The sequence below is a fragment of the Gracilinanus agilis genome, chromosome 2, assembly GCF_016433145.1.
Source record: "Gracilinanus agilis isolate LMUSP501 chromosome 2, AgileGrace, whole genome shotgun sequence".
In the NCBI taxonomy this organism is placed as follows: Eukaryota; Metazoa; Chordata; class Mammalia; order Didelphimorphia; family Didelphidae; genus Gracilinanus; species Gracilinanus agilis.
The window spans coordinates 677923326-677995414 of record NC_058131.1 but is presented as its reverse complement, the minus strand read 5'-3'; the positions used below and the strand labels follow the sequence as shown (position 1 = coordinate 677995414).

General features: G+C 41.0%; 3 protein-coding genes across 7 annotated transcripts in view; 2 read left to right on the top strand and 1 right to left on the bottom strand.

Moving 5' to 3' along the window:
* Positions 1–6816, top strand: part of LOXL1 (lysyl oxidase like 1) — a 50682-nt gene extending 43866 nt beyond the window's left edge. The window contains exons 4-6 of one of the 2 annotated variants that reach the window (XM_044662843.1): positions 488–583; positions 2963–3078; positions 6488–6816. In XM_044662843.1, the coding sequence (XP_044518778.1) occupies positions 488–583; positions 2963–3078; positions 6488–6494 (219 nt within the window). In that variant the 3' untranslated portion in view covers positions 6495–6816. Of the gene's footprint in view, positions 1–487; positions 584–2962; positions 3083–6487 lie in introns of those variants that run through there. The other variant, XM_044662842.1, reaches the window with a different exon arrangement.
* Positions 6817–21204: 14388 nt separating this feature from the next.
* On the bottom strand, positions 21205–47284 carry STOML1 (stomatin like 1). Of its 4 annotated transcripts, XM_044659119.1 has the most exons (7): positions 46925–47280; positions 37506–37612; positions 35449–35598; positions 32350–32553; positions 28093–28282; positions 25138–25365; positions 21205–22208 (listed from the first exon to the last, which is right to left on the bottom strand). In XM_044659119.1, the coding sequence occupies exons 1-7, from the start codon at positions 47067–47069 to the stop codon at positions 22015–22017; spliced, it is 1218 nt and encodes a 405-aa protein (XP_044515054.1). In that variant the 5' UTR covers positions 47070–47280; the 3' UTR covers positions 21205–22014. The 4 variants fall into 4 exon arrangements, with proteins under 4 accessions (XP_044515054.1, XP_044515058.1, XP_044515057.1 ...); XM_044659123.1 differs by lacking the exon at positions 25138–25365 and having other exon boundaries at positions 21205–22230; positions 28109–28282; positions 46925–47284; XM_044659122.1 differs by lacking the exon at positions 35449–35598.
* Positions 47285–54327: 7043 nt separating this feature from the next.
* The window catches only part of PML (PML nuclear body scaffold), a 39354-nt gene continuing 21592 nt past the window's right edge, over positions 54328–72089 (top strand). Inside the window, exons 1-3 of the mRNA XM_044660258.1 lie at positions 54328–54403; positions 54917–55158; positions 58834–59309. Coding sequence (XP_044516193.1) covers positions 54328–54403; positions 54917–55158; positions 58834–59309 — 794 coding nt within the window. The remainder of the gene's footprint in view (positions 54404–54916; positions 55159–58833; positions 59310–72089) is intronic.

Sequence of the window (72089 nt, the reverse complement as noted above, 5' to 3'; positions counted from 1 at the left end):
CCTCTCATATCTTCACTGCTGTCTACCCCTTTGTTGTCATCCCCTCTCACCATGCCCTCTTTCCCAGCTCTGCTTTGAGAGGTGACTTGAAATCTGAAAGACCATTGAAAAAGGAGTCATGAATACTTAGCTCTGGTTCCAGTTCTGCCACTAACCTGGGCAAATTACTCAATCGCTCTAGGCCCTGGTTTCTTTCTCTTTAAAATGAAGAGAGTTGGGCTCGATTAACTCTAAAATCCTTCCAGCTCTGCTATATTCCATGGTGCTACAATTCTATATTTCTTAGAGAAGGCACAAAATATCAAGAAGAAAGACCTGAAATAAAACAAGATGACTCAATCTTTCACCAACCACAAGGCCTGAACAGCAGGCAGTTCTGGGAACTAATAAGAAAAGGGTGTGGGGAAGAGACCCAGTGTGGGAGGAAAATAACCTTATGGAGGGTTGAGTTCTGAATTCTGTTCTGCCTCCTCTCCGATCTTCTCAGGGCCTGAGTCCAGGGTGCTATGATACATACAATGCTGACATTGACTGCCAGTGGATTGACATCACTGATGTGCAGCCTGGCAACTACATCCTCAAGGTAGGTTTCCATGGTAACCAAAGGAGGTACCAACCCTAGAGGATGAAACCAAGGAACGTTTTCCTTAGTTACATGGGTCTTGCCTCTGCATCTACACACATCTGGGCATACAGTAAAACATGCAGTCATTTATCCAGGTTTTACCACATCACATCTGCAAATGCTTAGGATTTACTGAAGCATTCTGTTGATATGGGAAGAGAGGGTTGGGAAGAGAGAATTTTGTACTTTCTAAAGGGATTCTTTAGCGTAATCCACACAGGTTCTCCAAAAGATCATAATAAAGCCTTTGGCAAGGACATCCCAGACCAGGCAGGGTTACCAACTTCAAAAAAAAAAGTCAAGGATCTGAGAACCAGAAAGGATAAAAGAGGTTACTTGATCTATTCTCCTTCCTCAGGCAAGGTGGCCTTTTGAACCATCCCTGAGGCATCTCTGCCCTCCTTAGAGAGGAGATACAACACAGCCTGTTGTAAGCAGCACATCCCAGAGTCTCCAGACCCTGGGTCAAAGCATTCTTCTTAACTAACTAAAGCCCTGCTTTCTCAATGGGAGCAGAAAAAATGTTTTCTATTATTCTGAACATCCTTGTAAAGAAGAGGATCTTATGCTCCAAAGCTCAGATCCCAGACTGAGTGTTCTGTATAAGGGAAGGGAGTCATCCCGCTCTTTTCAAATCCATTGAAATCCTACTCTGAGAATTTGGAATCTTTCTTGCTATTCTTACCTATAAGGTTGACTTAGCTAATGAACCCATGCAAATTAAATTACAAAGGATATGTTTAAGCAGATGAGTATGACATGATAAGAGGAGAGGTAGCATATATGATAGGAAGTGTACTGGCCTTGGAATCAGTTTTTAGGATTGACCTATCACTTAATTTGTGTCTTTGGATGTTACTTCACTCCTGTGAACTTATTTCTCACATCTGTCAAATAGGCATAATACTAATCTTAAAGGATTAGTGTAAAGATCAGATGAAGGGGAGCAAGGTGGTTCAGTGGATTGAGAGCCAGGCCCAAAGATGGGAGGTTCTGGGTTCAGATCTAGCCTCAGACACTTCCTACTGTGTGACCCCGGGCAAATCACTTAACCTCCATTGCCTAGCCCTCACCACTCTTCTCCCTTGGAACCGGCACTGATTCTAAGACACAAGGTAAGGATTTTAAAAAAAAAGATTAGATGAAGTAAGGTAGGTAATGTGCTTTGTAAATTTGAGCTATGGAAATATGCTTTATTAACATAACAAATCATTCTTCTTAATGATAATAGCAGAGGTGTCTATGGTATCTTAAGCCTGACAAAGCTCCTTACCTACATTTATTTCTTATTTCAGCCTCACAACAAAAATGCCAATTTAATGTGGAGGAATCAGAAACTTCCAAAGGGTGAAGTAACTTGTCTGTGGTCACTGAGCCAATAAATGTTGAGGCAAGATTTCAACCCAGATTATTCATTGACTCCAAATTCAGTACTCTTCCCATCATCCCACACTGCCCTGTTTACATGCAAACCACTAATGTACTGACGACCTTAGCTATTCCTTTAAGCAGACTCAAGGGAATCTCTGCTTGGTGACATGTTGTTTATGAATTAGTGGAGTCCCTTTCTTCTTTATTAATTCATCCAGCACATTTTGTTCATTATTCAACAAGCATTTATTATGTACCAGGCAGTGAGTTAGGCACTAGGATTATAAAGGAAGGCCAAAGGGCAAAGAACTTTGTACAATTTATATATATATATACATGTATATATATATATGTATAGGATGATATGCTGAAAATAATCAACGAAAGGAAAGTATTAAAATTAAGGGAGATTTTTTTTAACAATTTACTATGCACTGTACACTGTAGAGATCCAAGAATGTGTAAGGTCTGATTTTTGCCCTTAAAAACTTATAATCTAGCACCTTGAAGTTCTAGAGTCACATTTATCTTTAAACATTCCACCAATAAGTCTTATAATTTGGAGTGGCCTTTTATTCTTCTCCACCCACATTCACAGACAGAAACAAACAAGAGTCCAAAAAATTAAGATTTGACTAGCAGTGTCTCTGTTGCAGATGAATAATGGCAATGCTTGGAACTCATTATCTACAAATGAATTATGTTTATTTTACATTTTTATATGTTTTATTTGTTAGAAATTACTTCTCTCAGAATCCTAGATGTTGTAGGGTCCTAAGTGGGTTATTGGTTAATCCATTTTTTTCTTGGGGAAGGTCTTAGATTTTCCTAAAATGAGAGGGAACAGAGTAATTTGGGGACCTCTCTTTCCTACTCTTTCTCCTACCATTATCTAGCTGAGTAACCAGATGAAGTCATTGCTGCTGACCAAATTTCCATCTCCTTCTATCTCCCTTTGCCTTATAGGTGCAGGTGAACCCAAAGTACATCGTGCTGGAGTCTGATTTCACAAACAATGTTGTGAGATGCAACATCCATTACACCGGACGCTATGTCGCCACCACCAACTGCAAAATTGCCCAGTAAGAAGCCCCATCAGGGATCCCTTCCTTCCTCTCCCTCAGCCTGCCTTCAGCTGTGCTTTAGGCAAGGGAAGGATAGAGGAGCTTTAGGATAGTAAATGAGCAAACCAAATGGAGAGAGAGGAGAAGGAGGAGGAGGAGGAGGAGGAGGAGGAGGGAAGAGTATGGGGGCAAAGGAGGAGAAAAGAGATCTCCTTTGATTGGAGTGATTTGAAAACAATTAAACCATATTGCTGCCAGACTAATTTGACCAGTCCTGAAGAAATGGGTCATGAAGATGATTAAGCCTAAAGATGTTCTATTTGATAGTGTATAGAGATATGAACTCTGGCTCTGTTAAAATTCACTTGGGACCCAATCTTGACTTTTCCTAAGGAGTTTCCAACTAGTAAGGGAAGTTGGAATAAGTTGCATACCTACTGAGAGGTAATTGTGGAAGGCACTTGCCTTGAGTACACATGTGGCATGTTCTGGCTATTTTATGTAACATCAAGGTCTTATATGTCTGAAGATATTATTCTCAGCTCAGCACTGATAGGATGGGGGCTCTGAATTCTTTCTCTTGCAGTGAAGTGGGCTCTATTAAGCCTGGTTCCCCTTATGACTACCTGTAAACATTTTGAGACAACTAAACAATTAGGTTAACAGTTACAGGTCATTGTGTGGTTAAGATAAAAGATTTGAGAGTTGGTCTGTGGCCATGATTAGACAGCTAGTCTGTGAGGGAGGGTAGGGGTTGCCTGTGGCTAGGATCAGGGATCTATCTATGGCCAATCCTAAAGAGCTGGTCTGTGGACAAAGAATCATTCTTTGACTAGGCTTAGGGAGCATTCTGTGGCATGTCAGGGGGTCTCTGACCAAAATTAGCCATTAGACTGTGGTTGGAACTAAAGACCAGTTTATAGCAGGGTCAGTGTGTGGCTGCTGAAGTTGGGGGTCAGGCCCTTCCTCATTTAAACATAGCTTATCCAGATTGGGGGGAAAGGGGACAAGAAGCTCTGCCAGATTTCTTATTATAGTATTACTTTGCCAGAGCAGACCACGGAGTCAACCAAGCATAGTCTCTGATAGGGGTTCCCCAGCAACTGAGAGATGGGCTATGGAGCCTTGCAGTGATCTGCCTACTTTTGCTCAAAGAGAAAAAAGCTAGTATGTCCTTTTGACCAAAGATGCAACTGCAGTTTAGAGAGGCCATTCAGCAAAAGAGTGGGAGAATTAAGGGGACAGAGTAGCCCATTCTGTTCTCCATGAGACTTCTGGAGCAGGTCTCCTCGTTGTAGACTTCATCGTTCTGCGGAGATTCACATCTTGCTCTCTTCCAAACATTTTACATAAGTGTTTGGAAAGGGCTGCATATTTCAATGAAATAAGTCTATTAATATTTCTCCGTGACTCCAACCACACTTCAGAGGAGCCAGGACAAACAGGAATCGAGGAATGAAGTTTTCCCAGAAAGGCCATGAGACGCCTGTTGGTTTTGACAACATTTTTGAAAAAGAAAAGAGACACTTTTTAATAGTCTTTAAAGGAAGAAAGCATAAAAAAGAAATTTCCAGACAGTCCCAGTTATGGTTAGGGAATGAAAAATGATCCAGGGTGGAGATGAATGTTATTGAGTTGGTTTTGTGGGAATCTTTCAATGAAACCTCTAATGGATGGAAAACTTGTTCCAAGAGCCTCTCTGATCTTGTCCTGAGATAGTCTGGTCTGAAGAAGTTGTCTGAGCTGGTCTGGAGTTGTGTGCTGAGCTGGTCCCAAGGTGTTCTCTGACCTAAAAAAAAAATAGGCAGAGTAAATGTTACGATATCCATTTAGCAAGTAAGGGGGTGGCCCCATAACCTAGGCCCTCACAATCCAGAATATCGCCAAGAAGTGCTCACCCTTTAACTTGGAAGGATGAAAAGTGAGGGATATGACCTAGGATCATGGCCTATATGATCAACCTCTGGGTCCAACGAAGAGACTAAGCAATTTACCCAAAGGTACATATTGAATTAGTAGTTGATCTAGAACTAGGATTTCTTATTCTAGGATTCTGTCCATGATGCCAAAAAGGCAGATCTATTATGAGAAAAGAATTTATTGTTCTAGGCATTTTTCTTTGATGATTTGATATTTTGAAGGATCTTTTTCTATACAATCTAAATCAATGAATATCACAACTGTCTCTATGCTTCAGTACAGAAGAAGTAGCCCTCCCCAACCAAATGGCCTTCAGAACTTGTTAAGCACTGCCCTTCTCCTCCCCCCAAAACCCATTACTCTTGGAGGCTAACAGTGTTATGATTAATCTTTCTATGCTTACCATTGACCCTTGGATGATTGATTCACCATCCATCACTAGACTCATACACGTAGCCTCCAAATCGTGGGATCATGGATGGGGCACTGTACTTGGAGTCAAGCTGGATGACCCTGGGCAAATCACTTAATCTCTCTGTTTTTCTTATGAATAAAACTAATGGACTTATTGAGTTCCTTTGGTCTCTTTAAGTCTATGATCTAATCATAGGAATTATGAGAATTTGTCCTATGCTGGCATAGTATTCAAGAGGTCATGGTTAGCTCCATGACAGAGTGTGACATTACAGGAGGACCTTCATGAAAACAGGAGCTTGCCCATTTAGCTAAATCTTTGCTCAATCTGTAAACCCCAAATATTAGGCAGTTGGATTGTGCAGTACAGGATCTGGAATCAGAAAGAGCTGAGTCTGAATCTTTCCTCACATATTTATTAGCTCTGTGACCCTGTATAGGGCACCTAATGTATGTCTGCCTCAGTTTCCTCCTTTGTAAAAATGAGAATAATAATAGCACTATTTAATTATAAAAACAAAATGAGATATTTGTAAAATGCTCTCCAAAATTTTAAAGTTCTATAATATAATATAATAAATGTTACATATTATTACCTATTCGAGGCCACACCAATCTGAAGAGTAGGACTGACAGAGGGGAACTTGATATGGAAGTGGAATTTGATCTACAGCCTGGGAAGGGAAGAGGAAGGAGATTTCTAGGCAAGCAAATTCTGGGAACAACCATTTGGGAAGGAAGAAAGCATGGTCAGGATGGGAAAGAGGGAAGTATGTGTGCAGAGGAAACTGAAGACTTCTTGGAGAGGGCCTTGAAGGCCAGGCTAAGCATTATTCATGGTGAGAAGCTTTTGAAAACTTTTTTAAAAGCCTAAATTCCAGAGTAGAATTATATATAATGGCCTGTGATAGCATTCAGACATTCCTGGTCCTAGAGCTGGGAAGTGGGATGAGGAGGGGAGCAGGGCAGTTCCTCACCCTTGAGGGAGGGCTGTGTTGCAGCTGGAGAATGGAGGAAGCCAAGCAAAATGAGGGGAAGTGGTAGAAATCTATCCCATGACTGCTGATTGATGTGTTTGCCTTTCTTCTCTTAGATCTTGACCTGCTCAGGATTTAGTGATATCATCCCACCTGAGCCGCCCTTCTCCAAACATGGTCTTGCTTTTTCTGGGCCCCGTAAGCCCAGCCCAAACCCCCACAGGCCCTGTGGACCCTGGACAGAAAGAAAGGAGAACCTGGCATCTTGGAACAAACTGGATGAATACTGGACTTTAGGTCTTATTTTTATACTTAATTTCCCCCCAAAAAAACTTTGTCGTGTGGGTTGTTGTGTTTTTTTTTATTTTTTTTTTATTATTTTGGCCACAATGCTGAGTGAAGATTGCTGATGATTTAAATTGAATAAAACAAGATTTTCTATTCTGTTGATCTCCATGTAATCTGGCTAGCACAGAACCCTGGGCAAATATCCAAGAAGCTTGACTGCCACAGCAAGTTCCTGAGGATTAACCACTGTTACTCACAGATTTTAGAGTGACTTTTCGCTGTAAAGACCCCTTCATTACAGATAAGGAAGCTGAGTCCAAGACAAAATAAGTGACTTGCCTAAGACCATATAGGTAGAGAACTTAGGTCCTCTAGTCTCTAAATCAGGGTTCTTTCTACCTCTGTACTCCCTTTAAAAGACAGTGCTTCCCTCTCCATCAGCATCACCGAGCCAATTAACTGGCAGCCATCTAGGACAATACCAGCTTGGACCCAGAGTAGATTCTCAATACTTGACATTGTTTGGGTATCAAGGAGCCAGGAACACTTCCTATAGAGGATCCAGATTCTTCATGAAACATAATCCCTCATTCTGGGATCAGAAGTCTTGCTCACTAGCTATGTGACTGGCTAAGTTGCTTAAACTCTCTAAATCTCAGTTTCCCCAATTGTAAAATCAAGAGGCTATTACTTGTATTCCCTACTTACAGTGTTTTTGTAAGGAATATATTTTATGAACCTTAAAACATTACAATTAAATTATTATCAATATCTAAAGTAGCCATTTATCTCTTATATAAAAAAAGGATCATCCATTTGGTCCAACCCCCTCATTTTATAGGCAAGGAAACTAAGCACATGGCAAGACACCAAAGAGGTAGCTGGGAGTAGGGAGAGGGCATAAGTCACTTAGCCAGACTCACATAGCAAGTAGCCAGGCTTGAGATTCAGTCTCTGCCTCCAAATCAAGTCCTCTTTCTGCTACACCATTCTGGGAAGGAGTTCTCACAGGGTCAATCTATGTGCTTGGAAAGGAACATTAATGATTACAGTTTGGTGCCAAAACCAAAATAAGCCACCACCTCAACCTGGCTCTCTGCTCCAAGCAGAGGGATGTTGGTTAAGGATGTAAACCAGACCCCAAAATTTGTACTAGAAGAAAGAATCTGGTTCAATTAATCATGAGAAGACAGTGTTGACCAGTTGCCTCATCCTGTTCCTCAATAAGGACCAGATGCTCACAAAGCACCACTCATCTCCAGGAGTTATGCCCTCTGACATACCACCGGTACTCTGTCTCTCCAAGAACTGACTACTTCTTTTCCCTTGTTGCTTCTATCATTAAGCTTCAAATAAATGTCTCCCGTCAGACTCCTGGATTTTGGGGTCCCTACCCATTAGAAAAACTGACCTTTGTCCAATCCTTGCTGCATTTCAATGAGAATTTCTCACAAAAGCACAGCATCATGGCCATAATTCTTTAATCATACTAGCGGAAAAGAATTAAATGACTCACTATGGACTCAACCTCTAAATCCCCCCTAGACCAGGCAGCCCTAAATCCTTTAATTCTCTACAGAAAAACCAAAACTCAAGAGATTAAAGAAATGTAGTTCAGAAGCTAAGAGCCAAACCACCCCATTTCACTTCTACAGAGAAGGTGGTAGCTTCTGACTGAGTCTTGTGGGCAGGCTAGGTGCTAGAGGTTCAAGCTAGATCTAGAATGATTCTCCTTCATTCATTATTCTTGATTCCTTACTTAGCTTGCTGCTCCAGCCTTGGCTCTCATGATGCCTTCCCCTCCTCAGTCAGCTTCATGCATATTTTTCCTTTGCTCCTTTGGACTAGTTTATTCCCTCCTGTGCCTATTCAAATCTCATCTTCGGAAAGTGGCTGAAAGGCAAAAGGTTGACTGGCCGTATACCAATGGTCCATTTTTATATCTCCATACTGTTTCTTTCTTGAAATTCCAATCTATCTTTTCTGGCACTTCCATTCCCTAGGGTGCTAATTCTCCCGGATGAGAAGGATAGGACACATGGGTACTTTGCGTCTCAGTCCCTGAGTTGGTTGAGGACCTAATTGATGTAGAAAATATGATAGTACACAAGGCCTAGCCACGATGGATATTGAAAGGGCTCTGAAGGTTTGAAGCAAAGTATAAACATGATATACTAATTAAAGACCCCCGAGTCTGGGCTCAGGACCCCTTACTCTGGCTGACTGGCCATTGTCTGGGATCTGTGTTGCTCATTACCAGCTTTGCTCCTAGGCACTGGACTTTCCAACCCCTCAATTCTTAAGACTCTCTCCCAAGCAATGGATGAATTTTAATCTACATCACTGTCATAAATATCCTCATCGATTAAATAATATAATTTTAAAATGTGTCTAATATAGGTTATCCTGTTCACTAGCCATGTGAGAGCTCAGGAATATTGATGGAAAGGACAATTTCTAAGAAGGGGCAAGATACCATCTACAACATCCTTAATGGGGCCCCATCACATTTCAACCCTTTGTTTGCTACCTCATATACACTCATCAGTGAAACATCTCTGATAAGAAGCTGAGAATGTTGTCTGGGGCCAGCACCCAGGGAGCAGCTCCTGCTGAGAATGGAGTTAATCCTCCTCCCAAAGAATTCCAAGCCTAAATAGCAGAGCCTAAGAAACACAGGTCCTGGCAGGCAAGTCCAGGGGGAGCCTGGGTGACAGTATGATTGGAATGTGACCCCCCCCCCAAGCTAGCCCATCAGTCAGCACATTCCACCTGGACTTAGGGCAAGAGCAGTAGCTGCAGCCCCAGCCCTCGCTGGAAAGAACAAACTCTGCTGAGAAATCTGGGTATGAAGAATTAGAATTTATCATGCATGTGCCCACTTCCAAGACATTTTGCAAAGCAAAACAGGAGACTGAAGATGTGGCTGAAGGTAGGGACACTCCTCATTCTCAGATCTCCAAACCCATCATATGCCCACTTCATGCACCAACCATCATCCCCATGTGACCCTCTGAACCACCATCTTGGATTCCTTTGTCTCCCCAGCATCCCCTAGGAGAAGCAATAGAGTTAGAAGGGTAGAATGTGGGGGTTGGGGGAGAGCCAGAGTACCTTAGAAAGTACAATGTTAGGGCTGGGAGAAATGTTAGAACATAGAATCATAGAATTTTGAGTTTGGAAAAAACTTGAGTGATCATCTGATCTGATACAGTCATAAATGTTTCCAAATGAGTTTTATTGATGCATTTTGGTTTTATATAACTATCATCCCCAGGTAATATCTATCATCCCTACTTTGTAACAAAGAAAAAACAAGCAAAATCAACTGGAATTAGTGACTGGCTTTGGCTATGCATCATTTTACACCAGTGTTCCCCCACTTCTTAAATGGAAGGAACCCTCTCATTTTACAAAGAAGCAGAGACCCAGAAGATAGAAGAAATTAGTTCAAGGCCTCACAAAGATTTAGAATTTATCTCCTGCCTTCTAGAGCAAGACTTTCCATTATATCATGTTGCTTTCAAATTGAGGGACAAAGGAAATGATGACTCCTCTCCTAGGAGATGTGAGGCAAACTATATGTACCAGGGGAAAGATGCAGGTGTGTGCTCAGGGGTTTCAGCTGCCAGGGCTGTAGAGGTAGGTTTCCATAAGTCTGGGAGGGAATAAGAGGAAGGGCAGGCAGTTTTGAAAGCTTTGTCTACCCCTGTGGAATCAGAGACACGTCAATCAGGTATTCTCCAGTGGTTCAGGACTCAATTGGGACATTCAAGTCTCTAAAGGAAGGGGTACATCCTTGATGACATTTATGGTGTATTTCAAGTTTGAAAAAGTCATTTCTCATCTCAATTTAGCCTCAAAACAGCCCTATGGAGTAAGTACTGTAATAGGTAACATTATCTCTATTATACAGAAAGGAAAGTTAAGTCCAGGGAGCCTTCCTAAATTACTTGCCCAGGGATACACAGCCAATAAGGTTAGAGATCATGTTGGAATTCAACTCGGGACTTTCTGACCTTATCCAATGGGTCACCAACTTCATTATTATTGTCATCATCCTTATTATCACCATCATTTCTAGTACTATAATTATTATATCCAAGATAGACAAAGCAAGCTCTTATAGAAGGTAATTTGAGGGTTCAGGGGACAGGCTGCCTTCTAAAGTATTATCTGTACTCCTTTAGCCCAGCACAATACCTAACATTCTTACATACTCAATGGAATGTCTTCCCCTGGGTTCATCATTACCTGCTCTAGGCACTTACATCACAATTCTCCATGAGAGGGGAAATTCTCTCTTTCTTTCTCCTTCTCTAGAAAGGAGCTTGTCAAATAAGAACTTTCCAGAATAAGGACTAGCATGGAGGTCTGGCATGAGAGGAGAAGGTGAGGAAGAGATAAACAAATACCCCTCTAAGAGCCCAAGAATGGCTCTCTTCTCTCAGAACTACAAAATCAGAGGATTTCCCAATTTCTTACCTCTTGCCATTTGCCTAACCCATGTCCTCTATAATTCCATCCCCTCTCCCTTGCTAACTAGCTAGGGAGCCAGCAAACCTCTTTCCTATAATTCAGCCAATATAAGATCTGGATTATAAAGCCTTACTGAGCAACTAAGAAAAAATTCTTGCCATTCTCCCTCTTACTACCTTGCCTGTGACTTTAAGCAAAATATTTGATCTCTCTAGGCCTCGGTTTCCTCAAATATAAAATGAGAAAGTTGGATTAGATAATATCTTAACAACTCTTCTCAATATCTATGAACTGCCCACCTACCCACCCAAAATTGGTGTAAGTGAAATAAGGAATGAGGAAAACTAATATCCAGGAGCAAAAATAAAATAAATCAGATACATCAAAATAAGGTACAGAGCTTTTAAATGGTGAAGTTACCCAAGATCTATGGATGATCCAACCTCAAGCTCCATGCCTTAGCCCTTGCTGAATGAACAACATTAGCTTGCTAGGCATATCAACTCTTCCTAATTTTATAGTGATGGATCTGGAGTCATGAAGACAATTGGGCAAGTCCTATCTTGGACATTAGCTATGGGACCCCAGGCAAGTCACTTAATTTCTGCCTGACTCAGTTTCCTCATCAGTAAAAAGGGGAGAATTAGTAGCCCCTACCTCACAATTGAGACCACATTCTAAAGCCTCCACTGAAAAGATTTTAGATATCATGTAGTCCAACCCCCTCATGTGACAAATAAAGAAACTAAAGCTCAGCAAGGTGATGTGACTTGCATGGGGTCCTATATAAATGGCAACACAGGGTATGACTCAAAACTTGTCCAATGTCATCGCCACCTTATGTAATTTTTCCTAGGCCTATAATGTCATCGCCACCTTATGTAAATTTTCCTAGGCCTAGCTTGATCATTTTCTCTAAATCTGGAATAACCGTTTTCCTGTACCATACATTCTCAATTCTCAGAACACTTCATCCTCCCATAATGATTCAAATTTCACCTCTGTGGGCATTTTGAATTAAGCTCATTAGACTATTCAACTAACTGAGTTTCCTTTTCATACAATCATTTAGCTTGCCATGAGTTAGAGCTGACAGTATCCTGCTGTGTTGAGAACTTAGAGGAATTAAATGAGAAATTGACTGCTTTACTAAAGGAATGAGAGATAACAGTTATTTGTTCACAGATCCAGAAAACATTTCCTTCCTGACTCAGTTCCTTATTATTTACCTTGCTTTTTTAATTAAATGTGTTTTGCTTTTAATTGATGTTTTATGTAGTATTTTCTGGCATAAAAATATATTGGTAGGAGGTTAAGCTAAGCTTTTAAATTAAGTAATGGTTAAGACATTACTCTGAACCTTGGCACAGTTCTGAGTTGGGCTGAATTTTCATAGAATTGTAGTACTGGGATCTGGAAAAGACCTTGGAATTCTTTTGAAACTAGAACACATTTGAAACAAAAAGTTCTTTTGCTTGCTCTTTTTTGTGATGGTGAAAAATAGGAAATTAAGAGAATGTCCAACAATTGGGGAATAACTGAAAAATTATGGTATATGATTGTGATGGAATACTATTGTGCTATAAGAAATGATGCTCTTAAAAAAAACCTGTGAAGATGTTTATGAACTGATGAAAAGTGAAGCAAGCAGAACCAGGAGAACATTATACACAGTAACAGCAATATTGTTTGATGATCACTTGTTAATTGAACTATTCTCAGCAATACAATGATCCAAGTCAATTTCAAAAGTTTTGTGATGAAAAATGCCACTCACCTCCAGAAAAAGAACCGATGGAGTCTGAATGTAGATCAAAGCATTTTTGTTACTTTTCTTTTTTTTTTTTTTGGTGGGGGGGAGTTTTTTTGGTCTGATTTTTTTTTCAATATGGCTAATACAGAAATAGGTTTTGCATGACTTCTTATGTAGAATCTATATCAAATTGCTTGCCTTCTCAAGCAGGCAAACAGGGAAAGGGGAGGGAGACCGAGAATTTGGAACTTTAAACTGTTTAAAAGATTGTTTAAGGTAGCTCAGTGGATTGAGAGTCAGGCCTAGAGACTAGAGAGTCTGTGTGACCCTGGGCAAGTCACTTGACCCCCATTGCCCACCCTTACCACTCTTCTACCTAAGAACCAATACACAGAAGTTAAGAGTTTAAAAAATAAAAAAAGAATGTTTAAAAAAAAGTTTTTACATATAATTGAGGAAAAATAAAATAAAAGAGAGAATGGAGAGAGAGAGAGAAAATCATTTGCCCTTATCTGTTGGTCACTTACCTACTCCCTACTGGGGAGCCACTCTTGGTCTTACATATTTGTGTTAATTCCCTACATATCTTGGATATCAGATTTTTTCTGTTATATTTGAGATGTTATCCATTCCTATAAAGAAACAGAATGGACAAATGACCAAGAACTCAATTTTCAACACATTTCAATGAGATGTGTTAAACATCTACCCTGTATGGTCCTATTCAAAGCTTTGGAGATACAAAGATGAAAAATAACGATCCCTTTCTCCAAGGAACTCACATATTAGTGGGGGAATACAAGAGACACACAATAAATATAATGAAAGACAGATTGTGATAGAGACAAAGGCAAGTTGCAGATAAAGCAGGATTAGTGTTCCCTTTCAGTGGGGGAGGGTCTGTTTTAGTGACTAGCCTCTGCTATTCCTCACAAGATGCCCTTCATCCAGATTCCAGGCATTTGTTCTCTTTGAGGATCTGTGCCTTTTGGCTTCCTTCAAGTTCAAGATAAAATCTCACCTTCTACAAGAAGTCTTTTCCAGTCCTCCTTAAGCTGGTAACTTCATTTTGCTGATTCTCCCCAGTTTATTCTGCGTATAGCTTGTTTGCATGTTGTCTCCTTAGGAACTGTCTTTTGCCTTTCTCTGTATCCCCAGTGCTTAGCACAATGCCTGGCACTTTGGAGGTACTTAATAAAGGTCTGTTGACTGACTGCTCTGAGGGCCCTCTTAACTGGATTTGGAAATTAGTTAGGAACTCCCACCTCCCTCCCTTCTCCATCCTTCACCCCACCTTCCCATATTTTAATTCTCTATGTCCCGGTAAAATTCCAAGGAAGGGAACTAGCATACCAGCAAGGGTGTGCTGGAGCCAGCTTGCAGTGGAAAGGTTAGTTTTTCAAGGTGAGCATTTACACCTCAGAAACCAGCATATGCTACAGATTGGGAGTTGATTGAATGTTTATTGAAGATCGGGAGTTGATTGAATGATTGAATGAGCCTGAAGGAAGACTCATTTTCCCGAGTTAAAATCTGGCCTCAGACACTAATACGACTCTGGGCAAATCACTTAACTCAGTCTGCCACTATTTCTTCATCTATAAAATGAACTGAAGAAGGAAATGAGAAACTACTCTGGTATCTTTGCAAAAGAAAACCCGAGGAGGTAACTAGGTAATTCAATGGATAGAGCCGGGCCTGGAAATAGGAGGACCTGGGTTCATACACTTCCTAGTGGTGGGGCCTGAGCAAGTCACTTAATTCCTATTGCCTTAGAACAAATATTTAGGAAAGAAAGAGAGGAAGGAAGGAAGGAAGGAAGGAAGGAAAGAAAGGAGAGAGAAAGAAAGAGAGAAAGAAAGAAAAAGGAAAGAGAGAGAGAGAAAGAAGGAAAGGAAAAAAGAGAGAAAGAAAAAGAAAGAAAGGAAGGAAGGAAGAAAAGAAAGAAAGAAAGAAGGAAGGAAAGAAGGAAAGAAAGAAGGAAAGAAAGAAAAAGACAGAGAAAGAAAGAAAGGAAGGAAGGAAAGAAAAAGAAAGAGAGAGAGAAAGGAAGGAAGGAAGAAAGAATGAATGAAAACCCCAAGCAGGGTCATGAAGAGTCAAATGATTGTTTAGGCTTAAGAAAACAAAATGTTAATAATGGAGACTAAACTTAATAGTAGGTTATGTGAGACTTGATTGTTAAAACATTTACCAGCATACCTTCAACACTCATTTCCAAAATTCTCTTCATTCAATACTCCAAATCCATATGTTATCTATATAATAAATTTCAACAGTCATGGCCTCTGGGTATATACTCAGAGCTATTGCTAGGCCTTCTTCACAGATGTAGAATGAATGGGAAATCCTGATCATTTCAGAGCATGACAATTTAGGACTGATAATTTGGAGCACTTCCACAGCAGGGCAAACCATGTATTGAAAGACCTAAAAACCTGCCCTATAAGAATCGGTTGAAGGATGGATGCTTATCTCAGAGAAAACTTAGGAGAGAAATGGAATGAAACTTACTCTTCTTGGCTCTGAAAGGAAGTATTAGATATAAAGGATGGGAATTGAAAGAGGAAGAAATAGAATGGATGGAGGAAAGAATGTCCTAACAAGAGCTGTCCCAGATGAGAATAAGCTGCTTCACCAAACAGTCTTATCTGTGGAGTCTTTCAAGACAAGCTAAATAATTACTTTTCGGGGTGTGATAGAGGGCCTCTCCATCTGAGTATGGATTGAACCAGATGCCTCTGAGGATCATTTCTGTTCTGAGACTCTGTGATTCTATGGCCTTTGGAGTCAAGCTGGGAAGGATGATGAGACAGACAGCAGGGAGAGGGAAAGGAGGAGGAAAAATTGAAATAGCTCTGGGAGCACCCAGAGGCCATGGGCTGTTGAAATTTATTCTGTGAATAACATATAGATTTGGGTCATTTTTCATGGCCCCTTTTGGAAATTTCTTCCTTTCTCCTTGCCCCCTTGGCATCCTCAATGATACCTAACCCTTCACAGAGTCACTGAATGTCAGAGTTGGAAAGGGATCAGAGGCCATTCTCCAGTACAGGAATCCTGGAAGTGAGTCCTGAGGTGTGCTGGTCACTGGCATTTGGCCTGACTTAGGGAAGCAATGGAACAAAATTAGAGTGGAGAAGGGAATGGAATGCATGATGAGAAGCAAAAAGAGAACCTCAACTTAGCCCAGAAATAAACCAGGCTTAACCTGGTCTTCCAGGTTCTGCTCATCAGACACCCCCAATTCCAGATGCATTCTTGCCAGGGTTCCCATTTAGGAGCCCTGCACTTCTGTAAGACTTCATTAACCCAGCAGGGGCTAACGAAGAGTCTTAGGAGCCCTAGTGAACACAGTCTGGGCTGCAGGCTTCCCAGTGCCCTTTCTATGAAGGCAGAGCCCTCCTGAGCCGCAGTATTTGCCAGGAAAATTTCCTTCCAGAGAAATAATAATGTAAACACAACCACCAGAGGAATGTCAGACCAAAGTAAGAGAACAAATTGTTTTTTGAATGCTTGTTCATATGAATGATTCCTATACAGATAGATCACAAATGATTCTTATGTGTTCATTAGGGCTGCCTCTGGGTAGGGTGGGGGCTTCCCTCCCAATTTGGCAAAAATTTGTTCCAGTTAGTCAGAATAACTCTATGTACTTGAAAGTTATTTTTTAATGCATGAGATTTATTTTTTTTAAGGTTTGTCACTAGTTCCAAATCCAAATTAGTGAGATTGGACTGGAAGTGACTTCCCCTCCCTGTTTGAGTTATTTATGTGTCATGAAACCCTTTCCCCCATGGTCCTCCCCACTCCACTCCCCAGATGACTGTGGATTGAGTCTGGCCAGTTTTACAAACCCAAGTTTGCAGTAGGTAGGGCCCAGAATAATACTGGACCAGACAATTTGGCCTTGGTACATTGGGAGAACAGGAAGAGTGAACCTAAGGAACTGTCAAGTTAGATCATCACCCCCAAATCTCTTCCCAAAGAGTAGATCGATGGAAAGATTAAGGGAAGGGATTTTGTGTCTAGAACTCAGCAAGGTTGGCTATTCAGTCATGGAAAAGATTAGGCTAGCATTCTTTTCCAGAAATTAAGTGCAGGAAAAGAAAGGAGAAGAACCTCATTATGGACCACATCATGATCTTACCCTGACTCTATTTTTCATGACTTAATCCATATTCTAAAACAGTCCTGCTTTTCAATGTCTTTTGGACTCGGTTTCCCCAGTGAAAGCCCTCAGACCCCTCAGATATATTATATCCCACAGAGATATAATATATTGTATGCCTTATAACATTCCTCCACTCTCTACTGAAAATTTTACAGATCCTCCAAAATTCATGAGGCACAACCGAATATGTGTAAAGATAAGCATGGTTCTAACCATCAATATTCAATCCATCCAAGATGGTTATCTCAATGCCATGGGCAACCATCTTCCAGCACTACTTGTAATCCATTTCAATAATAATGTTCTAATGGAAAACATCCTGAAACAGGCTACTTCAGTGCCTAAAGATGTCCAAATTAAGCACAGGACAATTCACAATTCTACATAAGCACGGGCCACACATACTCTTATTATATAAACAAATTCACATAAACCAACAAAATGGCATTGTTAATAGGAAATAGTAGTAACAACTAATAGAAACACTGCTAAGAGCACTTTATAGTATATATAATACTGTATATAGTCTATATATGGTATACATACTACATATATAAGTATATAACATATGATATACTATGTACATACTATATATAATTCATAGGGCCTTATACAATAGATGTGTAATGTTAGCATATATGCAAATAAATATAACCAACAAACCAGAAAAAGCAGAAACCGTGTGATAAAAATTGGCATGCACCAATTGGAAAACATGGTCCGAGACCTGGAGAAACAACATCGGCTTTCAGGATGGAGATTTATTTAAAACTTGGAGTCTCCCTGAATCCTGAGCATATAAAGAAAGGCTAGATCATGTTTTTTTTAATTGAGTTGAAGTAAATTGAAAAAATGTGTATAAACAGACTTGGGACTATTCAAAAATGTTGTCTACTAGTTAATTGTCTACTAGTTAATTATTGGAGAGGAGACAATTGTTAATTGAATTCTATGTTAATTAATTAATGAATACTTAATTGTGAATGATATTGTATGGTAGATAATAATTGAATACTAATTATAGATTCAATTTTAATTGTATTGTATACTAATTAATTATTTGATTCTATGAAGTTATTGTTTCAGTATTTAGCATGAGATGCTCCATATATACAAATGTGTCCATGCATATATACATATTATACATATATTACATAGCTGTATAACTGATATCTATGTGTTTAGGTGCATGGTGTGCACCATACATATATATATATGTGTGTGTGTATATAGTGAGTATACAAACAAAACATACATATAATAAATTTCCTAAATGGATTAGGCTGCCTCAGGAAATTACAGGCTCCCCCTCGATTTGAAGCCTTCAAGGAAATTGGGGGGGGGGGGGGCCCATGCCTCCCCCAGTGCATTGTAGGAATTCTTATTCAGAAAGGTTGGGTTGGAGTAGATGGCCTCTGGTGACCTTCCAACTCTGACATTCGGTGACTCTGTGAAGGGTTAGGGTGTCCTTGAAGATAGCAAGGGGGAAAGAGAAAGGAAGAAATTTCCAAAAGGGGCCATGAAAAAGGAGACAGAGAATCAACTGGGAAGAATAAAAGAATGATCGTGTAGCCACAAGAGCCCAGTTGAGATTTCATAACAGGAAATTATAATAAACTAGAACAACATGGAGACTTTAGCTTGTTCCTGCAGCGTTTAACATCTTAGGAGTAGAAGCTGAGAAGACAGTTGCAGTGGATGACCCCAGGATGATGGATAGCAGGTTGTGAAAGACAGAAGGGCAACAGGCTACCAAATCAAGGATGGAACACAGCAAAGAGTTAGGCTGGACAACTATAGTATCAAGGATGTGAAAGGAAAAAAGTCCTAAGATTCTGTGCTCCACCAAGATGGTGGCCCCCTGCCTCACGTTTGGCTTTGAATGGAAGGAACTCCTTCTCTTTCTCAGGCTTAACATAACTTGTTATTTCAACTCATGCTCCCAAGACCTGATCTCCAGACCTTCATCATCCTGGTGTCCTCTTCTGGATACCTCAGTATTTATCGATATCCTTCCTAAAATGTGGCTCTAAGAACTGACTATAACATTTCATTTTACAGATCAGAAAACTGAGACACAGAGAGGTTAAGTGATTGATCCAGGGTCACACAACTAGTAAATGTCTGAGGCAGGATTTGAACCCTCTTCATTTTGACTCTCAAGTCCAGAGCTCTATTCATAATGTGATCTAACTGCCTAGTTTTTATTTAAGTTCTCTTATACATACACACAATTTATTATTATTTAAATATTTATCGCATGTGTATTAAAATACATTTTATATATTTACATATATATAAGCATGTATATATATATTAACATACACCTGTCCAATCAAGATTTAGCATTTTATTTTTTCAGGGAGAGAAGAGGGAGTTTATATTTATTTCATCCACTTAGGGAACTCCCAGAGTGCAACCTGTGAATCCATCAAAGACAAAAAATGTACTATGACACCACCAAATAAATCACCTGCTCTGGGTCCCCCAGTCAGTAGTGTTACAGGTGGGACTTTGAACCAAGTTTCCCAGTCTTCCATCTACTATGGAATTTTTTTAAGTAAATTCTTTTTAAAAAGAAAAACAAAAAAGCAAGAAAAACGAATGTAGTCCTAACATGATAAACACATCACTAGAGTTCTTTTTCTGCTTTTCAGGATGAAATACTAGACAATTTGGTCAAATAACTGTGACTGTCAATGTTACTTATTTTTTCCTGCTTAGTCCCAGCCTCAAAAGTTAAGTCTTCACCTCAAACTTTAGCCAGATACTCCCTGACTTTATCCTGATTGAAAGATCCATATTCCTGTCTACATGGCCAGCATGGGTATGTCAAGAATGCTTAGGCACACACTAATATTGAAAAAAAAGTGGCAGCTTGTCTTCTGTGCTTTTATTTTTTTTTAAATAAAATTTAGTTGCTTTTTAAAACATTTAAAAATATTTTCATTAAACTGTTTTTTAATGTTTTAAATGTTTTGGTTTGGTGAATAAAAATAATGTCCTTTTATAATAGAACATTCGGTCAATGTTCACTTTAAAAGAGGAAAACTCTTTCCCAGCTGTGTGACCCTGGGCAAGTCACTTAACCCCCATTGCCTAGCCCTTACCACTCTTCTGTCTTGAAACCAATATACAGTATTGATTCTAAGATGAAAGGTAAGGGTTTTATAAATAAATAAATAAATAAACAAATAGATAGATAGATAGATAGATGGATAGATAGATAGCCAGACAGACAGACAGATAGATAGATAAAGTAAAAGAGGAAAACTCAAGTCCCTTGGAGACACACCTTAATGAGATGTACTGTATTGACTTCTGATGGGAAATAAGAGGGAGCTTCATTTTCCCTTATGAAGCCAGGTAGGTTAACCTTCCAAATAACCCTAGATTTCCCCTACAACCTCCACAACTAACAAAAGTGGCACCTGTTTTCCCTAATCTCTGCTTTATACATATTTTTCTATTACTCAACAGCTGGTTCTGAGACTTCTGGAACTTGAAATCATCCATCTTTACCCTAAATTGAGATCCCTCTAGTCCCATAAACCCATCCCCTACTCATTCACTCTCTTGCCAAAAAAAAAAATAATAAAAAAAAGGCATTCTTGAAGACTTGGGGCAGAGTGGGGTTTTTGCTCTCCTAGAAGAGGTCACTGTGCCTCTAACTAATGATGCCACTTTGGCCAAGGCAGAGATCTTCTTGGGTTCTCAGTTACCCCATCCATAAGAAAGGTAGGTGGCCCATGAAGAAAGATCCTTTGAGATCGAGGCTCAAGAATAGGTTTCTGCATCAGATTAAGTACCAGAAGAGAGAGGTGGTAAGTTTCCTAACAACACTGAGATTTCATGAGTTCTGGTCCTGGGTTCCTTCCACTCCCCTAAACTATTTGCCCCTTAGAAATTGGAGTTTGAAGAAGACAACAGCTCAGGGGAGTAAGACCCAGGGATGTGAGATTGTCCTGGGCTTCATCTACTCCACTTACCCCCTTATCTTCAGAATGAAAAACAATGGCAGAACCCATAGCTTAGACTATACACTCATACCCTATTTCCAACCATAATTGATTTTTAACTAATTGAGAACGCTCTGGAATTCCTCCCCAGAACCTGCCTCTCTATTTTAAACACGCAAATCAGGTTTTTTAGCCTTTTAATTTAAAACACCAACAAAAACAATTCAGTCAAGTCAGGAAACCAAGCCAGGATCTGTAAACGTGCCCCACCTCCCCACCTCCCACTATTCTCGATATAACATGCAAGACAGGGGAGACGGACACCACATCCACAGGCCCAGAAAGCTGGAGATCCACTGGGGAAGGGGCCGGCCCCTTCTTCTCCCCATTCCAAGGCAATGCCCAGAAATTTGAGCCTCTTCTTGCTCAGGGCCAGAGAGTTGCTGGCTTCATCCCTAGTCCTTAGGTCTCTATTCTGGAGTCCGCTGGTTTTGTAGGAAACTTGTCTTCTTGGACTGGGATGGCAGTGTTCTCTTTTTCCTCCTTCTCTAAGGTCCGGCTGACGTGCCATTTCCTGCATGAAGTTTTCCCCTGACTAGCCCAGGCCATGCTAATTCTTCTGACCTCCTGCCACAGGAAGATCATAGCAGGTATACTCCAACAATGAGTTTTAGATTCTTGGTAATGTTCTCCTAAGATTGCATAGATGTGGGTCTTGTCTCCATAGACATGGCGGGAGCTCTTTAAGAGCATGCATCGGGTCTTTTCCTGTCCTTTCTATGATGTCCCCTGGCAAAGAGTTGGACTTCAAGAAAGACTTGTCAAAAGAATGAAACTAGAGGAAGACAGGAGAAGCAGACCAGGGCAAGGGGATGGGAGGCATCAACTTTACCAGTTCCATTTTGTTTACCAAAGAAGTAGCTCCATCTTTCATTGCCAATAGGAACCTTGAGAGGCTGGGGACTCAAGGCAGGTGTCCCTGCAATTCTGCTACTTCATGGCCTTCAAAAGCAACTCCAACCTCATGGCCATGTTCAAATCTCCCTTCACCTTCAGACGCCCACTCATATAAGCTCCTAGGGGCCTCAGCTCCCCAGAGAAAAGGGCTTGTAGGTCAGCCTCAGTCATCTCCAAAACCACGTCTGGGCTGCGCTCCGGCACGCCATGCCCAATCTTCCCACTACCTGGAGGACAAGAGAGAAAGAGCTGGTGTGGTTAGAAGGACTTCAAAAGGCCAGTCTCCCAGCTGGGAGGGCTTCACACGGTCAGGCTAGTCTAGCTATTCAGGGGGAACGATTTGGAACAATAGCTTTCGAATTGGGCATACCCTTTGCTCCAGCAATGTCACTGCTAGGTCTGTGTCTGTCCCAAAGAGATCAAAGATAGGGGAAATGGAACTATTTGTACAAAGATAGTGATAGCAGCTCTTTCTGTGGTGGCAAAGAATTGGAAATTGAGGGTAATATCTGTTGATTGGGGAATGGCTGAAAAGGTAGTGGAATTCAATTAAAAAATGAATATTAGGAAACTGTTTTTACATTTATTTGGAGAAAATGAAGTATTATTTAAAAAAAAAAACAAGTTGTGACATATGATTGTGATGGAATACTACTGTGTTGTAAGAAATGATGAGCAGGATGGTTTCAGAAAAACCTGGGGAGACTTCTTTGAACTGATGCAAAGTAAAGTGAGCAGAACTATGAGGACATTGTACAAAGTAACAGCAATGTTATAACAGTCATCAACTATGAAAGACTTAGTTGCTCTGAAAGAATGAAATGAAATGAAAGATAATTCCAAAAGAACAATGATTAAAAAAAAAGGTACCATCAGGGAGGACTGATGAACTCTGAGAACAGATGGAAGCAAATAGGTTTTCACTTTCTTTATGTGAAAGCTTTATACTGTTTTATTTTTAATTTTTTTACATTATGGAAAATATGTTTTTTTAAGCCCTTATCTTCTGTCTAAGCACTGAAAAGAAGACTGGATTGGAGTGCAAGGACCTGAGTTCACATCCCAGCTCTGCCACTTACAGGGTGACTTAAACTATTTCAGAAATGAGGGTATCTCTTGTTTAACCCAGTGGAATTGCTTGTCAGCTCCAGGAGGGGAAAGGGAAGAGGGGAGGGAAAGAACATGAATCATGGAACCATGAAAAAGTGTTCTAAATAAATAAATTTAATTAAAAATATCTTAATTAAAAAAAAGAAAGAAATGAGGGTATCTGTCTCTAAGACCTCCTAGGGACCATAATAATTCATCAGTTTGGAAGGAACGGTGACTGCCAAGGCTATGTAGTCCAATCCCCCCATTTTATAGAGGAGTAAACTTTGTAGAGGGGAAGCATCCAGTCAAGGTCACACACAGGTAGTTAATTAAGCCTCAGAGGTAGGATTTGAACTCAGACCTCCCATCTCCAAAGCCAGTCCTTTTCCCAAAGTACAATTTCAGTCTAGAGAGGCAGCAGGGCCATAAAGTGGAAAGACTGCTGGAGTCAAAGGACCTGGGTTCAAATTCAACCACTCTTCTTCCCTGTATGATCTTCACAAATCAGTTCCCATGTTTGGACCTCAAACTCTTCCTCTACAAAATGAGGAGGTTGGACTTTTCCATCAATAAATCTAGGAGCCCATGATTATTCAATTATTAATAAAAGATCCTAGTTCCCCCCCCCCTTGTAAAAGGTCTTTTCCTCTGTGCTTCTCTCCAACCCATCCTTCTTCAAAGACAAATGAGAGAACTTGTAAAAGCCTCTGTTTTCTGGGAAATCAAGTGAGATAATGTGTGCAAAGCACTTTGTGAAACTACATGTGTAAAAGGCAAGCATTTTATTAAATGTCTACTGTACTTCAGGCACCATTCTAAGGGCTTTACAAATATTACCTCATTTGATCTTCAAAGTAACCCAGAGAGGTAGGGGCTATTATGATCTCCACTTTATGGTGGAAGAAACTGAGGCAGATAATAGTGAAGTGACTTGCCCAAGATGACACAGCTAGGACATGTCTGAGAATAAATTTGAACCCTGGTCTTCCTATTTTCAGGCCCAGTGTTCTATCCCCCCCCCCCCCCACCAGCTGTGAGCTACAGAAATTAGACATTATTGAGGGATAGCTAGGTGGCTCAGGTGATTGAGAGCCAGGCCTAGAGATGGAAGATCCTGAATTCAAATCTGATCTTGGATACTTCCTAACTGTGACTCTGGGAAAGTCACTTAACCCCAATTGTCTAGCCCTTCCCATTCTTCTGCCTTAAAACCTATACTTAGTATCAATTTTAAGACAGAAAGTAAGGGTTTAAAAAAATTAATTAAACAGTATTCATATCATTTTCTCACCTGTTCTAAAAGAGTTTAGATGGACACTGCCCTGGGATAAGTTGACATTCTGCCATTTTCCCTTTATATTTAATGTTCAATCCCATCCTTACAACTATCATTATTATTGTTATTATTACCATTACCATTATGACTGGCATTGCCTTGCCAAAGTTTCTGGGATCTTAGTCCTTATATAGAATCCAAGAGCCTTCTCACCAATCACCATACAACTTTGGAAACTTCCTTTGGGGACATACTTATCCAATCATTTCTATAAGCATTTTGGTAGAAAATGTATACATAATAATAGCTAATAATAATATCTGTTGCTTTGAGATTTGCCAAGAACTTTACATATATTCTCTCATTTGATTCTAAATACAAACAACTTTTCATTATCCACAGAGGCAAAAAATAATCCAAAATGGTGGATAATCCCCAATTTTTTCCTATTTGGCCTTGTAACAGCGTCAGCGACACCTACATTCACTTGTATATCTATCTTTCTACCACCCAGTTTAGTGTCTGATTCATAGGAGACTCTCAATAAAAGCTTCTTCAGTTGAACTGAATTTCTGTCCCCACCTCCAAGTCCAACAGGCCTGTGCTATCTTGTCAGGGCCTGGCATCTACTGGAGGAGTGGGAGGGAGGAAATGGTAATGAATCCACAGGAATCATCTTCAGGATGGATAAACTATAGAGCAGATAGTCCAAAGAGTAGACAATCGAGATTCATGCAAACAAAGCAAGCCTGTTAGCCAAGAAAGGAGTCCAGAAGGGCATCTCTAACCTGTAGTGAGATCAATGAAGTAGGAGCTATGGGTGTTGTTGGGCAGGAGGATGTTAAACTGGTAGCATGCCTGGACTTGACTGACCAATGCCTCGGATAGAACCAGTTCTATAGCAACCAGCAGCTCCTCCACCGTTGGCCTCTTCTTGGTGTCGTCATTGCTGGTGCTACTTGGGTTGCTGGTGGATGAGGGAGACCCTTCTACTTCATTCACCATCTCCATGGTGTCTAATGAGTGCAGAAGTCAGATAATGGAGAGAAGAATGAACAGATGGATGTATTGACCAATTGATGACCCAACTCAAAACTGCAGAACCTCAGTACTAGAAGAGACCTTAGAAACCACTTAAGCCAACACTCATCTAAGGCCAGAATATACCCTAAACTGGGTCCAAGAGGTGTGATCCATCCTCTTCCTGAAGACCTCTGACCATTCCTTTTCCCTTTGCCCTCTTCCCAATCCCTCAAAGGTCAGTCCAAGGCCTAACTCTTCTGCCATGTTATTTCACATGGAGTCAGTTCTTGATTCCCCCTACAAAGCCTATTCATCTAAGCAGAATTTATTCAAGATTGAGGATCCAGTAGGATCATAATGAATTCTGCTTAGATGGATAAATAGATAGAAGAACAGTTTAGGGATGATCCAAATCATGACAGGTCATTTTTGGAAAAACAGATTTCCAAATACTATCCCAGGTCAATTAGGGGTGAGTTCGAATTCCCCCAAAATTCTCTGAGGAAAACTTAAAGAGCATAAAATCCAACCTCCTCTTTATGCAGAAATTTCCCCACAGCATCTCTGACGATGATCATCTAGGGTCAAATAGTCATAGAGACCTAGGAGGGACCTCTAAGGTATCTCCTCTAGTTCTACACCCTTCATTTTACTGATGAGGAATCTGAGTCCCTGTGGTGTTAAAAATGGTTTTTTATTCAGTAACCCAGCTCCCACAGAGTTTTCTGGGGGTTGGGATGAAGAACTCCAGTCATCCCTACAATTATATCTTTGACTGCAAGGTCCTTTGGATTTCTACTTGAATATTATTGGCAGGGCAGCTTGGTGTTGCAGATGGAGAACCAGGTTCAAATCCTAGGCAACTACAACTAGCTGGGTGATCGTGGGAAGCTCACATCACCACTATGCCTCCGTTTCCTCGGCTGTAAAATGGGGGTGTTGGACTCAATGGTCTTTTTAATCTGTTCTCTTGTGTCTATAATCTCTATTGACTCAGGGCCCCCTCACTTCTCACTTGGACTACTAGAAGTCTCTGTAACCGAAATTCTAGGCTCTTCTCTCCCCAACTCATGCTCCACACACCTACTAATATAATCCCCCTATTGCAAATGCCTGACCATCGCCATTGTCACTTTCTTTTCTTCCCTCCCCACCCTTCTATCATTATTCAAAAACCTTCAATGGCTTCTCTATTGTCTGTGCAATAAAATATAACTAACTGGCTTTAAAGTCTTCCACAATTTGGTTCTAACCCACCTTTTCAGTTTGATTCCACACTGCTACTCTTTCATGTGATCATTCCCAAATGAAAGCAGACCATCAGCTATTTCTCATTCTCTTCCCCTTCTCTCCCACCTGTGTGTATTGCATTTCTTCTATCAGACATCTTATTTTCTCTCTTAAAAGTCTTTCCGAAGTTTTTCCTGGTTTTAACCCAAGTGTCTACTCTAAGCTTCATTCCTACATCACCAATGACCTATAGGATATTTCCCATGGCGTGTCCCAGGGACATCTGAAATTCATTTCAACATGTCTAAAACTGAAATCATCTCTTTTCCTCCTGCCCCAAACCCTCCTCTTCTTTAAAGAAAATCAAATCCTTCCAATCTCTAAAATTCACAAATTTGGCATCACTCTAAACGCCTCCCTCTTCCTCCAGATCCAATTGGTTGCCAAATCTTACCTTTTCTATTCTCACAATACGTCTCCTCCCATCTAACTCTTCTCTCTACACCCAGTTACCACCTCACTTCAGCCCCCTGTCACCTGTCCCCTAGATAACTACAACTGCCCTATCCCTCATCTCTTGGCCTAAAGATTGTCACCTCTCCAGCCTACGCACCCTCACCCCAGCTGCCCTCCCTTACAAGTCCATCTCCCATCTCTCTGTCTTTGCGCTAGCCATACAGAACCTCTGCCTAAAATGTAGCCTCACTATCTCTCTTTTCCTCTAAACTACAGCTCAGATATCACCTTCTGCCTAAAGCCTTTCCTGATCTTCTCCCCTTATAAGCGTCCTTCCTCCTCCAAACCACCTTGTATTTAACTACTTGGTATTATTTGTATTTATTCACTTTACATTCATGTGTATATTTATTTCTACTTGTACCTGTTGTTCCTCTTCCCCATTTTAATGTATGGTCCCCCATGAGTTGTTGTTCAGTTGTGTCTGACTCTTTGTGACCCCTATTTGGGGTTTTCTTAGCAAAGATACTGGAGTAATTCGCCATTTCCTTCTCCAGATCATTTGACAGAGGAGGAAACTGAGTCAAACAGGGTTAAGTGATTTGCCCAGGGTCACATAGCTGGTCAGTGTCAGCCATCAGATTTGAACTCAGTTCTTTCTGATTCTAGGTCTGGTATTCTATCTGCTTGCACCACTTAGGTGCCCTTCCTGTGAGTAAACATTGCCTTCTTTGGGTTCTTGTATTCCCAGGCTATAGCCCAAATAAAATTTATTGATTGATGATTGATCGACTTCCCCCCATCTCTCCCAGCTGAAAAAATGACCATTTCTTCTAACTGCTGATCCAAGAACCCTCTGACCAGAGTCCTCTTTTGCCCCATCATATTCTATCTGCCTTTTCTTGTCAATAGCCCACCCCCTCTCCATTGATTAGAAGCTCTTTTTTTCTATTTTTATCCCCAGGACTTTGGACATGACCTAAACGTTTGTTGACTGAATAAATCTTCAAACCTCTTTTCCCCTAACCAGTTACCTGTCTCAGCTGCCACAGGGGCAGTGCCACTGTTGCCAGTGCCAAAGAAGTGGAAGGCCAACTGTTGGATGGCACTGTCCAGGCCAGGCAGGGCAGGAGCTTCTTGGGGTGTTTGCAGCACAGCCTCTACAGTTAGCTCCACACGGTCCACTTCCAGACCCCATAACTTGGTCATGTCATTGATCTCCAGCTAGGTGGGGAGGGGTCAAAGGGGTAGAGAGGATGAGAGGGAAGAAAGGAGGTCAGGAGTGGGCATCGCCTGGGCTAAAGGAAGTCGGTGAATAATCGTGTGCTGTGTTTGTTCCCAGGCACTACGCCTGTCCTATCCATCACCCAGGGGATAACAGCGGGCTTCTGTCATGAGTAGCGGGTCCTGAGTCTGGGAGAGAATGATTTACATAGTGATCTCCATTCTTGGAAGAACCTTGATACCCAAGTATCATTCCACCCCTTGAGAAGTGTCCCTCAAACCCACTCCCAGTCCTCCAATTGGGCACAGATCCAATTTTTTTTTTTTAATGAAAGTAACCAAGATTTGTTGTATTATGAAAATTTTGTGATTTTTCATAAAATTTGGGGATTGGTAGAATGGAAAAAGTCTTAGATTAAGAATCAAAAGATCTGGTTCTTGTCCCAACCTTGTTATCGAGTCTTCCCCTCTCTCAGCCTCAGTTTCCTCATCAGTAAAATGAGGATAAAAATCCCCAACCTGCTCAACTCAAAGGATATTTCAGTGAGATAACAGGATAAAAAGTATAGTACAGATGTGAGAGATGATCACTGGTGATACCCTGGACTGTTATAAAAACTAAGGTCAGGGGGGCAGCTGGGTAGCTCAGTGGATTGAGAGCCAGGCCTAGAGACAGGAGGTCCTAGGTTCAAATCCGGCCTCAGACACTTCCCAGCTGTGTGACCCTGGGCAAGTCACTTGAACCCCATTGCCTACCCTTACCACTCTTCCACCTATAAGTCCATTAATGCGCAGAAGTTAAGGGTTTAAAATTAAAAAAAAAAAAAAAAAAAAAAAAAAAAAAAAAAAAAAACCTAAGGTCAGAACCCTGGTTTCTCCTACCAGAAATCCATGTTGCTGTTGTACCTTTCATCTATCCTGTACCCATTCCATTAGAAAAGTGAATAGAATAATCTTTTGTAGCATGGGCTACAACATCTGGATGTCAGGAATGGGAAACACCTGGAATTCTCAAGATCAGCAAATTATTTCCTCTGGAAACCTGGGACTGAAGTTACCTACCATTAGAGATTCCCTTCCTGATTCATGATTTCTCCTTATGGTAATAAGTTTGTCCTAACTTATATGTACCACATACTAGTTTGGATCATAGACTTTTCTGTGTCCCAAGAAGACTGGAGTCACACTTTGGGTCCCCAAATGGACAGATGGACAAGAAAAGGTCCTGTTCAGAAGTCCCCATTGTCCCTGATATTGACACCTAGGAATGACCCCTCGATTTCCAAATACAATGGAAGAAATTCCTGGAGCAATATACTAACTCACTCGTAAGGGAAGATCGGGAGGGGACCCAAGGACCACTGCTGTATCAGAAGCATCCCTGGGTTCCTGACTCTGCCTTGATCTACTGAAACAAAACCCCACACCCATGGCAGGTGGTGCTCACTATGACCTCCCCAGATATACGCTGCCTACTTGAATGGGATGGAGTAGTTCCTGCTCCAACACTTCATCAGTAGTCTTCCTCCCAATGGCTAATGATGGGTGGATGACTGGATGCAGCTTTATCTGATGGCCCGGCCAGCCACTGCTTCCCTTATACCCCAGGAGCCCCTGAGTTACCCTTGCCATTGTTCTTAATAGAAAAGGGCCGCCATTTTGTGGCCAACAAAAGCTACGATTGTGATCTCTTTTTTCCCTTTCTGCTGTACCTGGGGTGTCCCTGCTCACTCTTTTCCTATAGCACAGACTTATGTATATATGCTGCATTGCCTTAAGTAGAATAAAAAGCCCTTCGAAGGCAGCAAATGTTATTCACCATTTTAATTTGGACTCCCCAGTGCTAGCACAATGGCTTATATACAAGTCAGTGAAATCATAAGGCACTACTGTGGACCAGGTATTGTGTTAGGTGCTAGGAATACAAATATAAAAGCAAGATAGTCTGCCCTCAGAGTTTACATTCCACTGAAGAAAGTAGCTGCTTAAGAAATTTTTTTTATTGAATTGCTGCCCATCTCAACTAAACTGGATGGAGATGGAGGGAGCACAGCACCTATCTGCTATTATTTCTCTTTTTTTTCCTCCTCTCTCTCTCTGTGTCTCTGTCTCTCTTTCCTCTTCTCTTTTGTCTTTCCTCTTTCTCTTCTTTTTCTTCTCTTCTGTTCTCCCCCCCCCATCTCTCTGTCTCTGCCTCCTCTCTTTGTCTGTCTGTCTCTGATAATCTCATCAGTCTATATAGTTAAGGTCTTACTTACAGAAGAGGCTGGAATATCCTAGAATCATATACTTGGGCTCCTCCCAGATGATATACAAAAGCACACAACCTACACTATCATTTCCATGGGAGAAGATCAAATTTGGGACAGGAGAGGGAAAGTCAACAAGTTAAGTCAGTAAGCATTGATTAAGCAGATACCACCTTGTTTGAAGCCAAGGAAATGGTAGAATAGAGATGATCAGAAACAAATTGACCCCTAAGTATTACTTCTAAACCTAAAATTCTGATTACTTCCCACCACAAGTAGAAACAGGATGTATTCCAACTCCAATAAAAATACTCCCTCAAAGGGGCAGCTGGGTGGCTCAGTGGACTGAGAGCCAGACCTAGAAATGGGAGGTCCTGGGTTCAAATTTGACCTCAGACACTTCCCAGCTGTGTGACTCTGGGCGAGTCACTTAACCTCCATTGCCTAGCCCTTACCACTCTTCTGTCTTGGAATAAATACCAAGTGGTATTTATTCTAAAATGGAAAGTAAGGGTTTTTTTTTAAATACTCCCTTGAACTTATACTAGATGTTACACTTTCCAAAGCACTCTCCTGTCCATTTTTATCACCTATCTCATTGTGTCTCCCCAAGAGTCTTTGTGAGGTGGATCCAAGATGGCGACTTAGTAGCAGCAAAAGCTGAAACCACTGACAATCCTTCCAAGAGTCTTTGGTAGGGTTCACCATTTGTACCCATTTGACAAATGAGAAAACTGGAGCCACTGGGGACGTATGTAGATTAGTTCACTCAAGATCTCACAATGACAAGAAGCCATGTCTCTATAAGAATAAACAGAGCCGGTAACCAATGTTATGATAGAGGGGAGATAGAGGAAGTCTATGAGGTGAGACTCTCTTCTAGCGCCCTCCTCCTTGCCAGTTATACACTGGGAGACTTTGAGGGGGTGTCACCCCTAAACTGGGTGACCTGGATGGCTGTGCCACCCCATAGGAGTTAGGGGCGAGGCTTCCCTATAAGAGGAGGTTTGGGGGACCCCAATACGATTCTGAGGGTGAGGTTCACACAAGCCTCCCCTGAGATCAGCCAACTTCACAGCGGGTGGTCTGGCTCTAAGATGGAGGCAGCCAGACCAAGCTGTGACTCCCCTCTCCCTGGTCTCTCAGGCACTCTGGAATGATATCTGACTAATGAATGGCTTTTATTAATCACAATTCAGGGATTGGGGAAAGGGGTGAAGGACAGAGGGATTTTGGGGTCCCCTCTTCTCTATTTCTATGAGGTCCGTCATTTGAGTGGGAACCTTTGGGGTTCCCACTCCTAAGCATCTCCCTTCTTGTCCCTTCTCTTTCTGTTTCTAATTCTATCCTTTTCTGTAATTGTAAGTTAGACAAGAAAAGGTCTCTCAGCAAGGTTGGGTAATGGGAGAAGGAGCCTAAGAGACCGCTCCCAAAATGGAGTCCCAAAACTTAGCTGTCTCGACTTGCTGGGTGAGAAGTGATGGGATGCCTTTGACCAGGGAATCAGAGTATCAACGTCCAAAGAAAGATCCCCAGGAAGCCCCCAGGACTGGATTCGAGCTAAGATGTTCTCCTCCTCCAGAAGTTCCTTCCTTCTCCTGCCTCCTCCAGAGAATTTCCCAGAATCCTCTCTGGTCTTAATTGTCACCAACTTGTCACCAACGGCCTTCTTCTGGCTCTCTTTGTCCCATCCTCCATCCTTACATCTCTTGACGCTTGCTTTCTTTCCATTTATTTGGGAGAAGACAATCTACCTCTGCCACCCCCGAGCAATCCCAGCCCCAGGTATGGCAGGTAGACAGAAAAAAGGATACTTACTAAGAGCTGATCCCCAATCTTCAGCTTTTCCATCTGGATCTCACGTAGCTGTTTCTTCAACAAAGTCTTTGTCATGGCATTCTGGGCCGTCATGCGGGTGGCCGAGTTCAAGTCCTTCACCATCATCACCGACAACACTGGGTCCCAGATGCGGAACTGAACATCAGCCCCTACAGAGACCAGGGCGCCATCCTTGGAGGTCAGCTGGAAGTAGAAAGGGAGGTCAAAGATGTCCTCAAGGTCCAGGGCCTGGCCTGGTTTTCAGCAGAGATGGGCAGTGGTGCTCCATGGGCCCTTTTCATCTGCCTGGCATTCCCAGACACTCTGTAGGATGCCAGAGCCATGCCTCATCAAGCTCACTTTGGAAGACCCAAAGGAAAAGTGGGTCGTTGACTTGAAAAACCCAAAGAAACATGCATAGACATTCATTCATGCTCTCGTTTATAGACATAGCTGGTGAGTTTATCCCTCAAAACACATTTATCATTTCCATTTAACAGTGGAAAGCATTGGTTTCACAGACTTTGGTTCAATTTCTACCTCTGAGGAATACTACCTATGTGACCTGGAGCAAGTCACTTAAATCCTATGGGCCTCAGTTTCCTCATCTCTAAATGAAGGGATCTGGATTAGCTGGACTCTGGACTCTTTCCCATAGGGAATACGGTCCTACTGAAAGCTAAGCAATGTGCTAAGTCCTCACATGGAGACACTCACTCAAATGCACACCCATACAAAGACATACACATCTCTTTTGCCCTTCACTGATGAAGAGGAAAGACTGATGGTGAAGCCATCTACCTTTCACAGTGGGCTCTGAAGCACACTTATCTTTTGTTCTGGGGATTCCACAATTGGCTAAGCCAAGAAAAGAGACTGAGAAGACAGAAGCAAGTGATTAGCTGTTGTCTATGAGATTTAAAGAAGAAATCCTGTTTCCAGTGATTTCTCACTTCTTACTTCTCTTTTCACCTCAGAGAAAATGCCAACCACTTCCTTCCTTTCTGCTGTTTTGTGACTTCAACATCCTCTTCCCTTGCTGGCCCAGGAGTTGGCTTTATTTGTGATGGGCATTCAGAATTTTTTGAATTATGATGCTACTTTGTGTAGGGGATCAAAATCAAAGTCAACAGCAATCAGAGAAGATAGGTAAAGGATTCATTAACCTAGAAGCTAGGCCAGCTTCTAGGGCTCAGTGAGTGCTCTCTTAGGCTATACCTCCTGGTGTCTATAACTCAACAACTCTGTCCTCTGAATATTGTTTTGACTCTACTTCTTTTCCTTAAAGACTAATAAAAACAAATCCAGATCCTTTATTTTATAGATGAGGAAACTGAGTCCTATGGATTTTAAGGGGGGGTGGTGGTGGAGATGAGGAACCAAAACAGCCTCCATCTCTAGGGGAGATAAGAAACAGAAAGGGACCAGCTTAGGCCTGGTGATGACAGAAAAGACATTCAGAGGAGGCTGTTCCCTAATAGCTCTTAAAAAGTCAGGGAAAAAACAAAATAATGAAAAAAGATAGAATAGTAGAAAATCAAATCAGTGACCTGCTCTGATCAGGAGTTTTATTTTCTTATCACTTTCCCAAGTTCCTCTAATCCCTCCTTTCTCCTATTATCTTATAGATGCATTCTAAGTCACCAAATGGACCCTTGACCCTGACCCCTGGCCCTCTACCCCATCCTTCCTTTTGTAGGTCTGCTTTTCTCTAGGTCCCTTCCTGGCCCATCCTACCAGACTCAAGCCACAGAACTGCCAACCCTCATTATATCGTAAGCCTGAACCATCTCGAGATCCCTTTTCCCCATACTTTTTCATTATTCTCTCATTTTTCTGATTGTGTAGGCTTTATCAGAAGATTCTAGGTTCGTCTCCTAGCTAGCTTGCCAAATGTTATGCAAGGTGATAATGTTACTAAAGAGCCTGGAGGGACCTTAGAGCCAGTAACTAGTCTAGCAGAAGATTGGGGTTGGGCGTTACCAAGGTTGAACAACCTCAGCTGGGAATGAACTTGGTATAGGTATAAATTCAAATCCTGGAAGCTAAGTGCCCAGTGAATCTTCACTGCTAGCTGTTAGGCTCCTTTAAGATGACTAGTGGGCAGCCCCACCCTGCTGGGGTAACTGCCTCTTATTGGATGATGGCCAGCAGGAAGTGGCTGACTGAACTTCCTGTCCCAGCAATGGAGGTTTGGTTCAACCTCAAACTGAACCTCAAACTGCTCAGTATTCTCTCCTCTTCCCTAATCTCCTTATCCTTGGTGGTATAAGAATAATCACAAAATTCTCTGATTAAAGGCTAAGGGATATATTGAAACTGGGGAAGGAATGGCCACAGTAAGAAGGCTTTGGTGTTACTAAGCTGTTGCTATGGTCAGCTGATTGGTGCTGGTTAAGGTCCTAAGAAGGTCTTGGCAGGCGGAGGGCTGGCTGCCCTTGGCCAGAGCTAAATGGTCTTTGGTTAGAAATTAATTTGATCCACTAGCTAATCAGCTGGAAAGGAAATAGATGTAGTTGGATTGCTCTTAAGGAAGGTCCTAAGATCTAGGCTATCCTATTTTCCTACCCACGATTCCACCACCCTTCACCTCCCTTCACCACCTGGGGCCCAGGGGGAAGGTCAGAGATAAGTAGGTGATCAGGGTGAAGTCAGGGGAAAACAGAACCCAGACTTGGTTTTGCAGGGGCTTTTATAGTCTCAGCCCAACTGCCAATTGGCACCTGCCCCATGGCGCATGCCATCAGCAAGATTCCATCCAGGGTAACTGACAGCTTTGCCTAGGCTAATATTGCAATGCAAAAACCCTGCATTACATCTCTCAATACTCACTCCCCGCACCAGACTATGATTTCCCTGAGGGTGGGGACCACTTCTTTTGCTTCTGAGTTTTCCATAATGTAGAACTGGACCTAAAGGATATGCTCACTACAGCAAGAGTGGATATCTGAGAACCAGGGATAATCTCCAGTAAGAGAAACACCATGACTAGGTGAAACCCTTTTGCCCATCTCTATAGTCTGTTCTTGCCCACTACATGAACCCAGAAGTATATAAGACAAAGTATAAGACCAATAGGATGGAGGTGGAACTCCTCACCTTACAGGGAGGGACATTGAATGCTCTTGTCCTCAGATCCACCCTCTGCCAAGAGTCGATGAAAGGAAGCAGCAGGACCATGCCTGGCCCCTGTGGGGCTCGAATCCGTCCCAGACGAAACACAACCATCCGTTCATAGGTAGGGATGATCTGCAAACAAGGCACATCTAAGCAGATTGGAGTAAAAAGGTGGGTAAGAACCTGGGGTTGAGGGGTCCAAGATGGTGCCTCTGAAGCCATGAAGGCTTGGGTCACTAAGCATCTCTCATTCCTCACCCCTTCACCTCTACCTAAGTGCTATTGGAAACTAGGAAAAAAGAAGGGCTAGTTTAAAATTTCCCCTCTTCCTACTATAATGTCTATCTAGGAGAGCAAAGTCATTTACCTCTTACTCCAGAAACCAGGAAAAAACCAGATGTGTCTAGAGAAAAAAAAGTGAGGTCCCAAGAGGTCATGACTCGCCCCATACCACAGAGCAGCTGATGGATGACAGGGTCAGGACTATAGCCCAAGTTTTTCTAAGCACTATCTACTACACAGAATACCCTTCCTTGGTCCCTCCAGTCCAGTATTCTCCAGGGTTGTTCTGTGGGAGAGGCTGGTCATTCTCCAAGCATCCCTCAGTCTTCATGAATGGGTAGGCCATTCCATCCATACTCTCTTAAGACCCACTTCTATTTCCCACCATCTGCTTGAGGAAATGGATTCCATATACACCTCATCTGTAGGATGAAACAAGTTATCTAATTATTTATTCCTAAACTGGCCTGGCATGAATTTCAAAGGATTCTACCCAGTCCTTTTTGGATTTGGGGGATAAAGTCCAAAGTCACATTATCCATATCTCCCATGATTTTTCAGTTCTTTAATATTTAAGTATGAAAACACAATAGCACTATGTGGAGTGTCTCCTTTTTAGAAAGGAATTAAAGGCTCAAAGAGGTAGTTATTTAGAGAGGTAGGATCAAGGGATGGGGCAGCTAGGTGGTTCAGTGGACCAAATACCAGGCCTGGAGTCAGGAAGACTCCTTTTCCTGCGTTCAAATCGGGCCTGTGATCCTGGGCAAATCACTTAACCTTATTTACCTCAGTTTCCTCATCTGTAAAATGAGTTGGAGAAGAAAATGGCAAACCACTTCAGTATCTTTGCCAAAAAAAAATCCAAATGGGGTCACAAGGAGTCAGACATGTCTGAAAACTGGATGATATCAAAAAGTTCCAGGGATCCAAAATTTGGAGCTGAAAGGGACCTCAAAGACTTTCCAGTCCAATCCCTTAATTTTCACATTTCACAGATGAAGAAACTAAAAGCCAATATGGCGACATTATTCATTCAAGGTCATATTGATGGTGAGAGCTAGAATTCAGGTATTCTGATATCAATTACAGTTATCTTGATATACCACAGAGATCTGGGACTCAAACCCAAGTCTATGGCTCAGAGTCCAACACAGTTTCTAATAAACAACGCAGCTTCTCCAGTCTTTATAAGCCAAAGAATAACATCCTCTTTGGTCCATTCTTACCAGGAAAGTCCATGATCTCTCCAAAGACTCTAGACATCCTTCTCTAGACCTTCTATAGTTCCATTATCTCCTTCATAATGTCTGGTGACTAGAACTATCTACAAGATAGTTTTCTTCTGTTTTCTCTCTGATCATCCTTTCTGGTAATTAAGGACGAGGTCTTTGGTTAGGGCTAACAAACCATAGCATCCTGGGAACAGAAGATGAACTGGTGCCTCTCCTTGCCAATATGCATCTTCTAAGGGAGAACCATTGATTTCCAAGACTAAGAATGTGTGAGGCAGGCAGTGATGGGGCTGTAAAGGACATGGTCCTATCCCTGGCTTGCCCCCTAAAGTGTGCCAGTTACTACTCTCCTAGCTTTAGTTTCTTCACCTGGCAAACAGGGACAAATATTTTCCTGCCATTGTAGGAACATTGCAAGGAAGAAGGGGGGGGGAAATAAGCCAGGAAATACCAAATCCCTTAGCAAAGATTAGAGGTGTTGGACAGACAAGGCAGGGGATGGTCCCCATCCCTTTTCAGTCTTACCTTCAAGGCAAACCATCCAGAAATGGGGAATGTGATTATGAGCAGCAGAAATACCAGGAAACTGATAATACTGTGGCAGATGTAGGACGGCCAGCTCTGGGGAGAGTCTGTTGGAGGACACAAAGACAGAGGCTAGCAGCAGTAGCTCATAGGGTAGAATGATAAGGGGGTGGCTCAAGAGTAGTTTCTATGGAAATTACATGAGTCAAAAAACCTCGATCCTACTCTGGGCTCTTCCACTCATTTCCTTAAAGTTCCTTGAGGGCTAGGGCTGTTCCATCTTAATGTTCATAACTCCAGAACCTAGTCACAGGGCTTGGCACACAGAGGATGCTTAATACATGTTTGCTGATGGACTGTTGAAAACACTACTAGTCCTCTAGTCCCACAGGTTTGAGACCTTCAGAGTAAGCCTCAACTGCTCTCTCATTCTAAATATCCATCAATTGTCAAATCTCGTTTCTACTTCCACACTGCTTATGTGATTACCACCCTTGTCTTCTCTTTTGGACTATCATAATAGCCTCCCCATTTCTAGTCTCCTCTCCAACATTTCCCTACATAGCTGCCAAAACAATCTTCTGCAATATTCTGTCATTCCTCTGCTCAAAAAGGCCCAGTGACTCCCTATTTCCTCAAGAAAAAAAATTCAAACTCAGTTCGACTTATTTCATGTCATTGCCTTCTATTTCTCCCCTTTAGGTTTTCTGCTCAGGGGGTTTCCAATGACCGAAATTCACCTCTTTGAATCCTAACTTTCCTTCAAGGCTTAATTCCCATTCCATCCTCTGTGGGAAGTTTTTTTTTCTGATTCCCTGAGCTGTTAATGGTTTCTCCCTTCTCATATTATCACATAGGTATGTATATGTACAGTGCTTTGGATGAATGAATGGGAAAAAAATAAATACATATTCAATACAAAATGTGTACAGAGTGCCATGCTAAGTGCTCAAGCTACAAACAGAAAAGTGAGATTGTCCCTGCCCTCATAAAGCTCCCGTTCTTACAGACATACAGGAGGGTTCAGCTGCAAAAAATATAGGAAGGTCCAGTGACCTCCCATCTTTAGCATCATCTCCATAGATAAAATCACATTCTTTTCTGACACTGAGCCATTTCCCAGTGAGAGATTTTGGTGATTAGGACTTATTTACACCATATAAATATGAGCTGAGTTCCCCTGCCTCTAGAATGGAAGAATCAAGAAGGTGGGAGGTTTTTTTTTTCCTTCTGCCATTGTATCCCCAGTCCCTTATGTAGTGCCTAGAAAATATGAGACACTTAAAATGGATCTTGATAAGTTATTTCTCTCCATGCCTCAGTTTTCCCTTTCTTGGCAATGATACTAAAGTGATTTGCCATTGCTTCTCTAGCTCAGTTTACAGATGATTAAACTGAGGCAATCAGAGTTAAGTGACTTGCTCAGGATCACACAGCTAGTAAATGTCAGAAACCAGACTGGAACTCAGGAAGGTGAGTCTTCCAGCCCCCAGGCCCTAACCATTGTGCCGCCTATCCACTTAAATAGACTCTAAAGCCTTAAAAAGAAAAAAAAAGGTTTTAGAAAATTGAGAGAGCCTACTGTATTTATAATCACTGGGCTGAGTAATCCTGAAACCTGAATCCATAAGTTTCAAATGACTGAGTTTCATTCCCAGCTTTTGGTCTGACTACCCAGAAAACAAAACTGGATATTCTTTGTGTCACTCAGTAGGCAGAGAGCTGGCCAGGCTTAGGAAAACCAAGATGGTGGGATGCAAAGGAATAGCCCAATGACTTCATTTACACACAAAGGCCAACCACCTCTCAGGATCCTGTTTCACCCTACAAGAGGGACCCACAGGAAAAGAAATACAAAAGCTGAAAATGTGTTTAAGGAACCAAGAAAGAAAAAGATGTGTTTGAAGACCCAAGACAGAAATAAAGCTTATTATCAAGGTTTCCCATCCACAACCAGTGTGAAGGACCAAAGATGGAAGATGGAGAGACACGTGAAGAATAGTACAAAAGCCAACAGAGTATATGATTAGGGATCAATGGATAATAAGGCCTGAAAGGTAGGATAGAGCCAGGATGTAAAGGGCTTTAAATACCCAATCGAGGGTTTTATTTTTTATATTAGAAATAACAGAGAGCCATTGCAGCTTATTGAGCAGAGGGGCAGTGAGAAGAGGGAAGTGGATGGAACACAGGCAGCCTCGGAAGAAGACCACAAGAAGGTGGCCCACAACTCTCCACAATCCCATTGTAAGGGAGAATAATGCCTTCCTAAAGGAAATGGAAGTAAGGTTTTCAATGAGGGGAAAGGAAGGGCAAAGGAGTTTGGAGGGGCAGAAAAGAGGAATTGGCCCTTGTTGGGATGATGAAAGGCAGAGAAAAAAGAGAAAGGAAAGGGGAACCTGTGGTTGAAGCTTCAAAGTCAGATTTGAGGCTATTCTTGAAGAAGAAAGAGTTCAGTGTACTAAGGAGAAGAAAGAAGCTGGAACTCCAGTGAATGACCAAAGAGTCACAGAAGCCCTCAGTAGGGAGACCAGAGAGAAGAAGAATAGAAGTAACTAGTGATTCCCCATTTTTTCAAAGTGATAATTAACAACAGAGAGATCTGTTATCTCCCTGGGTTGTGTCATGGAGATACTCCCCAGACTTATAGAAAACAGATAAAAACTATTTGCTTCTGGTGATTTCTGTGGGCACAAAAGACGTGTTCAGAAGGAACCTTCAAATCATTGCCAACAATTATGAAGTCTTAGGTAGGAAACAGAAGACCATGAGGACAAAGATTGGGCTTTCTTCACTCTGGCCATTTGCAAAAAGGGATTCAGAAAAGAAAAATTAATTTGGGAGATAAACAAATGGTGAAGAAAGTGGTATCTGAGAAGAGGATTCAGACACCTGGGCCATGGCTTAAAGTATAAAGAGGACAGATTCCTCACCAAAGATGGGAATACGCCTAACAAAGACAGGTGAAAATTAGTTTTCCAGGTGGTTTGCAAAACTAATCAAAAGGACTTTAAATTAAAAGGGATGGGGGAGGGAAAAGACTACTTAAGTCAATCCCCTAAATTAAAAATTCTAGAAAGTAGCCACAAAGAAGAAAGAAAAATTGCACCTAAGAAACCTCACAGGGAAACAAAAATAAAGGGGCAGGGGAGAAAAAACACAACATAGCAAACAGTTGTAAAATGTTTGACCTCAAATTATGCATATGCCCAAAGTTCAGGCAATAAATGTCTTAATAAAAAGAGGCAAATTTTACCCCATAGGTATGGCTAAGAGGGAACCCATGACTGGCCACTGAGCCAAAATAAATGGTGTAGGTTTGTGAAAGGGGAAGAGAGGTAACATCAGATATTACCTAAGAGGAAATCCAGGAACCAGAGAGATGGGAAGACTAATGGAGAATGTTTGGGTAAAGGTGAAAGGAGAGAGAAAAGTGAGTCTGTCAGTAGAGAAAGCTATATACGATTTGAAGAGAAAAAATAATTTGAAAACAGATCACCAACCTGACAAAGCAGCATGTTATATGTTATAGTATTGAAGGGAAATTTCAATTTTTCAGACACTTGTTGGTGCTCTCTCTGACAAAATCAAAGCAGTTAATAGTGACTCTTGTCTTGCCTCTACCAATAATTTCATCTTCCAACAGATGAAAGAACCAACAAGGAGGAATTCCGTTCTGAATGTGATTCTCACTACTAGGGGAGATCTGGTTGCTAGGATGGAAATGATGAGAAGCTTGGAGGGGATGGGAGAGAATGATGACTTCATCCTAGAGTGATAAAAGAGAAGAAATCAGGGACAGAGGCTAATATATACCTTAGATTTTGGGAAAGAATATTTTAAATGGTTAAAAGGAAAAATTCCATATAGTAAAATGCTTTAGAGGAAGCCAGCCTAGGAGGGATGAATTGGAGAATTCAATTCTGAAGACAAAAAGGGAAATAATTCCATTGAAGAGGAAAAATAGGATTTGTCTAAAGAGATCAGTGAGGGTACACAAGGAACTCACCAATCAAATTCAATTTTTAAAACAAATGCACACAAAATGGAAGCAGAGTAACAGGTAATTCATTCTCAGATAACAGAGAGTGACTATGACTATGATAGAGTTCTGTAAAAATGGCGACAACAGTGTGAATGTTTAGAATGAGTAGAGTCTGTCAAGAGGAGCTAAGGACCAGAAAAAGGAGGGGGTTTAGCTATATCAGGGAAATGAGAAGGATTAGAGAAGGGGCAGGACCTTTGGTTGGGATGATTTAGATAATAATAACTGACAGGAGAATGAAGATGGAGCTGTTCAAGTCTTATTTTATTTCTGTTTTCTTGGCAAAGGAAAATATATCTTTACAAGGAAAATAGAACCAAAATGACTATCAGAGAGTGGACACCCAAGAAGATTAAGGAGATGCCCAGGGAATCCCCAGCAATTCCTGATAGATTCAAGTCAGCTGGTTCAGCTGATTTATATCTTCAGGATCTGAAAGAACTGGTAGAAAGGAGAACTGAGCCACTGTCAGGGTTCACTGAAAAAGATCATAGAAAACTAGAGAGGTACCGTGTGATCAGACAAGGGCAAACAGACCAGTTTTCAAAGGAAAGAGAAGAGAGTCTGAAATCATAGGCCAAGGAGCTTGACTTCCCATTCCTGGAAAAATGTGTTGAAGTGTGTTAAGAGGGTCCTATTTTGGGGGACAGGGGGTGACTTGCCAGACCTCAACAGGAATGCTGTGTTCAATTCTGGGTGACTTGATTTAAGAAGAGCATTATAAGCTAGAAAATGTCCCAAGGAAGGCAACAGAGTGGTTGAAAAATAACTAGTAAGGGAAGGAAAGGTTAAAAAGAGCTGGCACAGTTTCTTCAAGAACAAGTCATGGGGACAGCTAGATGGCTAAATGGATTGAGAGCCAGAATATCCTAGATTCAGATCTGGCCTCAGACACTTCCTAGCTTTGTAATTCTGGGCAAGTCGCCTAATCAGCATTGCCTAGCCCTTACTTCTCTTCTGCCATGAAACTCATACACTGTTATTCTAAGACAGAAGGTAAGGGTTTGGTTTTGTTTTTAAGTGTCAATCAGCCTAGCCAGACAAATCACTTAACCCCCATTGCTGAGCCCTTGGAACCAATACATGGTATTGATTCTAATTAGACAAAAGGTAAAGGTTTAAAAATGAACACACACACACACACACACACACACACACACACAAGTCATGGCAGGCTAACCTCCTTTGAATAGATGAGAAGAATGCTATTATTATCAAATTATTTAGTTTAAATTATTAAAATAGTAGATGACAGTTACCTAAATCTTAGTAATGCTTTTGATAAGGCATCTCATTAGAGATATAGAGATATAAGATTATAATCCAACCAGATATATTCAGAACAGAAAATCAATTTAATACTGTCCCCATTTTTATAACTGACTGTTCTGCATCACCATCACCATTTTATTTATTTGTTTTTTTAAAGCCTTACCTCCTATCTTGGAATCAATACTGTGTATTGGTTCCAAGGCAGAAGAATGGTAAGGGCTAGGCAGTGGGAGTTAAGTGACTTGCCCAGGGTCACACAGCTAGGAAGTGTCTGAGGCCAGAGTTGAATCTAGGACCTCCAGTCTCCGGGCCTGGCTCTCAATCCACTGAGCTACCCAGATGCCCCCACCTTCAACATTTTATATAACTCTCAGTCTCATTTCTTTGTCTCTGAATTAAGTTCAGAAATTTAATCTTCCTCTCTGAGTTAAGTTTAAAAGTTGTTTCTCTATAAATCACTTTAGTTAAAAGCAACCTCTCAACCACTAGCTGTCCTTGAATAATTACAGGAAATCTGTTAACTATGTATTTTTAGTCATTTCAGTCATGTCCAACTTTTCATGACCCCATTTGGGGTTTTCTTTGGTAAAAGCACTGGAATAGTTTGCTATTTCCTACTCTAGCTCATTTACGGATGAAGGCTTAAATGGAGGTTAAATGACTTGCTCAGGGTCACATAGCAAGGAAGTATCTGAGGTAAGATTTGAACTTGGGAAGAGGAGTCTTCCTCACTCCAGGCCCAGCACTCTATCCACTGTGCTACGTTAGTTGTCCTCATTTTATATATATTTATATTTATAAAATCTATATAACATATAAATTATATATTTTATATATGTTTATATATTTAATATATATTATATATAATTCTGATGAACTTAATCCAATTGCAAGAACTATCTTGCAATGGGACTAAGTCAATCAGAATATTTTAGATGGAAGATGGGTTGTTGCTAACCCACATTCCCGACTTGCTGCCAGTCATATGGTCCCCCATATCTGTGATGCTTCAGACTTTGTCACTAATCACATTGCCTTCCCCATCCAAGCTACTACTAGCTAAGTAACCATACATGATGCTGCCTTCCAGTCTTGAGATGCTCTTCCTTTTGTCTGTAAAAAAATTGTCTGTTGTCAACTTGGCTTTTGAAACCCCCAAGTTTGCCCGGTGCTTTAGGAACTTGCCTTGGGGGAAGTCCCAGATTGTCCTCTCCAAATTGAACAACAGACCTTAAGGTGCTTAATGATCCCAGTGTAGATAAAATTAGTATGCAATCACGTTTTTGGGAATTTCTCCCATTGTAATCAGAGACCCTTCCCCTGGCTGGAAACATCTTTTTGTACCCGATTGCAAAGCATTAGCCCTTTCCTATTAATCCAGCCCTGAGCTCATCATTTCCTTTTGTTAATTAGAACTAATCAATCTTACTTCCCTTCCTTTGTTCCCCAAAAGGTATATAAGACCCCAAGTTCTGTCACTCTTTGGAGAATTATCTTTGGCAGTACATTCTCCCAGAATCACTGTTCCAGAGTCCCAGAGCTTTGACTCTGTGGTTTCTAGTGCTTGACTCTGTGTGGTGGCCAAATATTAAGAACCTGTCTCTTACCTGATGAAAGATTTGGTTTTTCTGATCATTTCAGTGGTTCTGCGTTTTTTCCATGTTGACACTGTCTTATTGGTTTATTGGGGTGCTAAAGAAACCTTTTGTTGGTAATTGCTAGTATTACCAATAAACTGAACTCTCTGCCTCAATTTACTTTAATGTCAATCATAACAGAACTGATCAGATGATTTTATTCAAAAAGTAGTTATGACTGGTTCATAGTCAACAAAGAAGAAAGTCTCTGGTCAAGTACCCCAGGGATCTGTGGTTGGTCCTCTGCTGTTTAATTATTTATTCTAATTATATTATTTTATATATTACTACATATTATATACAATTACATATTACTTAATTATTAATGTCTTGGATAAAAGCACATTCATATTTGCAGGTGACACAATGATGAGAGAGAGAACACAATAGAAGCCAGAGTCAGAATTCAAAAAAATCTAACAAGATGAAATTTAATTTTAAAAAAATGTAAAATCTTACACTTGGGGGCCAAAACTTAACTTCACAAGCATAAATAAGGTGGGAGGTGGGAACGGCTACACAGGATTTGTTTAAAAAAATGAATCTCAATGAATCAATGGAATCTTGGATCGTATTTTTAGACCAACTCTACTGTAAATTTGCTGGATCTCATCTGGGGTGCTGTGTTGAGTTCTGGGTGAGTTGGTTTAAGAATATTATAAACTAAAAAATTCCCAAGGAGGGTAACCAGAATGGTGAAGGGCTTTGACACCATGTCAAATGAGGAGCTTGCCATGTCCACCTTGGAAAAGAGAAGGTCCATTGCGTGGAGAAAGGATTCAATTCGCTCTCCTTGGCCTCAAGAAGCAGATATTACATGACTATTGGTCAGGTGGATTATAGTGCAGATCCCTTTTATGGATTTGTTGGCCATGGAGGCCCCTTCTAACCTTCTAATTCTCTGACTCTGCAAGGATAGACAGGGAAGACCTAGATTAAATGCCAATGTAAAGGACTCTTTTTGTGAACTGGCAATGACAATTCCTGCCCTGCACCCCACAGGGAGAAGTCATGAGCATTAAATTAGATAATCTATAGAAAGGCCCTTGGGGGAGTACAAAATGGGCTACATAGACATGGGAACGATTGATGATATTAGAGGTAGGAGCACTGTTTCCACAAGTTACAAGAGGAACTAAAAACATGTAGCCAGAACCCCATCTTTCATAGAAAAATGGACCAGCCTAGACATTATTGACTTGGAAATAGATTATCTTTTTGTTTTATTTAATTTTTATCCTTACCTTCTATCTTAGACTCCATACTAAGTATTGGTTCCAAGACAAGAGCAGAAAGGACTAGGTAATTGAGGTTAAGTGACTTGCCCAGGCCTATATGGCTAAGAAGTGCCTGAGGCCATATTGGAACTTGGGTCTTCCCAACTGGAGGTCTTCTGACTTCAATATCCAGCATTCTTCCCACTGTACAACACCTCCTAATTCTGACTTTAATTCAAATCAATTCCACAAACATTTACATAAGGTATCTATTATGAGCCAAAAACCATGCTAAAGGCTGTGGATACAACACTCCCTCCCCTCCAAAAACAAAACAAGAACAGTCCCAGGCCTCAAGAAGCTTACTGGGTGAAAACAACATAGATAAGAAAATAGGAAACAATTTTAGGATATGAGGAGAACCATTTCTTGTACCAGTTGGTGCTTAAGTTAAACTCTGAGGGAATAAGGAACCCAAGAGAGTGAGGTGAGGACAGAGAGGAAAACATGCCAGAAATGAGGAAAAGCCTGTACATGGAGGAAGGGCAAGGACTACTGAGTGCTGAGAATAGCAAATTCCACTAGTACAAGGTCAGAAGATCCAGGTTCAAATTCCATCTGATAACTATCTTTATGACCGATGCAGGTCTCAGTCTCCTCAACTATAAAATGGGAATGTTGGTCTAGATGACCCCAAGTTCCTTCCAGTTCTACATGGATGATTTCTCATAGGACCTCCTGTTTCAAAGACAAGATCATTCTAAGCCTTTCCTGGGGAATACCTTAGGAAAGCGACCCAGAACTCATCCCGTGGGTAGGATTTTCTAGACAAGATGGATTCTGTCCTTATAGCTCATTGGAGTAGAGATAAATTTAAATTTTACCTGTATTATCTCATTTGGGCCCCCAAGTAACTTAAGTTTTGCAGTTATTACTACTCTGCTCCTTTTACAGATGAGGAAAATGAGGGTGAGAGACATTCAGTTCCTTCCCTAGGGGCACCCAAAGCTGGTTTGGATCCTAGGTTTTCCTGACTCTCCAAGTCTGGCCATCTCTGTGCACTGATGGCCAGGCTAGCCCAAGGGCAGGGGGCTGACCCTTCCCCCCCACCCCCCAAATCGTTCAGGCCTTTCTGACTTGCTATCAGTTTAAAGGAGGCCAGTAGCCACCCTTGCTCCTTCCTCCCTTTAGGGAGAGTTGACACGGGTGCAAATGATGCCCCTGACCCTCCCCTCTGCCAGCACTCACCCACATCTTGCCCCAGGCTCAGCCGGTCTCGCCCCAGAATGGTGGGGAAGAAGCCCTGCTTGGAGCCGTAGATGCCCAGGCTGGATTGTTGGAAGCGGTCGAAGTCGCCCAGGGGCAGGGCCCGGTAGCCAGAGCGGCTAAACATGACGCCTGCAGGGCGTGGGGGCTGCCCCCAGCCCTTGCTGACGGGCACGACCCAGCTGCCTCCCGCAGCTTCTGCTCTGCTCACTGTTGCTAGGCAATGGACCTGGAGGAAGCTAGGGATACTCCCAGGCACGCGCGCGACAACAGCCTTGCGATGGATGGATGGATGGTCCCGCAGAGTCTCAGCTCCACCCTCTCCGGGGGCCGGGGGCACCTTCCTGGAGAAAGAGAAAGCAAGAGGCTGGGGTCCCTCCCGGCCACACTTCCCCGGGGGCCGCCCACGCCCGAGTCCTTCCTCTCCCCCACTGTCCTGCCTTCCAGCCTGGGCACCTGGGAAAAGCCCTACCCAGGGGTACCAGCCTCCCTCCCCACCAGGGGCCAGCGGCTTCCTGGTCGGTGACGTCATCCAGAAACCCAGCTGAGGATAGACAGGGGAAGAGGAGGAGCCAGAAGAAGCGGCTTCCACCGCCCAGTCTTCTCCTTCCTGCGTGCTCCCTCTAGCCCAGGAGGACCTGTCCGTCCGAGTCAGCTGTGGGCTAGGGGCGTGCCTGCCGCTCCCCTACTCTGGGGGTACCCAGGGAATGCACCCGGACCCCCAGAAATCCCGGGGTTTCCAGACCTGGAGGTGGAGGCGGATACCTCGCTCAGGCCTGGTAATATCTTAAAAAAGAAACTATGATGTCATTGTGGAAACCTCTTAAAACCCACTGCTATAATGCTCGCATATACACATATGATGGTATTTATTAGATTATATACATATAAAATAAAGTCCTGAAATCGTGAATTGGATCTAAAATACAATTTTAAAAATTCATGTATAATGAATTTTATACACAAATAATATGTGTATAATAAAGTCAAATAAAGTGTCGACATGGAATCTAGAGTCCCCAAACTTGTGGCTTAGTGAGATCTGATGAACCCCAAGTTTTAGAAATAGCTTGTAGGTTAGCATATTAGAGGTCCCTTTTCCTAAAAGGAGGAAGAATTTCGGTGAGAAGGGAAATCTGGAAAAATATTAGTGTCAAAGAGGGAAGGGAAGCAAAACATAAAAATAGTAGATTCTAAGCAGTATTCTTAACAAACAGGGTTCAGATAGGACACTGACTTTCTCCCCAGTACCAGTAAAGTTTATACATCTAGAAGACTAAAGGCAGAAAAAAAAAATGAGATAAGGAAACTTAGTACTAGGGAATGCTACTGAAATCACCTACTGACTAGGTCTAAGTTCAATGGTAAAGGAGCCCTTATTGCCAATGAATAGATACTCAGGAAATTGAAAAGTGTACCCAAAACTAATTTGGTTAAGGAGATCTCAAGTTAACTGCCTAAGCAAGACAATTATCTTCACAAGAATTTTTATCTACAGACTTTACATTAGCTGACTCAGTTGCAACATTTTTTTTTTTCTACAAAGTAATAGGCATGATAATTTAAGTAGTTAAAAGGCAAATGAAAAGATTTTTAAATCCCCAGCATCTCAACTCTCCAAAGGGGGTGTGTGTGAGAGGTTTTAAAATTAGGAAACTTTAGAAGCATTTTCAATCTTGAGAATTTTTGGAGTTAATTTTAATTTGAGACTTTTAAAAATTGTTTTGAGGTTGAAATTGTCATAGTTTTTCATATGATTTTGAGATTGCCGTCATAGAATATTTAATTAGAATTTTTCTTGGTATTAGATGATAATTTAATTTTTGGTCACTGAATGGAGGAGAGACTACTTTCAGATTTACAAACCCTGATTAGCCTGTGATGTGGAGTTATTTTTGCTTTTATATTTCTATAGTTTGAAGTGTTTTTTTTTTTTAAATAATGTTTTGGTAAAGTAAGGCAATTTTTGATTGGGTATGTAATTTAAATAATCTTAAAATGGGTGTAGAATGAACACTAATAGAATTAATTATATGGGATGTCAAGAGTAAGGTTAGAATAATCTTTATAGTGAGTAAGTGTGTTGGGAGTTGATCAAGGTCTGTTAAAGAATATGTTTATAGATCTCTTCTAAGTATTCCCTTGCAGCAATGAAGGTGTTTTGTACAAGGGAAGAAGTCAGCAGGAGAGAGGACAGAAGTCCCCAGGAGAGGAGACCAAAGGCATTACATCAGGACCCCAGAAATTGAAAGACTTAAAAGACTTGAGGGAAGTGGGCTAATGTTGTGTTTGTCAAAATATGCCAAGGGTAGACTGCCTACCTTTCTCTGGCACAATTGTCAATGCGCTGGGCACTGGGGAGTGCCCCCAAGTGCCAATCGCCTATACCTGTACCCTAAGATTTCCCCACCATTAGTGAGAGTTCCATTGTTGGTCAGTGACGTTTAGTCTTGACCAAAAGGGGGGTGTGTCGACATGGAATCTAGAGTCCCCAAATTTGTGGCTTAGTGAAATCTGATGAACTCCAAGTTTTAGAATTAGCTAGTAAGTTGGAGACCCCAAAGCTAGTGCTTGCTCCCTGTTCCCGTGAGAATCCACCCTGAAGGGAATCTCTGACTAGCAGTTGCAGACTGAATAATGGACCCTGGGGTAAATGCTAAATACCCTTTTGTCTTGGGTAGTCTTCCCCATAGTATCTGAGACCCTTACTCAGGAGGACACACCTGGGCTGGGACCATCCTTTAGATGTGTAAGCAGTCCCTTCCCTACACCCTAGCCTCTAGCTATGATTCCTTTTCCCAAGCTTGATTGTATCCTGTCCGTATAATGTCAATCATCTCTCCCAGCCCCTGGATCTTCCCAAATGGTATATAAGTTCCCCAATTTCCTTTGTTCCGGGGAGTCATCATCTAGCACGGTGTCACTCCCAGGGGGATCAGGGAGCAGAACGAAGCAGTGTTCATTTCTTAGACTCTGCACAAGGCGCAGCTCTGCAAAAGAGGCCAGGTAGCCCTCATCCCCCTTTCCCTTAATTAAAGAGTGATTTTATGACTATTTAATAGTTCTGTGTTTTTTCTAAGTTAACAAGTGTAAAAATTATTAATTTGACCCCAAAATGCCATTTTAAAAATCCATATGTAAGATAGATTGGTCCAGTGGATTGAGAGCCATACCCAGAAACAAGAAGTCTTGGGTTCAAATATGACCTTAGATCCTTCCTAGGTGTGTATTTCTGGGTAAGTCACTTAAGCCCCATTGCCTAGTCTTAACCACTCTTCTGCCTTGGAACCAATATACAGTATTGATTTTAAGATGGAAGGTAAGGGTTTTCAAAACAAATAATAATGAAATTATAATAATAAATAATGAATTCATTATACAGCTGGATTTTTAGGAAATGGGGGTTAAGTGACTTGCCTAGGGTCATTCAGCTAGGAAGGATCTGAGATCAAATTTGAACCCAGGACCTTCTATCTCTAGGCCTGGCTCTCAGCCCACTGAACTACCCAGCTGCCCCCTATGTATAATGAATTTAAACCATAAATAATATGCTGTTACGCATTATTTATGTGTAAAATAAAGTACAAGTGTTATTAATTGGTCCAAAATGCAATTTTTAAAATTCCCATAAATACATAATAAATTTATATATAAATAGTATGTGTATTATATATTACACCTGTACAATATCAAATAAATAAAGCATAAGTTATTAATTGGACCAAAATTCACTTTAAGAAATCTAGGTACATAATACATTTTGACCATAAATAGTATATGTATTCATTATGAAGCAAGGTAAACTAAGTCATTGATCAGAAAACCTGCTTCTCCCTGGAGAAAGCAGAAATAAGAAATAAGCTTTCTTGCGATGGTCAGTCAGCTCAGAACCAAAACAAGACATGGTCAGTATCCATGAGAAAGTGATTCCCTTATTTACAAAGAAGCCAGTATAGGATAAGATATACAATGGAATGTCTTGTACCCAACACTAATGACTAATCTGGCTTCTAGACGATAAGGCTTACTTGCTTCTTCAAGGTTATGTCTCATTAATGAACATTGTTTGCTTTGTATCTTGTACTCTATAAAAACAGCATTACAACTTCAGTCAGGCGCAGCTTTCACTAGGAAAGTCTGTCCTGGCCAGTAGATTCATTTGTTAATCAATAGATTAATAAATAAATATTGGTTCCATTAATTTGAACTTCTGGGTGTCCTGACTTGGTTAATGAAGATCACCACTTCAATTTCATGTTATATATGTATAAAATCAAATTTGAAAAACAGCAGGAGTAATTAATTGGACCAAAAATGCTATTTTAAAAATTCACATGTGTATAACATACATGTACATTTTGTATTACATATGTATACATATACATATCAAATAAAGTATAGGAGTTATTCATTGGACCTCAAAATGAAATTTTGAAAGGCAACATATATGATAAATTTATATATAGTCTATGTATGGCTCTTTTGAGGGCCAGATATGGCTCTTTCTGCAGGACTCATAAAGTCCATTTTTTTTTTCAGGCGCTGTTACAGGAGCGGCACTGTGAGCACTGTACGGCTCTCACGAAATTACATTTTAAAAAATGTGGCGTTTATGGCTCTCATGGCCAAAAAGGTTGCTGACCCCTGCTCTAGACGTTTCCATACTTGAGAGTTTTCTAAGTCAATGAATTTAGAGATGCAGTCTCTTTCCTTATACTACAATTCAAAGGGATCTGGGAAGACTCACCTGACCTGAATAGAGCAAAGAAAACTGGAATGGAGCACACCAGATTATGATAATAACAATGTAAAGGAAAGCAATGCTCCAAAGCTGTTCAACTTTTTTTTTTTTTTAATTTTAACCCTTGTATTTCGGTGTATTGTCTCATAGGTGGAAGAGTGGTCAGGGTGGGCAATGGGGGTCAAATGACTTGCCCAGGGTCACACAGCTGGGAAGTGGCTGAGGCCGGGTTTGAACCTAGGACCTCCTGTCTCTAGGCCTGACTCTCACTCCACTGAGCTACCCAGCTGCCCTGTTCAACTTCTTTTAAATAAAGTACCCAATCACTTCATGAGATGGGGCTGGACAAGAACAGAATATTGTATTATATTCTACATGATACTTTACTGGTTCGTTTTCCTCAACTATTTTTCTTTACAAGGAGGGTTGTGGGGGCAGGGGAGTATACTAGAAAATGACTGTGACTTTAAAAACAAAAGGAAATAAAACTTTTGGGGAGGGTCAGATCTATGATTTCCTCCCTAGAGAGTTATCTTCTCTACCAATTTAGATGGACAGCTCTCTTACATTCTTATAATGGTCTGGGCACTGATAGATTCTCTCTATGGACACACAGCTAATATTTATAAGGCCTTTTGTTTGGGCTTCCCATCTGCAAGGGCAGTTCATTATCACTAGCTTTCCAGACTCTAGTATTGTTCTCTCAGGTGTCTAAAGATCTGAATGCTCTGCATGTTGATCAGGATTCATTATCTTTGGCTATGACTCTGGTTGTGAGCAGGGAGCACGTTGGGTAAAACCCCATCTGACAATTCTTTTTCATTCTCACAATATCTAAAAGGGATGCTGGCAAGACGTGTCATTTCCCCCAAAGGAAGCCTGATCTTCCAAAACAACCTAACCATCCTCAAATTCTACCTCCATCTTGTGTTACTGCCTTTGTGACTTCTCTGGAACTCAGAATCATCAAGGTTAAAGGCTCCTTCCTGTGTTCCTATGAGGAGCCTTCAGGAAAGCATTTTGGACCATCAATCCACCTCATACCAGTAGTCTTTCCTCTTTGCTGCTTATCTGAAGTCCAATATGAACCCTTGGCATTAATAAGCAGCCAGTCAACAAACATTTTTTGAAAGGATAAAAAATATGAAGCCTTCTTATAAGGAATAAAGAACTTAAGCTTCCTCTTATAAATACTCCTTGAAGGCAGGGATGAGGTTTTGCTTATTTTATATCCCATAAATTCCTTGATGTAACACCTATCACATAGTAGGAGTTCAGTAAATGAAAGCATCCACCAATCCTTGCCCCCTGGGATCTCTCAATCTGGTTCAATCAAGAAATAACATGATTCTGAAAACTACTACTGGACTATGACATAGATTCCTTCCATGTGCAAAAGGAGATAGAGAAGACAGAAATTTAGGACTGGAAATGACCTTAGGATCTACCTAGTCCAACCTGGAAGATGAGGAAACAGAGGCAAGTGGGTAATTAAATGACTTGCCCAAGATCATGGAGGTAGTTAGGAACAGAGATAGGATGTGAAGCCTCCAAATCCAACACCTTTTCCCTGTTATCCACATTCCACTGGGCTTGGATGCTGGAATCAGTAGACCAGTGATTGAATCCAAAGTCTACCTTTAACTTGCTGGGTGACTTTCCTCAAGTCACTGAACCTTTCTTAATCATCCAGTTCCTCATCTGTAAATCAAGGGGGCTGGACTATGCTTCCAGCTCTTGTGATTCTCTCTGGATGAGGTGGGGGTGGAGTGGGGGCGGGGCGGGAGTCCTTTCCATCTCCCACATTCAGAGGAGGGAAGAGATCAGCGTTGGCTGTGGTGGTCAGAGAAGACTCCATCTTGAAGGTTGAGGAGGGGGAGAAGGCCTCGTTCAATGGACAGCTGAGCACCAGTACAGAGGTGGTAAAATTGAGTATGTGCAGAAGGGGAGGGAGAAAGAGGGGAAGGGAGGAAGGGAGCGAGGGAGAGGGAAGGGAGGTGGATAGATGAGAGCACCGCAATTTCAGCAGGACCATACAAGCTGCCTAGGCTTGCGCTCCGGCCCCTCTCCCCTTCTGTCTCGGTTCACCAGCTAGACTGGGAGCTCCTGGCGGGCAGGGATCTGTCACCTCCAGAAGCCTTTTTCTTCCCTCTTTGGAACAGGATTCTAGGTTCAGAGAAGGGGTTTGGGAGATAGCTGCCACCCGGAATTGCATACCGCTCTGTCATCCTGGTTGGTCCAGCCCAAGGAGGCCAGATGTCCCAGAACGAGAAGGAGTCGGGGTGAGGCTGCCCTTTGCTTCCCATCCCCCTCTATCCCATTTCGTGTCTCCCCCCAATCCGCAGCCACCACTCCACTCCCCCCCCTCCCCTGGGTTTAGCCCCCCTCTCAGTCCGAACAGACTGGCGTATGTCTCAGACGCCGTGTCTTTCTGACTGCTCTGCGGCTCTGACGCCCTGTTTTGGTGGTGGTGGGGGGGGGGGGGGGGGGGGGGGTTCCGCTGCTTGACAACAGCAGCTGTCACTGGCTCTCCGTACCCATCTTGGCCACGTATCCCCGCGCCCTCCTTTCCTCTCTTCCCCGACACCCGAGGCTCCTCCATCAGCATCAGCACCTTTCTTATCCTTTGGTCATTTTGGGCTGCATGGAGTGTGAACTGCATCTCTCCCTAGGATATGAAAATGGCCAGCTCCCTCCCCCGAGGCTGCCTTGTACAGGAGCTCCTGCGGTATCCAACTGGGCTAGCCTTATCCCTTCCCTCTTCTCCTCTTCCTATTCCTTTTCACCTTCCTCCTCTTCATCTTCCTCCTCTTTTCCCTTTTCTTATCTCCTTCCCCCTGCTTTCCTCTTTCTCTTCTTCCTTCTCCCCCTCTCTCCTCTTCTTCCCTCTCCTCACCTTATTTCTCCTCCTCATCCTCTCTTCTTCCTCCTTGCCTTTCCCTCGTCCCCATCTCTTTCCTCCTCTTTATCTCCCTCCTCCCTTTCCTCTTCCCTCACCTCCTCTTTTTTTCCCTCTCCTCCCTTCTCCCTCCTCCCATCTCCCTTTCCCTCCTTTTCACTCCCTCCCTCTGGTACCTCTTCTCTCTCCCTCCCTCCCTCTCTGCCCTCCTCCTCTGTGATGCTCTAAGGTCCAGCCTCCCGAGGAGGCGGGCTCACAGGGCGTTCCTCCCAGGTGCCAGGCTCCCCCAGTGCGCCACCCATACCACCTTCCTCTGACCCTCTCCGCCTGACTTCTTCCAGGTCACCCCCCGAGAATCGAAACCGTGTGGCGCTTTCCACACCGGCAGAGGCTGCTCCCTCCACTGAGCCCAACCAGACTCCGGACCCGCCTCCGCCTCCGAAGTCCCCTTCTCCACCCATCCTAGTTTCTGTGGCATCAACGTCTAACTGGTCCTTTCGCACCGACCCGGTGTCCTCCAGCCAGCCCGAAGCCAGCACCAGTGGAAGCACGGGCTCACGCGTGCGAGCCATGGAGGTAAGGGAGGGGCCGGGCACGTGGGAGCAGGTAATGGATCAAGCACTTGATCCATGCCAGGCGCTGTGCTGAGTGCTTTATAAATACGATTTCATTTAATAGCAACAACAATAATAATAAATCGCTAGCACGTACATAGCATCTATGTGCCAGGCGCTGTGCTGTTTTACCAATAAGATTTTTTTTTTTTTAAATTTTAAACCCTTAACTTCTGCGTATTGACTTATAGGTGGAAGAGTGGTAAGGGTAGGCAATGGGGGTCAAATGACTTGCCCAGAGTCACACAGCTGGGAAGTGTCTGAGGCCGGATTTGAACCCAGGACCTCCTGTCTCTAGGCCTGGCTCTCAATCCACTGAGCTACCCAGCTGCCCCTACCAATAAGATTTTAATGAAGCCTCAAAAATCACCCCGGGAGAAAGAGGCGTTTATTAGCATGCCCGTTTTACAGATGAGACAGCTAAGGCAGACAGGATTAAGTGACTTGCTGCAGGGTCACACAGCTGGTAAGTGTTCGATACAGGATTTGAACTCAGATCTTCCTGACTCCAAGTCCAGTGCTCTATCCACTCCTCCCCCCCACCCCATCTGCCTTCACAGGCAACTTCCCAAGGCAAATAACTGGGACTAGGAAGGAAGGAACCCTGGTAGAGGGCTCTGGGGATGGCAAGATCATAGATGTAGGAGTAAGAGGACCCAAGGAGGTTGGCCACTCTAAACTATTTTACACCTGAAGAAAATGAGGCTCAAAGAGATTCAGGGTCTTTTCTCATGGGGTCTGCAGAGACAGTGAGAAACAGAAGTGAGATTTCTAACCTAGGCTTTCAGATTTCAGAGTCAGTTTTTGGTTTAGTGTGCCAGGAAAGCTGAGTTTCATTTTGAATCTGTCCTCCTCTAGCTTTGTGACATTGGGCAAGTCTCTTAGCTTTTCTGTATCTCAGTTTTCCCCTCTATCATGTGAGGGGGTTGGGATTGGATTAGATCTCTAAAAGCCTGGCAATCTTTCTGTGAATTTATGAGGGCATCAAGGCATGGGTTACTTTATGGTACCAGAACCAGTCAATCATAAAACATTTGTTAAACATGTATTAAAATAGTATTAATATTTATTACCATTTATAGATTTATTCTATAATTTTATGTGATATTAATATTATTTATTAAAAATGTTTCAGACCCTGGAAGTAGAAGTAGCACAGCCCCAGCTCTGGGCATTCATCTTAGGGAGGGAGGGAAGGAGGGAGAAGAACATACTGTAGGCAACACACATCTATATAGGCATGTGCAGAACATATGCAACGGATCCTTGGTGCGGAATGGGGCAGGGGCTTTGGGAACTCCAGGACTTGAGCTGAATCTTGAAGGAAATAAAGAATTCCAAGAGGTAAAAATGATGGACTATGCAAAAGTCACCAAGGTGGGAAATGAGTGTTAGATGGAACAAACAGCAAGAAAGCCAGCTTGGCTATAATGGAGAGTATATGGATTGGGAGTAATTGTAATATAAGTCAGAAAGAGGCAACTAAGTAACATGGTGGATAGAGAGATGGAAGCCTGGAGATGGAAGGACCTGGGTTCAGATATGACCTCAGATACTTCCTAACTGGATGACCCTAGGCAAGCCACTTTGCCTTTATTGCCTAGCTCTTCTGTCAAAGAATTGCTCCTAAGATGGAAGTTAAGAGTTTAAAAAATAGAATAATATCAGGAAATGTAGGGAAGGCATCTACGCCATCCTGGAGTTAAGAGGGAGACATTAGAGGGCTCCTTTGTGTTTTGTTTTGTTGAGTTAGGAATGGGGAAGAGAAGAGATTTGAGAAGGGAGACTCTTTGAGTCTGGCACATCAATTAGGATACTAGAAGAGGGGTCCAGGTTAGAAGTGATGAGGACTGAACTGGAGTGGTCATAGTTGAGTGAGGGAAAGAAAGGGACCATCTACGGCTGGGCCATTAAGTGAGAGTACAAGATGGTGCCAAGCCTAGAAGGATGGTGATGTACTCTACAAAAATAGGGAAGCTGAGAAGAAGGATGGGTTTTGTTTTGGAGAAACCAAGTTTGAGATACCTATGGGACATCCATGTCTGGATGTGAATCTGACATCAGAAGAGAGAATGGAGCTGGCTATAGAAAGATGGAAGACATCTGCATAGAAGAGGGTCCAGGACAGTGTATGGGGGAGGACCGTCCAGAGTCAAATCCAAGATTTATGAGTCTATGATCTAGCCAAAGGGGCTAAGAAAAAAAATGGTTAAAGTAGAGGTGGAGAAAAAGAGAAGGAAAGTGAGACAGAGAGGAGAGAGAGGAGAGGAAAGGGAGAAAGCAATGTTGGGAAAATCCAGAAAGTGTAGAGAATTTAGGAAGAAACCCTGATCCACAGTATCAAATGGTCTCACTAGGTCAAGAAGAATGAAGATTTAGAAAAGCCAATAGAATAGGTTCCCTCTCTCCCTTAGGTTCACCCAACCACAGCAGGGAGGGCTCATTTCTACTACTGTTATTTCTGAAAGGAAATGACAGATTCACAGTTTGAAGCGACCATTAGAAAAGGCCAAATCATCTATTCCAGCCACCTCATTATTCAACTTGAGAAACTTGAGTTTGGGGGAAGATAAATGGCGTGTCCAGGTATGCAACTAGTTAGTGTTGGAGGGCTAGCTATGTACTGGTAAATGTTTAACAAACACACACACACACACACACCCCACACAACCTTCTTTTCAATTTAATCTGCATTATTTACATTTTCTCAATCACTTTCTTAAGTCTAGGGCTAGGCAATCAACCAAATACTAAATCAAGCCCTAATTTGTAGCATTGGCTGATTTCTCCAGTAAAAATGCTCAGCTGAACATTTAACAAGCAATTCACTGAAGCTGGTTTGAGCCACTTCCAGCAGACCCCTGCAATAAGGACAAGAACCCAGAACCTAGTGGTAGGGTCTTGATCATTTTCCTTGTTGGAAAGCAAATTCCCTTTCAGACTGTAGAGAGTTTATTTCTATTCTAGAACATTATTCTAGAACATTCCACCTTGTTCCTCTCCAGTTCTCAAATAAAAGGAGAGAAGTCTAATTTTTAGAGTTGGAAAGATAGGGGTTAGCAATAATGAGGAATCCTAACCTCCTGGGTGTAGGGGAATGTCCTCTGGCTCCAAATTTCACCATCTTTCCTTCAGAATCCCCTTCTGCTGGCTTTTTTGGGGGTATTGAAAATGGAATTTTCAATCATTTGCGAGTAATCATACATTTTCAAGTAATTTAAATTTAATTATTTTAATTTATTTTATATATTTTTAAAATTTTAGTATATATAAAATATATAAAATTATATGTATAATAATTTAAATTTTAATTAATTTAATTAAATTTAAAAATAAAATTTCAAATCATCATAAAAAAGCTGTGTCTCTGAGTGACAGAACTTGAGTTCTAGCCCCACTTTTGATTCTTCCTACCTTCATGTGACCTTAGGTCACTTTTCCTATTGGTCCTCTGCTTCATCCTCACAATACAACAGCGGGGCTGGACCACAGAGCCCCGGCAGACCTTCCTCGTACCTGTTCTAGGGTCCCCGTGAGCTCCTGTCTGATCCTGGTTGGTTGAGGGGGTGTCCCTGAGGCTTGGGGGAACAGTGATCTCTTGCCACTCATGTGACTCCTCCGTGGTCTCCCCATCCAGGCCATAGGAGAGGAGTTCTGTTTCCTGCTATGTCACGGCTGTAAATTGGAATCCAAATGTCCCAAGCTCCTCTCCTGCTTACACACCGTCTGCTCCAAGTGCTTGGAGAGCCACGAGCCGGCCGGCCAGTGCCCCATCTGCCGAGACTCCCATCCTCAAGAGACCAACCTTCGCTCCATGGACAACCTTTTCTTCGAGAGCCTGCAGCGGCGGATCTCTGTCTACCAGAACATCGTCCAGGGAGGGGACGAGGTGTCCTGCAACCGCTGCCGGGAGCCCGCCGACTTCTGGTGCTTCGAGTGCGAGCAGCTCATCTGCACCCGCTGCTTCGAGGCACACCAGTGGTTTGTGAAGCACGAGGCCCGATCCGTGGAGGAGCTGAGGAAGGAAACGGCCAAGGACTTCCTGGATGGTACCCGTAAATCCAACAACCTCTTTTGTCCCAACCCCACCCACCGGACTCCATCCCTGACCAGGTAAGAGCCCAAGGCCTCCCGGGCCGGCCGAGGTCCCAGAGCCGAGTGGTAGAGAGGGAAGGACCCAGAAGTCACCCGCCCCGGCCCCTCACTGGATAAGCCAGAAAAGGGGGCCCAGCGGGGCCCCGAGATTTGTCAGAGGCCCACCTAGCTAATGAGGAGAAGGCCGCGGGCCTCAATCTGCCCCAAACCACTCCCTTATTTTACACATAAGAAAACCGAGGCCCGGGAACACCGTTTTGTTTTAAGAGTGAGGAGGGACTTTATTTTTAAAATATATTTTCCTATTATGTGTAAAAAAATGTTTTAACATTAATTTTCTTTAAAGTTTTGAGGTCCAAATTCTCTTTTCTTGTGACCCTCGCTCCTTCTTGCCCTTTCCCCTCCCCGATATGGTAAGCAATCTGAGATAGGTTTTACACATATTTTATATATGTTTATATAGATATATAATCACACATAAATCATATATTTACATACACATATATTTTACACATAATCACATATATTTATATACACACATATAGCATATGTGTATGTACATATCACACAAAATATACATATATTCATATATTTTATGTAATTACATATATCATATATTTATATATACATACACTTTAAACATCATATATTATATATTTTATATATAATGTACTATATGTAAACATATGTGCGTATGTATAGAATATGTATTATATACATCTGTTTGATGTGTAATGTAATATAATATGCATAATATATACATATACACAGATAATCATATATTTATACTATTTACATACAATATTCTATATATAATACATGTGTAACATAATATATATCTATATATTTTTATATAATATAATATATTTAGAAACATATTTTCTGCAATATTTCCATGCATTATATTTAATATATTCATATATTCACATATAATATATTCATATATAATTATTTTATATGCGTGTAATATTATATGTTATAATACATGTATATGTAATATAATAGAATTGTGTAATGTATACATATAAATATATTTACAGATAATTGTATATTTATATATTAGGATATGTAAATAGAATGTGTACATCTAATATATTTATATGTACACACGTGTCTAACATGTAACACATGTAATGCGGGCATGTTAAATATATCCATGTTTCACATATAACCATATATTTATATATCTCACATCATCGTATATTATATATCTATATATACATATGTATTTTACATATAATCATGTAAAGCATTTTTCCATATTAGTCATTTTTAGAAGAAATCTCAAGTAAAAAAAGAATAAGAAGAAAGAAAACAAAATATAATATGTTTCAGTTTGCATTCAGATTCTATCAATTCTTTCTCTGGAGGCTGATGGCATTTTTTCATCATGAATCTCTGGGATTGTCTTAGATCACTGCCTAACTGAGAATAACTAGGTCACTCACAGTTGTTCATCAAAAAATATTGCTGTTGAGGGCAGCTGGGTAGCTCAGTGGTTGGAGGACCAGGTCTAGAGATGGGAGATCCCGAGTTCAAATTTGGCCTTGGATACTTCCTAGCTGGGTGACCCTGGGAAAGTCACTTAATCCCCCACTGCCTACCCATTACCACTGTTTTACTTTGGAATCAATACACAATATTGATTCTAATATGGAAGGTAAAGGTTAAAAAAAAAAAAAGAAAGAAATATTGCTCTCACTGCATACAATGTTCTTCTTGTTCTGCCTACTTCATTTTGCATCAGTTCTTGTAAGTCTTTACAGATTTTTCTGAAATCCTCCTCCTTGTCATTTCTTATAGCACAATAGTATGCTAGAACTATACAATAGTCTATCCATAAATATCACAATAGTATTTCACAATGTACTACAACTTGTTCAGCCATTCCCCAGTTGATAGACAACTATCCTGGGAGCTTAAGAGACTTATTTGAATGAAACATGCTCTGCACTTCCAAAAAGAGAACTGATGGATTCCAAGAAGCATATTTTCTTCTATTTTTTTTCTTTCTTGCTATTTTTTCACTTGAAACGTGACTAATGAGGAAATTTGTTTTGTGTGTCTATACATATCTGTAATGGTTTTCTTTTCTCTCCTTTTCAATGGAGGGAAAGGAAGGACAGGGAGAATTTGAAACTGAAAATAAAGTATTACATAGAAAGAAAGAGAGAGAGAGTTGGAGGGAGGGAGAAATGGAGAAAGAAGAGAGACAGAGACAGAAGAGAGAGAGAGACAGAGAGAGAAAGGGAGAGGGAGACAGAGAGACAGAAAGAAATAAAGAGAGAGACAGATAGAGAGAGAGAGAGAGAGAGAGAGAGAGACAGAGATACAGAGAGAGACACCCAGAGAGAGGCAGACAGGCAGAGAGACAGAGAAAGAAGAAAAAGAGGTACAGAAGAGAGAAGGGAGAGAGAGAGAGAGAGAGAGAGAGAGAGAGAGACAGACAGACAGACAGACAGACAGACAGACAGACAGACAGACAGACAGGCAGAGAGATGGAGGGAGATAAAGAGAGACAGAGAAAGAGAGAGGGAGAGAGGGAGACAGAGAGAGGAGAGAAAGAGAGAGGGGAGAGGGAGAGAGAGAGAAGAAAAAGAGGTACAGAAGAGAGAAGGGGGGGGGGGAGAGAGAGAGAGAGAGAGAGAGAGAGAGAGAGAGATTCATTTGAGGTGTCAAATAGGCCTGGATGACCTTGGCAGGCCATGTGGAGTCCCAATAGAAGAGAACTTCTCAAAATGGGGAAACATAGCATCATCATGTCTCCCCATCCCTGTGGTTTTTATAATTTGAATTTGTGAGATGAGACAAGATGCTAAATTAATTTATAGTTTTATAGTTTGGGGAGAGAATGCCAGATCAAAGTCTCATCGATTTATAGGTAAAAGAGAACTTAGATGGAACACTGAGGAGACAGGTTCGGCCAAGGGCAGACAGGCCATAAGGAGCAGAGCTGGAATTCATACCCTAAATCTCCAATTCTGCCTCTGTGTCAGGCCCCACATCCAGTGTTGTCAACGGTGTCCCCAGTAGAACCCTCCCAGAGTTCTGAGAATTCTATTGGAACCGCTATTGACACCTTGGATATGTTTTCTAGGAACCAAACTAGCAAAGAGACTCATCACAATTTAATGACCAATTCTTTGGCTATGGTAACTCCTGGAACAGAGAAAATTATCAAATAGCCCTCAGTCTCTGTAGTTCTTTGATGATATGGTAAAGAAGTAGAGCAGAAGACAGAAGATGCCAATAATTCAACACTTTTTAGACCATCTTAAAACATGAATTTTTCATCCCATCAAGGGGAGGTCCTTGTCCAACAGGGATATGCCTGGACATTCTCACTAAAAATGAAGTTATTTAATTAACTTTTTAAATTAAAATAGGAGTCATTTAATTAACATTTATTAAGCGCCTGCTGTATTCCAGGCATGGTGATAAGCAACGAGGATACAAAGCAAGACAAAAGACAGTCCCTGACCTCACAGAACTCGTATTCTAAAGGATGAGACCACAGAAGCGTGGTTGTCAGGTTCTTTCTGGAGGGGCAGATGAAGGATTTCATTTTCTAATATGTCCAAAGGCAGGGGGCAGTTAGGTGACTCAATGGCTAGAGAGTCAGACCTGGAGATGGCAGGTTCCGGGTTCAAATTTGACCTCAGACCCTTTCTAGCTGTGAGACCCTGGACGAGCTTATACCCGATTGCTCTTCTACCTTGGAATCCATTGAGGGGAAGGTAAACGTTTAAAAAAAATATGTGCCCCAAGGTTTCAGGAAAACCCCTTCCTGAGACATTGGCCATCTCTTATCATGGTGAGTCAGAACAAAAAAGATGATCAGAAAGATGGTTGGGGCTCTTGTGCTGAGGATGAAGCTAGAGGTAAATCCCACAGAGACCTTAATAAGACTCTCTAGGCTAATTCAACTTATCCTTTAGTGGCCAGTGACTTCAGTGCAAAAGGAGGGAGGATGAAGGATGGTGAAAACTATGTTGGCAAATATACCCTGAGAAATAAAGAAGGCCCAAAGCTCCATGTCTGTGTATTAAAACTACTTTATTCTTTTTAATTGTTCTATTGATGTTTTTGATCTTTACTGCCCTGCCACCTTCTGGGACCAACCCCACTCCCCTTGAGTAAATCAATTATTCAATTAACTATTAATTAATTAATTGAATGAATGAATGAAAAACCAATTCTTATATGCTTGCTGTATGCACTTGTGCTGTATACAGATAGAAATATGGCAGTCCCTGTCCTCAGGGATCTCACATAGATCTCTCTTGTGTTACAAAAAAACAATTGAGTAATACAAACAGCCGTGTCTAACAGTCTGTTACATTCTACACCTGTAAGTATATTTTGTGTGTCTGGGTGAATCTTTCTGACAGTTTCTTTCGATTGTGTAATACAGTTAATGGACTTTTTCTGGGTTAAAGGGTATGAATAGTTTAGTTGTTTTTTCTCACATAATTCCAAATTATTTTCTACATTAGTTGGAACCAATTCATGACTCATTCATCAGTGTATTAAGAGGCCTGACTTACCACAGTCCTGCCAGCACTGACTTTTTCGATATAATTTTTGCAAATTTGATGAGGGAAAGCCTCAGTGTGGCTTTAAATTTCCCTGACAGAGGGATTTGAAGCACTTTTTTCATAAAGTTGCTGATGGATTGCCTGTCTTTGTCTGAAAACTATTAGTATACTTTGACAATTTATCTTTTGGGAAATATCTCTTCTTCATATGGGTATGCATTTGTATCAATTCCTTATATGATTTGGATTTAAAAATAACTCAATGCAGAGATTTTTTTCTGTAATGGATGATTTTTTTCTTCTTTTAGTTGTACTTATTGCATTCATGTTCAGACTTTTTAATTTTATATAATCAAAATTGCCTATCCAGTCCTTTGTAGTCTTCATTATTCATTGATTATGAATTTTCCTTATAAAAAGAGATTTGAGAGGCATCTCCTTCCTCCCTCTAATTTTTTAACATTACACATAAGACACATAAGGGTCTGTCTAAAACTACTTTATGCCAAACTACTTTCCAATTTTCCCAACAGTTCTTTTAAATAGAGGGACATTTTCCCACTAGTTTGTGTTTGCATTTCACAGAATCATAGAATTTGAGAATTAGAAGGGGCCTCAGAAGCCACCCTACACAAGAGGAATCCCATATAACATCGCTCACAAGTGGTCCAGAGAGTGATGAAGAGCCTCATGGAATGGGGACCTATCACCTATCAAAGTGGCCATAGGGATAGTTCTAATTCTTAGAAAGTCTTCTTGCTGCCTAGAATCAAAGCTAAATTTGCTTCTTTGGAAACTGGTATTCATTACTCCTGTTTCTGCACTCAGGGGCCAAGTGGAACAATTTTGTTCTGAAACAAATTTGTTCTTTATTAATCTTTTTCTAATCTATCTTTACCCCCATGTATTTTTCTCATCTGTTTCTTTTAAATATACTTTCCTATTTTGTAACCAGCACCAAAATGTTTTGATGGTGTTACTTTTTTGGTAATATATTTGAATCTGGTAATGCTTGGCATCCCTCAGCATGATATAATGCAGAAGGTTGGTGAACTTGTTGATTTTTAAAAAAAAATATTTTCATAACTTTATTTTAATATAATTCATTTCCATTATACCCTGATCTATTTTATGTATATATAAGCATTATTCTGAGAAGAAGGCCATTGGCTTCATAAGCCTGTTAAAGGATTCTAGAGATGAGAAAAACATGCTTTCTTGGGGTATCTGACTTGGAGTCAGGAAAAACTGGGGAGACTGTGAGATTCAGGAAGGCAGGCACTCTCTTTCACCTTTCTTTATATCTCTAACACTTAGCACAGTGCCCAGCACATAGTGGAGCATAATAAATATTTGTTGCCAGATTTACTGGTGAGACAAATAGGGGCAAATCACTATTCTCTGAGTCTGTTTCCTCGTTTCTTACTAATCCCCATTCTTTAAAACTAAAAAATTAGGGGCAACAAGTTACACAGTAGATAGAGTGCCAGACATGGAGTCAGGAGGACCAAGATTCAAATCTGGCTTCAGACCACTAGCTGTGTGACCTTGGGCATGTCACTGAACTCCAATTGTCTAACCTGTACCATTCTTTTGCCTTGGAACCCATGCTTAGTATTGATTCCAAGAGAGTTAAAAAAAAAGATTCTTGTTCAATTACAGGTTGGCCTTAGATAGCCTCTGAACCCCCTTCTAATGTCAAGATTCTGGGATTCTTGTTTTAGGTGTTGTACTTTAACCTATGGCATTAGTTTCCCTGGCTGCTAGAATAATAATAATAATAATAATAATAATAATAATAATAACAACAACAACAACAACAACAACAACAACATGTATATAGTCCTGACTTTGAGCCAGACATTACACTAAGCATATTTTATAAATATTATCCCATTTGATCCTCACCGTTTTTATTCTTGTTGAAGAATATATTATTCTTCAGTTGTGGAAACTGAGGCAAATGGTTAAGTGAGGTAAATTAGAAGGGGGGTGCATTTTGAACTTTTCCTCTGGTTCCAAATTCAGTATTTCTGCCACCACACCAAGTGAACCCATGTTAGCTCTACAGCTTTTCTTTTACAATGCTCAAAAATCATCATTAAAAATATATCGTAAAATGATTATTAATAAATGTTAAAAAAATATATCGTATTTTACTTTTTTCATTTACTCTAGCTTATGTTCTTATCTCTAAATACTTTGTTATCTACTTTGTTCTACTTCTAATTTTTTAAAACCCTACCTTCTTTCATAAAATCAGAGCAGAATGATGTTGTTCAGTCTTTTTGTCATATCTGATTTTTCATGACCCCATTTGGAGTTTTCTTGGCAAAAATACTCAAGTGGTTTGCCATTTCCTTTTCCAGCTCACTTTACAGATGAGGAAACTGGGACAAATAGGGTTAAGTGACTTGCCCAGGGTCACACAGCTAGTAAATGCTTGAGATGAGTCTTCCCAACTTGCTCTATCCTCTGTGTTTCACCATGACAAATACAGTTGAGCAAAAACCAATCTACATCTTGACGATACCTAAAAAGCATACCATATTCTACACATATAGTCTCCCAACTTTCTACCAAGAGATAAGAAGCATCCTGAACCATCAGTTCTCTCAAGTCATCATTGATCACTGTGTGGATCAGAATTCTTAAGTTTTTCAACATTACCTTTCTTTGTATTTCTTGCTCCTTTCCTCTTTCCATTCAAATAAGTGCTTAAGCATTTTATAGCCAGTCTCTTTTATCCTCACAGCAACCTGCAAGTGTTTTTATCTTGTTTTTAAAATGTGACGAGGAAATGAGGACTGGGACATGAGAAACAACTTGATGCAACATCCAATAACTGGGGTATAAAACAAGATCTTCTTAAAGCAAAACTGGTATTCCCACTGCATAATACCTGTTTTGTTCATTCAGTTAAATTCAGCAAACATTTATTAAACACCTACTGTGTATAAGGCACTAGGAAGGACATTTTTTAGTATTGGGAAAACTACTTGGTATTGGAAGACATCAACATTTGGAGATGTCTTGCATGATCTCATCAATGTAGGTACCTCTTCCAGAGATGCAGACATCAAACCATCCATTCCCTTACTGCTTGTACAACTCTTGTCCATGTCCTCCCATAAATTCTTCCAAGGGGATCTATTCAATATGCTTTTGACATTTCTTGGATGTCCATGGAATAAACCACTTCTACAATGGTTACTCCTTGCTTATGCCATGTGAACAACCAGTCATACATCTCTCCAGTGATGTATACAACGTCACTGGAAGATTATTGTTGAAAATATGGGCCTTTGTTTAAAGGAGAAACTTGGGGTCATTAAAAGCAATTTTCCAATCAGTCCTGCCCACTTTCTTCATCCTGCTCATCACTTATATTACTCAGTTCCTTTCCCATGAACAATCTGTATCTTAAATATGTGTGACATGTATAATGACCAGTTGTTTGACTTGTCCATCCAACTGGATACTATGATATGGATAATGGACATTCTTTACTCCCTTGATTTTTTCCAATGCCATTAGTTGGGTTGAACAATGTTGGGTGACTATGGACCTCATTTAGAAGGTTTCCCTGTGTTCTGGGACTTCATTTAATCTGCTCAATGCAGTCTGAGAACAGGAACCTCTGGAAGATATCTCCACGTCTAGGATTCTCTCCTTTTTCAAACTCCAGTCAGGCTACCTTCTGTGACCTTTGGATGAGGGTGAGCACACCTCCATATCCGACATCTCACTTTAATCTATTAAGAGAGTCTTCAAGTGAAATCATCTCTGTGAATCTGTTGAGGAATTATTCTTCTATAAACAATAAATTAGTTTTGATATGTACATGGGCTTCACCTTGTTAGAGGAAAGAAAGACTTTAAAGTAGCATTTTGCTCTGTTAAAGCAAATGTTTTTTCATAATCAATAAGTAGAATTCTCTTGAATTCTCTAACTTAGATTTATTATATCTTTCAAATTTGTAATTGTCAAAATGTGATCTTCTACAGAATATCATTTCTAAAACCAGCCTGTTCCCTTCTTATATAGCATTAAAAAATACCCTCAATATCATGCATATATTATTCTCATATGAATTTTGTAGACATGGAAAAGGAGGCATGTAAACTAGTAGTTATTTATATTCTCTTCATTTTCATCTTTGGGGTAACAGCAGGGTTCAAGCTTTTAATATCTTCCCCTTTTTCAGATATTTTGTAAATTAATCACTCTGTGCCCCCAAATTGTGTTGCTTCCTGCTTGGATGTCCATTGTCTATTTCTACTTCATTCCAACGGTTCTTTCCATCTTTGTTTTCTTTAATATCATTTCTTATTTTTCAAAGGAAACCAATTAAATTGAAATGCAGTTATAAAAATATTTTTTAAAAGTTCAAAGATTCCATATCAAGAACCTTTCTTGTCTATGGTGATATTGGCTCTTTTATCCATTTCCCAATTTTTCAAACTTAACAAACTAGGTCTAATTACCTCTATTGCAGTCCAAATCTGCTCATTTTTATCTTTATGTTAGCATGTCATTGCTCTGTTTCTACATAGGCAGCTGACACAGATACAATTCATCAATAGCTCATCATTTATGGCATCTAAAATATAATTATTTTCATTTTTATGTTATTTTATACTTGGATACATCTAGAACTACCTGTTTCCCATCTCTCTTCTTGAAGAAAATATTCATGATACATCAATTCTGGAAACCAGTTTGAAATTATGTGAGGCAAGTGGCTAAAGTATCCGTGCCTTTTGACTTAGAAATTCCAATGTTAGGAATATGGCCCAGGGAGATCAAGAATGAAGGAAAGATCCCTGAAAGCTCTATATACAGCTCAAACATTTATGATAGCACATTTTGTTGTAGCGAAGAGCTAGAAAAAAAGTAAGTGTCTATGGATTCGAGAATGGCTAAACAAATTGTGGTAAATGAATGCAATACAATATTAATGTTTGTAAGAAGTGATAAATGTGATAAATACAAGAGAAACATGAAAAGACCTATATGAACTGATACAAAGTAAAATAAGTCAAACCAGGAAAACAGTATATACAATAATTTCAACAATGTAAATGAAAAGAATAATAATTAAACAATAGAAACTGGATATTGTGACATCATAATGACCCAGCATGGTCCCAAAGAAGTGATAGGAAAGGGGCAGCTAGATATCTTAGTGGATAGAGTGCCAGGCCTGGAGTCAGGAGGACCTGGGTTCAAATTTGGCTTTAATTATTTCCTAGCTATGTGACTGGGCTAGTCACGTAATCTCATTTGCTTAGCCCTTGCCCTTCTTTCTTAGAGCTGTTACAAAGATAGAAAACAAAGGGATGTTGGTTGCTTTTAATTAATTGGTTGCCCCCATTTTAAAAATCTTTGTTTTAAAGAATAGCTCTCTTAGAGGGCAGAGGGAGAAGAAAAATTGGGAAATATAGGTGATATAAATGCAAAAGATATCAATAAAAATAATTTTAATTTAAAATATTTTATTGATGTTTTGTTTTTCCAGAGTTTAGATTTCCCCCCTATATTTTATACCTTTCTCAACCAGAGATTCATCTCTTCTAACGAATAATTTTTAAAAACAATAAGAGGGGGGAAATACATACAATTTACTACTCAATACATTGAAGAAACTTGGCAAATGCAATGTTCCACACCCATGGATTCTCCCCACCTGTGCAAAGGAATATAGGTTAAATGGGCTTAGAGTCAGAAGATGTCTCTTCCTTGGGACCAAGCTTTTTCAAAAAAATTATTTACAAAAAGTATTGTCAAACTTCTGAATTGTTTCTAATGTTTAGACCACTCTTGTTTCTTACTCCCAAAACTTGTTCTCATATATATTTTCCCACCATTCTCCCTTTTGCCTATCTTTTCATTATTATGGATGAGTTGTCACGTATATATGTGTGTGTGTATACACACACAAACACACACACACACACACATATATACATTTAATTTATAGGGTCTTAACAAATTCTTCATAGAATTTCTCTATTTCTCCATGCTCTATAGTAGATGTTGGTTGATAATCTGCAGTTATCTTCATGGAGGTCTTACAAATGCATACCACACATTTTCCATAACCAGATGTCCTGTGAAATGCTATTTCTTATTGTCCTTGGATGCATAATAAAACCAATTGCACCACCTTCTTTATTTGCCTCTCCATGAAGAGTCTTCATGAGCCTCCTGGCATTGAATGGTGCTTTCCTTTGGTCTTCTTTTTTCAGGTATAATAGGAATGCTGAGGTGAATGTGATTGAACTCCAGGAGCGGTATGTGGTCAGGTCAGGAGCTGCTACTAAGTTAATATTTCTAGACAGTCTGAAAACTGTATGACCCTTAGCAATGCCACTCTACATGCAGAAGCACATGGCAGCCAGCCACATAAGGCTGGAGGACCCTTTGTGCTTTTTTTGGTTCACAGGTCACCCTGGCTAAAGAATTGATAACTAAGCAGCCAGCCTGGACTGGTCCCTACAGAACAGATTAATCTGTCACTGGGACCATACTCAAAGCCTTTCTCATAGGGCAGAACCTGTCAGAGTTTGCTCTCTGCTTCTAAGAAATGAGGGGCCTCTCAACACCTAATAAAAAATTAGAGAGGATGTGGTAGATGATAGACAGGTAAATGGACAGATAGATAGATACTTGGATAGATTGGAAAAAGGAGATGGGTAGGCTAATAGATGGGCAAACTGATCAGTTGGTAGGTAGGATAGACTGATGATTAATAAGTAGAAATACATAGGTAGATTGATGATAGCATAGATGAATAGGTTATAGATAAATGGATAGATAGATGATAAATTATATATCTGGAACAGTCAATAGGTAATTATAGATAATGGCGGATAAGTGAGTAGATAGGGACTGAAAGATATGGGTAGATCAATCAGTAGATTATAATTAGGTAAATAGATACATGATAGATATATAAATAGATATTAGCTGAAAGAGAAGTAGGTAGATAGATGGGTACTTAATAAATAAATAAACAAATAAGCAAACAAACAAATAAATAAATTGGTAAATAAATAGGTAAATAAATAGATGATGGGGTGAGGCAGCCAGGTCTATAGACCAATGGATTGAGAGCCAGGTCTACAGATGGAAGTTCTCAGAGACTTCTTGTGTGACCCTGGGCAAGTCACTTAATCCCCACCTACCTAACCCTTATCACTCTTCTGCTTTGGAATCAATGTGTAGTATTGATTCTTTTTTTTAAATTTTAAATCCTTAACTTCTGTGTTTTATCTCATAGGTGGAAGAGTGGTAAGGGTGGGCAATGGGGGTCAAGTGACTTGCCCAGGGTCACATAGCTGGGACATGTCGGAGGCCAGATTTGAACCTAGGACCTCCCATCTCTAGGCCTGGCTCTCAATCCACTGAGCTACCCAGTTGCCCCCTGTAGTATTGATTCTAAGAGGAAAGGGAAGAGTTTTTTAAAAGTAAATAAATAGATGATAAGTTGGTAGGAAGATAGCAGATGGATAGATGGATAGATAGATAGATAGATAGATAGATAGAAAATAGCAGATAGATAGATGGGTGGATGGAGAGATGGAGAGAGAGAGATGGATAGATGGATGGACTAAAACAAACTGAATTTGTTCATTAAGCAAAAATAGGTTTAAAGAACATAGCGCAGAGAACCCCAAACCTTGTAAATATGAAAATGCCCACACTGCATCTGTTCTTAACTATGATAATTTCACCTTGGCTGTCTCCATCTTAGCCTATTCTCTCATCAGTTTTACTCCTTCATGATTGGAGAGTTCTTTCCTAGGATGCAGATGGCAGCCCATTTTCCTGGCCCATCCTATACCTATCTTTAAAACAGAATAGTCAAAATCCCAGCGTTTCTTATCATCCTTAACATGACTTTGCTCCTAACTAAATTAGTGAGATCTGCATTTTGAATTCATTTCATTTGATTCTCTATTCCCAAACTAGTCTGCCTTCTGAGCTCTATGCTGCCTTTGTAGAACAGGCTTCTTCCTCTCAGAGCTGAGGGAGACCTAAGGCAATATGTTGGTTGGCCTCTGTCTGAACCCCAATGTGCCCCTGGCTGTCCAAGGACAGGGCATTCGCTTCCTCTCATAGAGCCCCACTCCACTTTGGTACAAGTCTGATTATGAGAAAATTTCTTCCTACATCGGTCCACTCCTTCCATCTCCTCCCCACTAAATTAGAGCAGGTTTCCTCCTAGAGAATACTGGAGCATCTCTCCTCTCTC

Coding starts and splice junctions, on each gene's coding strand:
- STOML1 (XM_044659119.1), bottom strand. CDS start 47,069: ATGTTTAGCCGCTCTGGCTACCGGGCCCTGCCCCTGGGCGACTTCGAC. Junction 37,613..46,924: donor GAGCCTGGGGCAAGATGTGG/GTGAGTGCTGGC, acceptor GTCCTCCAACAG/ACTCTCCCCAGAGCTGGCCG. Junction 32,554..35,448: donor TCAATGTCCCTCCCTGTAAG/GTGAGGAGTTCC, acceptor TTCTACTTCCAG/CTGACCTCCAAGGATGGCGC.